The 60,948-nt window shown below is 41.4% G+C and overlaps 2 protein-coding genes across 2 annotated transcripts; one reads left to right on the top strand and one right to left on the bottom strand.

The window, feature by feature from the left end:
* Positions 1-32,597: 32,597 nt before the first annotated feature.
* On the bottom strand, positions 32,598-48,527 carry Rchy1 (ring finger and CHY zinc finger domain containing 1). The gene is made up of 9 exons (XM_052735356.1): positions 48,042-48,527; positions 43,767-43,886; positions 43,427-43,542; positions 38,038-38,116; positions 36,746-36,790; positions 36,587-36,645; positions 36,473-36,499; positions 35,501-35,621; positions 32,598-33,260 (listed from the first exon to the last, which is right to left on the bottom strand). Exons 1-9 carry the CDS (start codon positions 48,135-48,137, stop codon positions 33,132-33,134), a joined length of 792 nt encoding a protein of 263 aa, XP_052591316.1. The 5' UTR covers positions 48,138-48,527; the 3' UTR covers positions 32,598-33,131.
* Positions 48,289-57,647, top strand: Thap6 (THAP domain containing 6). The gene is made up of 5 exons (XM_052735357.1): positions 48,289-48,401; positions 49,136-49,238; positions 50,636-50,843; positions 52,242-52,364; positions 55,253-57,647. The coding sequence occupies exons 2-5, from the start codon at positions 49,159-49,161 to the stop codon at positions 55,490-55,492; spliced, it is 651 nt and encodes a 216-aa protein (XP_052591317.1). The 5' UTR covers positions 48,289-48,401; positions 49,136-49,158; the 3' UTR covers positions 55,493-57,647.
* The last annotated feature ends 3,301 nt before the right edge of the window (positions 57,648-60,948 follow it).

Consider the following 60,948-nt stretch of genomic DNA (forward strand, 5'->3'; position numbering starts at 1 on the left):
TAAACTTCCACACCTAAGCGAGATCACATAGCATTTGTGTTTCTGTATCTGGCACGTTTCACTTAACACGATGTCCTCCAGGTCTCTGTTGCTGCAACCTACTTCATTTTACACGTACAACATTGAAACATCAAGAGGTACATATGGTGGGGAGAAGGGCACGGTCTACAGTCCTAGCTACAGGGAAAGCTGAGGCAAAGGCTCACAAGCTGGATGTCAGTCTGGGCAACCTATCTCAAAATGAAAAAAAAAAACAAAAACAAAAACAAAAACAACCAATGACAGGGTGCTTGTCTACCATGCACTAGGCTCTAGCAATCCAACCCCCAGTTCTAGGGAGGTAGAGAAGGGTGCTTATATAAGCAAAACCCAAGATGGCTTTCTTGGAACAACAGAATCTGGGACAGCCTTAAATAAAACCACTAACTGTATTGCTCTATAGACCAAGGGCTACGGTGTGATTGTAGAATTAGAATTTCTGTAATTACTGGAGAGGAAAAAAAGTTGAGCAAAGTATTCAACAGTGATGCAGTTATTTCTATTGCCGTCCTCTTATTCTATTTACATAAACCAATCTATTAGTTGGGCAGAGGAGACCATTTAACCAGAACCCTGCCAATCATGTTTTACCCCACAGAACTTTGAGTGGGAACCGGCTACTGCAGCTGCCCAAGGGTCTGTTCTGTGGAGCCATTTTCCATGATGCTCTTGGAGAAGCACATTAAGTAACCAGCCTATAAAAAGGAACTAGACTAGGAAGCCCCAAGATAATAGAGTGGCCTCCAGGTTTCAAAGGCCTGGTCTGTGGTGATATTTTATTTGTGCTCTAATAAATAAAGCTTGCCTGGAGATCAGAGGAAAAAGCCAGCCACTATATTGGAAGTCAGGCAATGGTAGCACATGCCTTTAATCTTAGCATTCGGGAGGCAGAGATGCATCCAGATCTCTGTGAGTTCAAGGCCACAATGGGAACAGAGCCAGCCGTGGTGGCACATGCCTTTAATTCCCAGCACTAGTTAACCATGGAGGTCTGGAGGTCTGTACAGACAGACAGAAGTGATAGAGCTGGGCAGAAAGAGAAAGTGATGTAGCTGGGTGGAGAGAGGAAGTAAGATGGCAGGGCACAGAAGGGATATAGGCATGGGTATACAGGAAGTAGCTCTCTCTGGAGGCTGAGGAGTTGGTGAGGTGAGGTTGTCTGTGGCTTGTCCTATTTCTCTGATCTCTCAGTTTTCACCCCAATATCTGGCTCTGGGTTTTTTATTAATAAGACCGTTTAGCAATTCATCTTACACTGGTCTCACCCCCACCTGACTCTGCTATACTCTCTACCTGCCTAGTAAGAGACAGCCTTGCATCATCCAACAATTTCCAGGGTGGATAGCTTATAATTAATCATTCCTGACTATAAGACAACTCCCTGGCGAGACCAACCTGCTACTCACTCCCAAATGTCACTGTCATTTCTAAGAAACTCCAGACTGTTTTCAGAGCCCCAACCTCCACAGGCCACATCAGCCCCAACTCATCCTCCTGCCCACAGTATTGTCTTTTTAAATTTTCTGTAGCCAACATCACTCAGCAACATTAAGATGGAAACAGGGACTGGAAACGGGGTTTTAGAGTTATAGTACAGAAAAACAACTCCCAGTGCATAGCACAAGAAAACTGGTATGTATTTTATTCCCACAGTACATTGTAATTCACACTACTCATATTTCAAGTGCACGGTTATGACATTTGGCTAGAAGCTACTGAATTGGTCATTATAACTCTACTGCTGCATCCCAATCCATACATAAATATCTATTCTATTTCCCTTTCCTAGGTAATCTAATTCTGACTCTCCTAATTCCTTACTCTACCCTCTGTGGCTTTATGGATTATAGCTTGGCAACACACAGCCGCCATAATCTACCAAGAAATAGAGAAGGACTGTTACCCATCCAACAAAGACAATACCAGATATAAGTATCTGGAATTACAATCATCCCAAACCAGATAGATTAACTTCCCTTTGCTTCATAAAGTTGTTCTGAGCAGTATATGTTACATTATCTGCAAATCCTTTAATGTAACACCTAGCACCTACAAATCCCTCCATAAGCATCAACCATGAACTGTATCTCAAAACCCAGGGTGTAAACAGAAGAGAGAGCCAGGGAGCACTTGGAAATTGGTGGCACTCAACAAAATACTTGCAAGAAAGCAACAAATGAATAAAAATCCCATTGCGGCTGCTAGGATTTCCATGTTTTGTAGTGGTTACGAGTTAGTTTGGGATTCGCTCCTGTATGGCTTCACCAGCTGCATGCTATTAGAAATTTTATTTAATCATTTGATGCATCAATGCCTTCACCTAAAAAGTAAACATTGTAATGGTATTGATCTTTCGTGACTAGGATGAGGATCAAGTTGGTTCCTAGATGAAAAGCACTTAGAAGGGGACCAGGAGTGGGGATAAGCAGCTGTCACCATCTTTGACATCACTGCTGCTGCCATCAGAATTGGGATTGCGACTGTTACTCTGCCCTCTGTGTAGGTAATAATACTGTCATCACTGGGACCCGCTTCTCCATGCTCCTTGAATGCCGGCTGAGTTTTAGTGGACCAGATCAATCTGCGGGGCATACAATTATGAATGTCTCCTTTCAAATCATAAAGCAAGGGCAAAATCCATTACCACACACTGGTTAAAAACATCCAGTTGGCACACATCACAATCCAGATCACAGTTCTAAGTACTGAGGAAGCCACACCAGGTGACTGGTAACTGAACAATAAATAAACGAATAACCAGATATTATCTGTCAGCCCTCCACTCCCTCCTGTCCTCTTCTTTGTTCGCCTTTCTAGCTCAGGGGCTAGAAGGCTAGGAATTAACTGCCACGTACTCATTGCTGGCATGGTACTGGGTCGGCTTTGTAACAATGAGGTACAATCATTGTTGTCAAGTCATTCAAGTCTTGGAAGGCAGAAAGGGGGTGGAATTCATCTTCCTCCACTAGCCTAGCAAATATGTGGGTTTCAAAGTGGAGAATGTTAATGAAAGCTTCCAGCTGCCCTTGAAATCCACCCTCTGAAAGCCTCAAAAGAGGTAGGGGCCCAACAGTGCGGGCTCGTCTCTCCTTACCCTTGAAGAGATAGCATCAGCAGCTCCCTGGCTCCCCGAAAGACCACAGCTGTGACTGTCCCCTTGAACTTTGCTTCTCAAACCCTGCTGTGACTGTTAGGGAAGTATGTTCTGTGGGCAACACCTAGAATGATTTCCGTCTTCCTAACTGCACCCACTGCTTTCCTCCGAAATATGGTCTGGACTCCGTGAGCTAGCTGATGCTTTCAAGAACTGTGGGGAGTGAAATGCCAGGGCAGACATTGAAATTCTAAGGAATTGGCAGAGTTTAATTTCAACATAGCAACAACTATGAAAGCTGTAAGTCGTCGCCCATTTCTCAGTGACAAAGCACAGAACTTTTTACACAACTTGTTTTCACGAATCTTTCCCTAAGAATTCAACCTAAAATACCCTAGAGCAAAAGCCCAACCCCTTTAACCATGAAATTGTCTCTACCTAGTGTACCATAATTGAGACACTGTGTGGTCCACTGTGGGGATGGGGAGGCTGGGGCCACAGCCATACCTACACTCAGTTCTACATTAGTGCCATCACCACCAAGAGCTGCCTCATCCAGACTGACTCTTACCTATGGGTTAGCATGACCATTCTCATTTATGGGAACACAGGCTAGTTTTAAAAGAATCTATAGGCTCAAAATAAGACTGGGTCTAAGGTGGGATCTGTTTGATCTTGGATTGAAATGAATGCGTGGTAGAGAAATTTCCAGCAGTGGTTTTGAAAATCATGCATCACAGGAAAAGAATTTGTTTCCATCTAATTTAGCAAAACTCATTTAAAAATTGCCCAAGATTCCCTCTCACCCAGGAAAAAGTCTGAGATCTGATTGGGGACTTCTCTAGAGAGCTGGGTTGAAAGCTGATACCATGAACATCTCCTATCGCACTGAGCTACTTTTGCTAATGAGACATAAGCAGATGGATAAAGTAGTTGAGATCAGAAATGGGTGTTCTTTGAGGCTTTGGGCTCTGTGTTTCCACAGCAACATCATACCTGGAGAAAAACAGCATTGTGATAAAGCCCAGTATGTCTGTCTCCATAACAACAAGCTCATGGCTGAGATTCCTCCCCCATCTTCCTCGGCAGCAGTGACCATGGTAACAATGCTACACACCTTCACTTCCACATAGACCACCTTCAGACTCCTTTGATAGATGTTTTAAGTCAGGCTCCCCAGTCGCAGAACTTGAGATTACAGTTTGGGTAGGGGTGATTTTTATGGAAGGGCTCCCAAGGGCAACAAGGAGAGGGTGATGGGACATGAAATGAGAAAGCCAGCTGGTGCCATCCTGCACAGTCCTGCATGGCCAGCATCTGCTTTGTGTAATGGAAGAAATTACACATCCAAGTTGCTTCTACTCAGAGTTGTGAACCACATCACGTAAGAATGAAGTTCCACATACTTTCATGGTTTTTGTTGTTGTTGTTGTTGTTTTTGTTTGTTTTACCTTTGGTGGGACTGAAATTCCAGGAGCCAGAGAAAGGCTGCAAGGACTGGCTTAGAAAGTGGACATTAAAACCAGATAGTCCATAAAAACAGTGAAAGGGTATTCAAGGCGGGAATGGCGGTCAAAGAACACTACCACCATCTACTGTATCAGCGATGAGAGAACTATGCAGAGAATGACGTTAAAGAAGACAAAGGTGGTGATCTCCCCTCCCCAAGGCATCTCAGTGTTTGTCACTGTGGGCTTTAAATAGCAGGATCAGCCGATGGCTACTGATCATCCACATCTGTTCAGCACAAAAATGGGAATCACAGAGGCATAAGACAGCACACCACATTAACTACGTACAGTGGGCTAAGACTTGGGGGACCCAGCAAAGGATACCTATCTTACAAACCTGTGTAATAAGAAGAAATTAGGAGCTGCATAACTTCCCAAAACTAATTCGGTGAGGAGCATAGGATATGACATTGATAATACTTTTCTACTGCTGTAAAGAGACACCATGACTAAGGCAATTTACAAAAGAAAGACTTTACCAAGGCTCACGATTCCAGAGGGTTAGAGTCCGTGGTCATCATGGCAGAGAGTGTGGCAGCAGGCAGGAAGACATGGAGCGGTCAGGAGCTGAGAGCTCACCTTCAATCCACAAGCAAAAAGCAGAAAGAGCCAACTGGAAATAGTGTGGGCTTTTGAAATCTCCAGGCCCATTGACACATCTCCTCCCACAAGGCCACATCATCTAGTCCTCCCCAAAGAGTTCCACCAACTGGCGGGGACCAAGAATTCAAACATGTGAGCCTATTGGGTCCATTCTCATTCAAACCACCACAGATACTGGAAATGAGACTCAAGTGCACAGAAAAAGAGATGTTGGGAGGGACTGTCCCTCAACCCTGACATCTAGAACACACGGGTTGTGAGCCCAGTTCTAAACCTCATTTTCCATATGACCTTGGACAAGTTAACATTGGTCCCAGTTAGCTTTAAGTGTCAACTTGGCACAGTCCAGAGTCACCTGAGAAGGGAGTCTCACATGAGGGATTTTCCAGATGACATTGGCCTGGGGGCATGTCTTAAAGAGTTGTCTTGACTACTAATTACTATAGGAGAGCCCAGCCTACAATGGGCAGCACTAACCCTAGGCAGGTGGTCCTTGCGCTATATAAAAAAGCTATCTAAGCATAAGCCTCCAAGTAAAACAAGAAGTAGTGTTCCTCCATGGTTTCTATATGAAGTTTCTGCTTCACTTGCTGCCCAGATTTCCCTCAGAGATGAACTATGACTGGGTATAAACCAAATAAATTCCTTGTTCCCCAAAGTTGCTTTTGATGAGAGTGTTTTGTCACAGCAATAGAATGTAACTAGAACAACATCTCTCAATAGAGATTTTTTTTCCTCTCAGTAAATTCCCCACTCTGATCTTCTACTTCTAATAAATGGGGAGGGGGGATTCAAATTGCCCTATTCTTCTCAGGACAACCAAAAACCTTGGCTTCTTTGTCTAAACCTAACATAAGATCCTAGAAATCAGAGGGAAGGCAGAGATGGGATTTAAAGACTCAAAGATTGACAGTGCTGGATACTGAATTTTCCTTTTGCCTTGTATGCCCCAGATGGGACTGAAGAAGCCAGGGACCTGCAAACAATAATGGGCCCAGATAAAACCACAGCAACAAAAGGTTGTTCTATCACGACATGACCAGGAAAGGGCAACCTGACAAGGGAGGAGACATCTAAGCAACTGCTCTGTATTACAACCGAGTACTACCAGCCTTGCTGACTTAAGAGAGATCAGACTTACCATACTACAGCTTCCAGGACAGAACTCTTTGGGCCTAAAAGGTTTTACTGAAAATTTTTATCAGATGTTTACAGAAAAATTAACACCAACTCTATGCAAAAAAATTCTAAACACATTCCAATTCATTTTAGGAAACAAAACTATACAAAGATATCACACACACTCATACACACAAAGACTACACAACATAACTAAGTGAATTTTCTTCCAAGTATACAAGATAAATTTGACATTTTAAAGTCAATGTAATCAATATATTAATGAACTAAAAACAGTGGAAAGCTACGTGATTGTGTCAATTAATGCATGTGTTAATTACTTTTGTCATTGCCACGATAAACTAGCTGGCAAAAGCAATTTAAGGGAGTAAGAGCTTTTCTTGGCTCGTGGTTTGAGGTTAGCCTCTATGGCGGAGAAGACAAGGAAGCAAAAGAATAGTCATATTGTGTCCATAGTCAGGAGGCAGAGACATGAATGCCGGTGACATTCTCCTTCTTATCCAGTTCAAGACCACAGCCCATGGAATGGTACCACCCCACATTCAGGGTAGGGGTCCCACCTTAATTAACCTAACTAGAAACTATCTCACAGACATACCAAAGTGTGTCTCCTAGGTGATTCCAGATTCTGTCAAGGTAGCAATCAATATTAACCATCACAATGTATAATAAAAATCATTTGACAAAATTCAGTATGTACTCATTTTTTAAAAAGAGAGAGAGAAACTCTTTTCTATTTAATAAAAATCATTTGCAAATGTCCCTACGGCTAACCTTGTACTTGATGGTGAAAAGCTGAATGCATTCATGAAAGTCAAGAGTAAGACAAGCATGCCCACTCATCATTTCATTCAACATGTGATTTTAGTTATGCAGAAAGTTGAAAGAATCCAAAACAAACAAACAAAAAGCAGAATTTAGAAGTCATTAGTAGTTGGCCAAGGTCATAGAATACAAGATAAATATACAAAATAAATTGTATTTCTACAAATGATCAATGAAAAATCACTCAAAAATTAAATGTTCAAGTACAACTCAAACAAAAATGTTTATGCCCTTAAATTCATGTATTAAATTCTTAACCCACAATGCCTTTGGGAGGCAATTGGGTTCATGTGAGGTCATTATGGAGCCTTCATAATGCAATTAGTATACCTATAAGGACTGAAAAAGATACCAGAGTTCTGTCCTTCCCATGTAAGGATGTAAAAAGAAGGCAGCTGCCAGCAAATCAGGAACCAAATCAGCTAGCAGCCTTAATGAACTGCAGTACACCAAAATTTCAACCTTTGCCTTTAGATTGACTAACAATAAGAACATAAAATGGGAGCTAGAGTAATGACTCCATGGTTAAGAGCACTGGTTGCTCTTCCAGAAGACCTAGGTTCAATTCCCAGCACCCACAACTGTCTGTTACTACACTCCCAAGGGATCTTACCCACTCTTTTGCCCTCCCAAGGGCACTACACATACGTGGTACACAGACATACATGAAGGCAAAAATCATACACATAAAATACATTTTTTAAGAAATTTAAAGAAAATGACAAATTGAGAGAAAATATTTACAAACAACATATCTGAAAAAGAACTATACACATAACACTCATAAATTATAAATAAACAATTCAGTTTTGACATGGACAAAAGCTGTAACCAGGCATTTCAACAAATAATATGTACAGACATAAATAAATAGATATAATGAAGTCTGAAATCTAGCCATAAGGAAAATACAAAGGCCTATCAGAATGTCTAAAATTTAAAAAAAAATTTAAAAAAAATAAAAAATAGTAGAGCCAAGCATGATGATGCACATCTTCCATCTCAGCACTTAGGAGACAGAGACTGACGGATCTCAGTGAGTTTGAGGCCACCTTGATCTACACAGCCAGTTCCAATATAGCCAGGACTACAAAAAGAGACCTTATCAAAAGAAAAACAAAGTGAAAACATGAAATAAACTGTCAAAAATAAGTCCTAAATAATAGTAATTATAACAAGTTTAAATTCAACTCTTAGTTTGGATGACATTACTGTAGCTGGAGTTTTCCTGCCTGGCCCACAGTCAGGATAAATCTCTCTCACCTGCCAGTCCCACAGCCGCTCAGACCCAACCAAGTAAACACAGAGACTTATACTGGTTACAAACTGTATGGCCGTGGCAGGCTTCTTGCTAACTGTTCTTACAGCTTAAATTAATCCATTTCCATTAATCTATACCTTGCCACATGGCTCGTGGCTTACCGGCATCTTCACATGCTGTTTCTCATCGTGGAGGCTGGCAGTGTCTCTCTGACTCAGCCTTCCACTTCCCAGCTTTATTCTCCTCCTTGTCCTGCCTACACTTCCTGCCTAGCCAATGACCAATCAGTGTTTTATTTATTGACTAATTAGCAACACATTTGCCATACAGAACATCCCACAGCACATTACTAAGCTATGTTTAAAAATAATACTTCTAACATGAAATATGTAAGTTTTTCCTCATACCAACCAGTTCTCTCATCCTCTTTGTGTGTCAGCTGGGAGATCTCACAAGCCATTTCAGTTTTAACAATCATTACTAGGTGTTAGCAATGAACCCACAATTTTAAATGTTCACCTATTATTTCCCTTCACTTCGCATTCTAGGAACAAGTATTGGGTCTCAGGCTACTCACACTTAAGTTTGGCTTAGATTCAAATTTGGAGTTCCAACTGGTAGTAACGCCAGCACTTGAGAGGCTGAAGCAGGATGGTCATCAATTTGAGGCCAGGCTGGAAATCAGGAAGATCCTGTCTCAAAAAAGAAATAAAAGGAGGGAGGAAGGGAGGGAGGGAGGGAGGGAGGGAGGGAGGGAGGAAAATGAGGAGTTCCCACACTCCAGTGCCTGCCATCCCATCCTCTACCACCATGCATGGCCTCCCCACAGCCCCAGAAGTATCAGTGATCTATAGAACAATTTACAGAGAGCAGGAACAGTTTACTTACATCGGCTTATTTGTTACACAGGCCACAGGAAAGAAGAGCCAAATGGAAGATGCACTGGGCAAACTGGGAGGAAGACATAGCAAAGCATCTGTGCAGTTTCCAGCACATCCCAACCCTCCCAACGCCTTGACATTCACCAACCAGCATGCCCTCCAAACCCTGTCATTTGGAAGTTTTTATGGAAATTTGATTACTTAACTATACTTAATTAAATCATCAGCATTGGTTATTAATTCAATATCCAGCCCATTTTCCCTCACAATTGTTTACAATATTTTGTAAGCAGCAAAAATAAGTAGGTGAAAATAGATAGATGATAGATAGATAGATAGATAGATAGATAGATAGATAGATAGATAGATAGATGAGATAGATAGATGATAGAGAGATAGATAGACAGACAGATAGATAGATGAATAGATAGATAGATGAATAGACAGACAGACAGAGAATAAAAGTTGAGTGTTTACATAGAATGCACCTCAGTAATCCCACTCCTGAGCATACACATTGACAACAGGCTAGCTCTGCTATGGGTTATCCAGCTTTGTTGAGAACAGCAGTTTTCAAGCTGTGCCTAGCCTTAAGCTATTTCATTTTATAAAGCAACAGTTTTGACTTGAGTTACTCCATTTTGAGTATCAGTGACAAGAAAGAACGACTCCTTAACTGCCCCATCAGCACACCAGGAGACACAAACTCATGATTTATTTATAATCATAATTAATGACACCTGTGAATGTACCCAAATCATAAAAAACACCAGACACAGAACTTATCCATCACACAGATCCAACCCTCTCACCTGGGAGATGTGACAAACACAACGATCTGTCACCCAGTCACTCATCGCAAGCTTTGTATGGGAACATGGCCAATGAGAGACCCCTGCCCCTGTGCCCAAGCTTCAGATCAACCACAGATCCTCCTGCCCTGACACTCAGCCAGCTTCAAACTGACGTCTGAAACGCCCGCCAGGCTGCACTGCAGTGAACAATCTGTGCTCGGACAGTGCTGTGTCCCTGTGTGATACTGCTTATCTGTCCTCCAGACGTTCCTTTGTGCCATGATTCCATGACATACATTCATGTGTATAATGTGTGATCTGAGAGCTACCATTAGTAATTATAATTAGAACAGAACATGCCAATGGTCAAGTGTATCAGAAGAAATGGGAGTATTTGATAAATAACTACCAACTAAACTGACTTATCTTATGAATTTACTGTGTTAGCCAATAGATTCGGACATTATGGAAAGACACAAATATGTCCGTTTGTTTCTGACATAGCACACACACAGCATGTATGACAGAAACCCTTGCTGTGACCACTATCTTGACATACACACATATTCATGGCAGCACTAGTTGGAATAGCAAAAAATCTTAACAGTTGGGATAGAATGTCTTCAAGTTGCAGAACAGTTTGTAGAGTGAAATAAATAGTTACTATAGCTTGGATGAATCTGTCAAATGTTAGCAATAAAAACAAGTCCTAGAAGCTTACATATATTCTTTTTAAAGTTTAAAACAGATAATACTATATTCTTCTGACTTATATGTACACAAATATGTATATAGATGTGTATACAGCACCCTTACTTATCATATATACTTACTGTGTGTTTGTATGGATATATACACCATTTCTATTTGATATATACATGTATCAGATATACTTAGCCCAAAATATATACATTTATTTGGCAAAATTATTTTTAAAGCAAGACAATGACAAACACAAAAGTTCCCAGCAGGGGAGCAGGTGATAAGGGGAGCTGCGATGAGGGGATGAGGGGAGCTGCGATGAGGGGATGAGGGGAGCTGCGATGAGGGGATGAGGGACAGAGCTCCAACTGTCACCATCTTAGTTCTTACGCTGAGTCATGAGTTAAAATGCAAAAGAAAAGCTGTGGCGGACGAGATAGAGAAAAAGACAAACTTGCTAGAAATGAACCAGAAGCAATTAAATAGATCGAATTTGGTCCTGAAGTTTCCAAAAGATCTTGTAAGTTGTTAAAAATAGGGAGCCTATACACTGGCTTGGGGACAATAGGCCAAGAAGATTCGTGAGCACGAACAATATGCATTTAATAACACAGGCTTTAAAATACACAGAATAACTAACGGAACAGTGGAAGGAAATTAATCATTCTCCTTGGAAACTGTTAAACTCTTATTTTTGACCTTGTTCATTCATGGTGCATCATATACCAGGCATGAGTCATACGAGCAACAACATTTCTCACAGTTCTGGAGCCCAGGAATCCAAGATCAAGGTGGTGGCACGTCTGGTGAGGCTCGTCAGCTCCTCACAAACTGCACTGGCTCATTTGACCTCATTTCTAAGAAGGGCCTCTTTTGTATGAACACTAATCCCAATGATAGGGGCCCCACACCATGACTTAAGCACCCTGCAAAAGCACCCACATCTTGCTACTGTCATATTGGGAATTAGATTTCAGTACATGAATTAGGGAGAGGGAGACACAAACAACACTCATACCAACTGATAGCCTAAGTAAGAGGGGAAGGAAACAGAATGTTCTAATCTCCAATTAATGGGTACATAAACTCAAACCAATAGTACATACACAAGACTGCCCATGCTGTAGACCTCTAAGGGGAAAGGGAGAAGGAGCGGGGAGAGAGAGAGGCAAGGGAGGGGGAGATAGAGAGAGGGGGGGATCACTAATACCATGTGGTATCACTGGTTCTACAAGGCTAGTAGCCAACGTAATGTAAAGTCAGAAGCTAAGACTCACACTCTTAAAGACAGAGGCGGAAATTACATAACACTTCCCGAACTGTGAGTTTGGAGCTTTCTCCGAGAAGTGCCATCTTCTTCTTCTCAAATGTTTCACCTTCCAGCCTTGGAAAACAAGAGGCACTGATGGAAGAGATTTGGTAGAATGAGAAGCAAATCCCAACTCCCCTGGAAGCTGCCAGCAAAGCACAGTTTCTCTGTGGGATCAAACTGGCCTGACAGCATTAATCTGGCAAAGATTTCTAAGACACCTAGACCTCAGAGACCTTGTTACATCCCAGGGCAATAGTTCTGCATCTCTAAGAAGCTTGTAATGCTGATTGGTCTCCGTTAATGTGTTACCCTGGTGATGTTTAAATGTATCTTAGAGATGCAAATACTTGTTGGCTTTCTTTTTTACACCAGAAAGAAAAAAAAAAGTGTTGGCATCTAACATGACTGGCAAAATCAAGTAAAATCATGTTAGACCAGAAGTCTTGTCTTATTTAAATAAACAAATAACACCTGGGTTAAGTAGAAAATCAGAAAAAAATAATAATCTTCTTAGAACTGGACAATGGAAGCCCTGTATGTCAAAATTTATGAGAGTCACTTAAATAGCACTTAGAGGGACCGCTCTATATTCGAATATATTGAAGCATGACAAAAAAATTATTTCTCCCCTTCATCATCCTTTCATTCTCTGTCCCTCCTTCCTTCCCCAAACAATTCAGCCCTAACTGTATTGAGTGAACTCAAGCAAACTGGGCATCCTCGCCCCGGGACAGGCTGAGTTCTGACGGTCCACAGCAGATGTGGAGTCTGCGAGAGCCAAGGGGGCAACCATGCAGGAGGGGAGCCCAGCTCTGCCAAGTCTGCCACCACCGTCGTGGCGAAGGGAGACAGGAGGGAGCGAGGGAGGAAGGCATCCTCATGGACCAGCAGCCTGGTAGAGATGCCAGAGCAGAAGTACCAGGAGGACACCCACCCCTGGGAGGGCCTGGTGGCCAGGAATTAGAAATCAGCTACACATAGGCAATTAAACAAAGAGTGCCCTAAAAGTCTTCAGATTTCTACCAACTCATAAACATAGCTGAAATGTTTCAGGACTCGTGCATTTGTGTGCTTACTCCTTTACTTATTTTGTGGTACTAGGGAGCTCACTCGGAGCCTGGCACATGAACAAACTTCTCGTTTACAAATACTGCCTTTCTTGCCATTTGTTACCTTTTATGTCCCGTAATAAAATTTTATTTTCTTCCTATAATTCTTGTGCTTTTCTTTCGAAACATGTTTCTAAGTATTGTGTGGGTTTTCCATCTATATAAATGCTATGTTTCTTACTCATTACTGACTACTCATCTTTAAAAGTTATTTTTAGGTACGGAGTCACACTGCAGCCCAGTCTGGCCTTGAATTTATGGCAGTTCCCCTGCCTCAGCATCCAGATTCCTAGGATTTGTACATGAATCTTCTAACAGTTACCTAAACAAATCTTCTCATTTATTTTTGTGTTTTATTTACTAATGTCTTGTACTTCCTAAATATGAAATCATATCGTCAGCCATATGCTATTTGTTATTATTGTCTTGCTTTCTTATCACTGATACCAATTATTCCTATTTGAAGATTTATTTTACTTTAAATTATGTGCACGTGTGTGGGTATGTGCGCATGAGTGCAGTTGCCCTCAAAGGGCAGAGCGTCAGGTTCTCCTGCACCTGGAATTATGGGTGGTTGTGAGCCAGGAGATGAGTGCTAAGAACTTAATTCAGGTCCTTTAGCGGAGCAGGAAGTACTCTTAACCACTAAGCCACCTCTCCAGCCCCCATTTATTGCTTTTATGGTCTCTGTATCAGGAATTTCCAATAATCAGTAAATTAAAATGATAACACATCTTTGATTAGTTCTCCATTTTAATGGAAAAATATTTCACAATTTGATTTTAGGGTACTATTTGCTATCAGATGTTGGTGAATGATTGTTGTATGCTTTAATTCGGTAATGGAATGTGAAACAGCAAGCCATATGAGCTAACAAAGATGTAGGGTTGTAGAGAAGTGTCAGTCATCAGGCATCGAATGAACAAACTTGCCCTTCAGTTTGAACATTATATAGTGCTTGTCAGCTAAGCAACTAAAATCTTAAATATGTCCTATCGCAGGAAGTAGGGGTATCTTAGGAACACTTTGCACTACAGAGGAATTCTCTTGTTACAAAAACCTTTGGCTCAGTAGGCAGTTTGCTCTACAAGCTATTGAGAGCGTTGAGAGTATTTGTAGTCATCATGCAGATGAGAGCCGTAGGCCGTTCTAGTGCGGACACCATGAAGTGAGTAACTTACAAACAACAGAAATACACTCCACACAACTTTAGATGGCTAGAAGTCAACATCAGGTGCTGACATTTGACCTAAAGAGGACCCACTTCCTGGTTCACAGACAACCTAAAACTTTGCTGTGTCTTCTCATGCAGAAGTGGTATGGGAGCTCTTTGGGGTCCCTTTCATAAGGGCACTAATATTTCATGAGTACTTGTAGGTAGAGTTTTCCTGCCTGGCCCACAGTCAGGACAAATCTCTCTCACCTGCCAGTCCCACAGCCGTTCAAACCCAACCAAGTAAACACAGAGACTTATTTTGCTTACAAACTGTATGGCCGTGGCAGGCTTCTTGCTAACTGTTCTTACAGCTTAAATTAACCCATTTCTATTAATCTATACCTTGCCACGTGGCTCGTGGCTTACCGGCATCTTCACATGCTGTTTCTCATCGTGGCAGCTGGCAGTGTCTCTCTACTCAGCCTTCCACTTCCCAGCTTTATTCTTCTCCTTGTCCCGCCTACACTTCCTGCCTAGCGAATGGCCAATCAGTGTTTTATTTATTGACTAATTAGCAACACATTTGCCATACAGAACATCCCACAGCAAGTACTGCTCTTATGACCGTCTAGTCACGCCCCAAAGCCCTCCTGCTCCCTAATATCATGCCCTTGGACATTAGGAGTCCAACATATGAACTCAGTAGAATATAAATATTCAATTTGTAACAATAAAAAATGAAAAAATAATGTAACAGGACAAATAATTGTTGTCAACAAAAATGAACAATAAAGAACTCTATCCTATTTGTGGTGGTATTTTGTTCCCCAAAATATTGTGCACCCTAATAAACTTATCTGGGGTCAGAGACAGAACAGCCACAATATTAAACATAGAGGATAGGCAGTGGTAGCACACGCCTTTAATCCTAGCATTCCAGAGGCAGAGCTAGGCAGAAATCCATGTGTTCAAGGATATAGCCAGGCATGGTGACTCACACCTTTAATCCCAGAAAGTGAGCCTTTAATCCCAGGGAGTGATAGCAGAAAGCAAAAAGATATATAAGGTGTGAGGAGCAGGCCGGGCGGTGGTGGCGCACGCCTTTAATCCCAGCACTCGGGAGGCAGAGCCAGGCGGATCTCTGTGAGTTCGAGGCCAGCCTGGGCTACCAAGTGAGTTCCAGGACAGGCGCAAAGCTACACAGAGAAACCCTGTCTCGAAAAACCAAAAAAAAAAAAAAAAAAAAAAAAAAAAAAAAAAAAAAGGTGTGAGGAGCAGAAACTAGAAGCATTTGGCTGGTTAAGCTTTCAGGCTTTCGGGCAGCAGTTCAGCTGAGATTCATTCTGGATGAGGACTCAGAGGCATTCAGTCTGAGGAAACAGGATCAGCTGAGGAATTGGCAAGGTGAGGTAGCTGTGGCTTGTTCTGCTTCTCTGATCTTTCAGCATTCACCCTAATAACTGGCCTCAGGTTTGATTTTATTAATAAGAACTTTTAAGATTCCCGATACACCTATTCCTAGTTTATTTATGTTTGAATTAGGCACCAATATTAACACCCACCAAATACTCTTCTATACCTATCAAAATGATATGATTTGCTAATACAATAAAGTGTATATATGGATTTCTTGCCATTAGTTCATTGTCATGTGTCTAAAATAAAAATATTTGATAAAGTATGACTATTGATTAGTGCTATATTATATTTTACTAATACTTTTTAAAATTTTTCTCCTCTATTGACAAATAAGCCTTGCCTAAAATCCTTCTCTTCCTCAAATCTGGGTAACAACAGAGGTACCATTGCAGGCACGGACAAACCAGGTCCAGGACATTCCTGAACCTACAGGGTGTTCTATAGATCCCCAAAGCCAGATCTCAGGGAGTCCTCCTGCTTGGTAATGTCTCCCTCCTCTGCGTCTCTGCAAAGGCAGCCAGTACTTTTAACTTTTGAGCCATCTCTCCAGCCGCAGAGAGATAAATATGATTCACAACCACTCATTATAGCTTTCAACTTTATTATTTTTCTAGTGTTATAACTGTTTTTCTTAAAATGAGCTCTGAGTTCTTTTGGAAACCTGTCTTACATAGTGCTAATAAAAATACTTAAAGTTACTGTCTTAGGGTTTCTGTTGCTGTGAAGAGACACCATGACTACGGCAACTCTTATAAAAGAAAACATTTAATTGAGGTGGCTGCTGTGGGATGGTCTGTCTGGATGTGCTCTGATGGGTCAATAAATAAAACACTTATTGGCCAGTGGCCAGGCAGGAAGTATAGGCAGGACTAACAGAGAGGAGAATTGAGAGAACAGGAAGGAGGAGGGAGACACTGCCAGCCACCGCCATGACAAGCAGCATGTGAAGACACCGGTAAGCCACGAGCCACGTGGCAAGGTATAGATTTATAGAAATGGATTAATTTAAGATGTAAGAACAATTAGCAGAAGCCTGCCATGGCCATACAGTTTGTAACCAATATAAGTCTCTATGTTTACTTCGTCTGAGCGGCTGTGGGACTGGCGGGTGAGAGAGATTTGTCCTGACTGTGGGCCAGGCAGGAAAACTCTAGCTACAGGTGGCAGCTTACAGTTTCAGAGGTTTAGTCCATTATCATCCTGGCAGGGAACACGGTGGCTAGGAGTATGGTGGCATGCAAGTAGACATGGTGCTGGAAAAGGAGCTGAGAATTCTACATCTTGATCCAAAGGCAACAGGAAGTGAACTGAGATACTAGTTCTGGCTTGAGCATATATGAAACCTCAAAGCCCGCCTCCACAATGACACACTTCCTCCAACAAGGTCACACCTACTCCAACAAAGCCATACCTCCCAATAGTGCCATTCCCTATGAGCTTATGGGGGCAAATTACATCCAAACTACCACAGTTATACATTTTTCTTTGGGCATGAATAGCTTTTGCAAAGTACATTGATTTTTGGCATGAAGTATTCTTTTATTGCTTCCTAGAGATTATCCAGGCATATAGCATGTATTATAAGGTGATTAAAAAAAATTCAGGTCACTGTCCTATCTTTCTATTCTTATTAAATTTTAATCCTGGAATGTGACCTGCAGAATCTCTACTGTTTAAAATTTTCTTTGAGATCAAGAAGATCAAGTTCTATAAATTATCCAACTACAAATGAAAAAGAATACTTTCAATTCAAAATGTGTGTTTTTGTAAATGCCAGTTACATTGACAGTATTTAAAGTAGCGCTTGGCTTTCCTAGTGCTCACTTAATTTGCTTGCTAAATCTGCTTGGTTGAACGAGACATTGAAGTCTCCCACTGCTATATATCTTGATCAAGTTTTCCTTGGTTGGAAGAGGAACTACAGTTTTCAGCAGTGGATGGAAGTGACTAATCAAGACCTGAAGAGCAGTGAGTTACGCAGTTATCTGGGAAAATAACACACATGCTGAGGAAATACAGACTATCCAGAATGTTCCAGAAACCAGGCAGAGACCAAGGTAGATAGGGAGAATGAGAGAGAGAAATGGGCTGAGTCATGTGACCAAAGCATATGGGACCTAGTAGTGAGACAGTGAGGAATTACCTTTAACTCTCAGATGTGACCCATCTGCCCAGTCAGAATCCCTGAGCCACATCAGCCTCTTGGGGAGGTCTCTGTAAGCTCATCAGACCTTTTGAATTGAGACAAAGATGCAAATGTCCCTACCACTCCCCTTTGGGTGAAGTTGGGACTCAAAATACAGCTCTCTCCTCAAGATTTCTCCACTCTGGACTCTTTCAATATTAAATGTAAATGAATTTGCAAACCACTGAACCTGTAAATCCTGATCTACACCTCACAGAGTTTAGGACCTGTATTGTTTCATCCCAAACTTCCATTATAATACCTGTAGTGGTTAACTTTGATTGCCAACTTAGTTAGACTCAGAAATGTCTACATGATTCATCAACCAACTGCATGCCTGTGGGGCCATTTCAAATGACAGCTAGCATGTAGGGACAGCACCTGAGGGGAAAGACCCACTGTAAACATGGACAGTACTGGTCTATAACCTAGGGACCCAGAAGGGACAGAAGCAGATGCTTGCATGCACAGTCTCAATCTGCCCCTCTCTGCTTCCTGGATGCCATGAGGTAGGCAGGGCTCCTGTGCCATGCCCTTCCGCCATGATGTTTCTGCCTTGCCGTAGACCCAACAGCAGCGGAGCCAGCTATATTAGGGGCAGAAATCTTTCACACAATGAGCAAAAATAAGTCTTTCTCCCTTTTAAATTGTTTTTTTTTTGGGGGGGGGAGTATGTGTTACAGCAATGGAGATCCAACATAATGGCCTGTTAAAACACAAGTCTAGGACTTGAAAAGTGGCAGCATCAAACACAAGCTCCTTACCTTGCATCAATCCACACTGGTGTAGATTCATGATATCTTCACATTAATGAGTGCTTGCTATGACTCTGTAAATAATTACTATTAATGATCACGTTCGATAATTAGTATGAATGTGGGTGGAAGAGAGAGTGGCAGAAGAGGCTATTATAATTATCCCACTTTATTCATGAGGAAAATAAGTCTTTCTAGTCAACTCCCAGCTCGTGTCAAAGCCACGTCTTGAACCCAAGTCCCTAAGTCCTCCAAATTAGGTTTCCTCCATCACTGTTATTTAAATAAGAACATGTTACAACTGGCTGGGGTGGTAAGCCAGCAAGGCTCTGTTTATACACAGTCAGATTTGTTATAAATATAATTACCTTCCTAAGCTCTCAGAAGCTAAAGGATTCCTGGTCTTATGAAACTAAAAAGAGTGACCCTGGGTCTAATCAATAGTTTGTACAAAATCTTTACCAGGAGGTAAGTGGAAGGAAGAAAAGGGGTGGGGAAGGGAGAGGGGATGGAGGAGGAAGGGAGGAAAGGTGTGAGGAAGATGAGCCAAATTTTTCTGGAGAGCGGATAACTGACAGGCACAGCCTCTTGGCCGTTTTCTCTTCTGTCCACGCATCTAATGACTCTCCCCGAGAGTCTGATGGTCTCCTGTAATTTCATAGGAAAGAATTGCAGAAGAACACTTAGCAAAGTCTCTTTCTTCAGCTCTGCATCTTCTGTTACATAGAGTGTCTACCAGTGAAGTGAGACTCGGAGCCCTCCGACTCTCAGCAGCACCATCCCAGATGTAAACACAGCTCCCCCGATCAGCCTGCATCCTGTGCACCGCTGCCGTGCACTGTGCAGGTGAATGGGAAACAGTGAACTTTTCTCTGCTCCCTACCGGCAGTGTGGCCCTCTGCGTTGCCCCCACAGCCTCTCTCACCCAGGTCCATGCACCCTCTTAGTCTGTGCCTGTGTCTTGCTTCTCTACAGTCTACCTCCCAGACCATCAGTAAATGAGATGACCTACCTAAGCTAGAAATTTTCCAGTTTCCCACTTGAACAAGAAAAATATCTTCACTTCTCAACAGAATATTCAAAAACCGCATGAACTGACCACCCTTTAAACTCTGCAACACATTTACCCACTGGTACCCAGGCCTGGGGTCCCCACATTCTGCCTCTCCTTTGTCTCTCGAGATGCCAACCCTGACTTGGGCCCTGCATCTGCTGCTAAGTGTGGCTGGAATTCTCTGCCTCATCCAGTCTGCCTCACTCCATCTCTGCATGCTCCAGTGTCGTGTCTCCAAAATGTCCTGTGCACCCAACCCAGCCAGCTAAGGCAGCCAGCCCACCCCAACACTCCCTCACAATACTTTAACATCTCTAACAGTATTTTTTCCATGACCTCATTCCTATTTAGATTGCCATTCTTTTCCCCTAGAATATAAGCTCTTTGTGGGTAAGGCTCCATCTATCAAGGTCTCCATATCCTGCTGTACCCTGAGTGCTGGCAGGGGCTGCCCACAGGAAGCACTCAGTAAGTATCCAATTGCCATTACCTTCTGGATGAGATCCAGACTTCTCATTGCATCTGGTGTTGGCAGTGTCTTCGGGCTCATCGCCTGCATCTTAACCTCTCCCAGGATGCAACGGGGAAGATGTGAGAGGTGATGCTGACCGGATGAATATACCTCAGAGTCAAAACTTCAACAACAACAACAAAAAAAAAAGTGGCTTGTGCCAAACACAGTCCAAGTACCAAGAAGAAAGTAAGAGAAAAAGGAACAAGGAAGGAGGAAGGGAGGGAGGGAGATGCTCTCAGAGGTGCCAGGCATGTGTCAGGTGGGTACAGAGCATCAAAACCAAGAGTGTATTTCTCATGGTGGGGAATTCTACTTAGAGGAAAAACGAGACTTTAGGCAGGAAGGACTTTTTACTGCACACATGAGACTACAGTGCAAGGTAGATATTATGTGTTATAAGCAAAGTATGATAAGAAACTACAATTTTTGAATAGTCATTTTAATTCTCCAACTGGTTTTCCCCAAAGACAGTAGCTAGCCTCCCCACCTGGCTTCCTTCCTTCCTTCCTTTCCTTCTCCCCCAAACCATAAGTATAACATTCTTTAAGTAACAGGAAATCAATGAATGCTTACTGAGCACATGCATGAATGATCTCAGGGTTTATTGGGGAGGAAGAGCAAGAGACGGGCGGTGTAAGGCAAGGTAAAAACGTTGGTGTCTCCTTGTATGAAGTCAAGAATATCTCACTGGAAGTAGTCAAAGGACCCCTCTGTGCCAGGGCCAGGATCAGAATCAACAACCCGGCCCTCACAACAGATTAAAAGAAGTGGGAAATCTTTCCTACCAGAAGTAGACATTAGTTTGCAAATGCATCTGTACATAGCCAGAAGGGAGAGCCATGCCTGGCTAAATGCAGCTGCTCCCTGCTTTCAGGGCAGAGGTCATTCTCAAGCACCGGAGAAGAAAACACTTAATATGATGGCCAGGTGAGGAGCACAATTATCTCTTTTGACCTCTGTCTCCTCCATCTGCAGAGGCCCGGCTACGGGGGTCAGCTGTAAGGGTGAGGTGAAACTTCACAGGAGTTGGAGGGAATGCCTGTTCCGATGATGTTAAGTGCCTGGGTACTGCAGGCTCATCAGGGCAGCCCACCTGTCAGCTCCGGCTCTGCGGTGGTATCCAAGCAACACTTTCCTCTGGGCACATCCACAGCACTTATCTCCCTGTAGATGAGCAGCAAGTACTGAGCAATAGGAAATTCTGCTTAAAGGAAAAGAGACAAGATGTAAATCCTTTACAAAAAAAAAAAAAAAGTGAATCTTTGTCACTTTAGGGTCACACAGCAAAGCCAAGATTCAAAATACAGAGACCTGCCACTAAACCCTAGGCTATTAACCAGTACCCTTCCAGTTCAAGTGATGAACTGCTGGTTATTGCCCCCAGAGTCAATCTCCAAATAAGTTTTTTAATACATTGTTAATGTCTACCATGGAAAATGTCAAGATACATGGAAAACTAGATAAAGTTATATAATAGACCATCTTATGCCCAGATTCCAGCTATTATAATTATCAAATCCCGTTTTATTTTGTCCAGAACCCAGCTCCCAACAATTATGTTCACATAAGTCCCAAGAATCATGTCATTCTAGATCATTTAAGATTTGCTTTTATTATATAGTATTTACCTATATGTATTTGTTTGCAACCTATGCATGCCTAGTTCCCACACAGGCCAGAAGAGGGTATCAAATTCCCTTGGAACTGGAGTTACAGATGGTTGTGAACTGCCATGTGGGTGCTAGGAACCAAACCCAGGTCCTCTGTAAGAGCAGTCAGTGAACTTGACTGCTGGGCCATCTGTCTAGGCCTTGGAATCATTTCTTAACTGTAGGAGAGCAAACATTGGTTCTTGAAGTAAATAAACAAACAATAGCTTTATTGAGCTATAGTTAACATGCCTTATAATTCGCCCATTTTGAGTATATAAATTCAATGGGACGTTTGTGTATTTACAGTCACACAGCCATCATCACACTTGATTTTAGAACATTATTAACTGTCATCACTGCCCTCCATAACCAGCCCCTTGGCAAGCACTATTCTACTTTTGTTTCTATGGGTTTGCTTATTCTGAACACCTCATCTAAATGGAATCACGCAACCATGTGTGCCCCTTTGTGATCAGCCTCTTTCATCTGGCATGTTTTCAAGATGCACTCATTCAGCAGACATTAATCAGCGTCTTGTAGCTAGAGTTTTCCTGCCTGGCCTACAGTCAGGACAAATCTCTCTCACCTGCCAGTCCCACAGCCGCTCAGACCCAACCAAGTAAACACAGAGGCTTATATTGGTTACAAACTGTATGACCGTGGCAGGCTTCTTGCTAACTGTTCTTACAGCTTAAATTAATCTATTTCCACAAATCTATACCTTGCCACGTGGCTCGTGGCTTACCAGCATCTTCACATGCTGTTTGTCATCATGGCAGCTGGCAGTGTCTCTCTGACTCAGCCTTCCACTTCCCAGCTTTATTCTCCTCCTTGTCCCGCCTATACTTCCTGCCTGGCCTCTGGCCACTCAGTGATTTATTTATTGACCAATCAGCAACACACTTGACATACAGACCATCCCACAGCAGCGCCTCATTTCATTTTGTTGTTCAATGTTTTGCTCATGTGTATGGTTGTTTTGTCTGCATGTATGTCTGTGCACTTCATCCAGACTTGCTTCCCTCAGAGGGGACTAGATCTCCTGGAACTAGAGTTACGCATGGTTGTGAGCTGCCATGCGGGTACTGGGAATCAACCTGAGTCCTCTGGAAGAGCAGCCAGTGCACTTAGCCACAGTCACCCCTTCAGCCCCATCAGCCCCTCACTTTTGATAGCTGAGTAGTATTCCACCTTGTTTACTACGTTTCCCACACACACTCTAAAATGTAAGCTCCACGGGAGGAGACATCTTGCACACTTGCTTCCCACTGTACGCTGGCTGCTGGAAGAATCATTTGGTGGTTGAATTATTAGTTCTCATATTGTGGAGTTCTTACTCAACCTTGCTAAAATGGCTAGTGTCTTACCTCTTTAAAATAAGGTCTGTTTGCTAAGGACAGCACCTGAAACGCGCATGTCATTCCTCACTTCTGCATACTTAGGAAAGTATGGGTAATCCTCTAAGTGTCCAACTTCTACAAACTGAAACTTTGCACAAGGCATTTCAACCACGCTTACAGGGAGACTGCATCACCGGATATGCTTGCTCTATCACACGCAAATGTGGAGAACACAAGCATGCATTGTATTATCATCACAAACCTGCTCGTTTTTTTAATATGTAGAAAAGAGATTGTATGGAATGTAAATGCTCTCAGGGTTATCTTTGGGTGGTCCAAGTGAAGAGCACTTACTGTTTTTCTTTCTTCTATACACACCCCATATTCTAATTTTCTATAATGAACATGTAACTCAGTGTAAAAAAAAAAAAAAAAAAAAAAAAAAAAAAAAAAAAAAAAAAGCCTTATTTTCAGAAAGGATTGCCAGTGTTTCGTTGGAAGACAAGCCTATCTGCCATGTTTTGCATCCACCTTGCTAGGCACATTTGATTACCAGGCTCTGACTAGTCTACAATTATTGGTAAGCCGAGCAGTACTTGTCCTGTGCTGTGGATGATTGAGTGATAAAGTGCTGATTGGCCAGTAGCCAGGCAGGAAGTATAGGCGGGACAAGGAGAGAGAATTCTGGGAAGTGGGAGGCTGAGGCAGAGAGACACTGCTAGCCGCCACGATGAGGAGCAGGATGTAAAGTACCGGTAGGCCACGAGCCACGTGGCAAGGTATGGATTTATAGAAATGGGTTAATTTAAGATATAAGAACTAGATAGCAAGAAGCCTGAGTCACACAGCCATACAGTTTACAAATAATATAAGCATCTGTGTGTTTATTTGGGTCAGCTTCGGGATTGGCGGGTGAAAGAGATTTGTCCTGAACATGGGCCAGGCAGGACCAGGAGATAACCCCAGCTACAAGCCTGCATAGAGTATGCTCTGCTTGGTCCTTCAGATTCCGCACAGCATCAAATTCACACCAGACCAGCACTCAGCACCGAAACTCCCATCAGCTCAGTACCATTCTTCCCCCATCCTGGAATTACAAGCACTGTGGCGATTTGAATGCGAATGGCCACCATAGGCTCATGTGTTTGGTTCCCAGTTGGTGGCCCGCTCCAGGGGGTGTGACACTGGTGGTGGTGAAGGCTTCAAAAGCCCCGACAGGCTCAGTGTCCTTTTCTGGCTTCAACTTTCAGATCAGGTATGAGCTCTCAGCGACCGCCCCAGCACCATGACTGCCTACCTGCTCCCCACTTCCCACCCCATGCTCTCCACCATGTTTCTGGACTAACCCTCTGAAACTGTGAGCAAGCCTCCAAGCAGATGCTTCCTTTTATAAGTTGTCTTGGTCATGGTGCTTCAGCACAGCAAAAAGGCGGTGACTAAGACAGACATGTGGCTTCATACTTGGCTTACTCACATACTCTTGAGAATATTCTATCTCTGCAGACCTAACCCAAGAAATACAGAGAAATACGAAATACAGTGGTAACAGACATGCCTGATTAAAATTGAAAGTCACTCAATAAGAGTGCGTTCTTGGTGTCGGTTCATGTCACTATTGCATAATGGACAATAAAAGTCCTCAACGTTGGTCTCCCAGCCAGGAGACTCTTATTTTAGGTGCCAGGCAGAAAAAAAGGGAAGTAATCCTGTACAGATTTCTGTCGTGAGCAACATTATGGCACCCTCTGCTGTCAGGAAGCAAAATCGGAGGTCCCCTTAGGGCTTTTTTCCTACAAGTTCCTCCAGCATCCCGGTTCTTACCAGATACAAAGGCATAATTTAGAGGGAGGAGAAAAGGCTTGAAGCAGGCAAGACACAGCAGCAACCATAAAGAACAGCAATCCAGTCCGTGTGTGTAGCAAGTAAGAAAGGAAAGGGACAGGGGCTGTGCTGAGAATCTCCAGTCAGCAGATCCCATAGCAGCCCAAAACAGCTATTCCTGCCTAAGCCCTTTCATGAGGAACCCTTGACAAATAGTCCATGAAACAGAGAAAGATGGAGTATGACGTCCTAGGTCACACAGCAAAGCCGAGATACAAACTTGTGTTCTTAGCCACTTTTGCTCTACTTTATAACAGTTAGCTAGGACTACTAGTGGCAGGGGGCAAACGTCCTTAAATACATTAATATTTATTCTTACTCTCATCTAAAAAAAATTTCCTGATTGCCAGGAAAATTTCTCTCTTCATCCTAAGCAAAGAAATTAAGAAATAATGTCAGTCTCTTGCCCACAAAGTTTAATCTGTCCAAAGTTGAAAAGGATTCTTTTCTAAATTTAGGGAAAAATTTATTCTTAGGAATAAATTTATTGTGAAATCAGAGTCACAGTAACCTCCAAGACAATGCCCTCCAGCACAGCCTCACTGAAACTGGCACTTGTTTTACAGGGCTGAACAGACTCCCGGAATGTTCCACACTCAAAGACTAGTCTCTTGATGAGTAACACCATAACAGAAGGGTGGCACTGAGATGTGTGGAGCGGACGTGCTTTCTTCGTAAGAGACACAAGGCCAGTTCTCCTCCTCCTCCTCCTCCTCCTCCTCCTCCTCCTCCTCCTCCTCCTCCTCCTCCTCAGTGGAAAGGTCTGAGTCAGAGCAGGTGGGAGCTGGAGAACTGTAGGACAAAACTCCTCATATGGTGCTAGAAGAAATACCAATTCTGAGCCCCTCCTGACAGAGCCAGAAGCAAGGTCCAATCACTCAACACTGTTTACCCTGTCTGGGTTCTCCTGCTTCTGACTCCAAGTGATAACAGTAGTGCCTAGGCCCTGTTGTGATTGGAGACTTAGAGGGATCTGTACAGCTCACTACCAGCACAGGCAAGAGACTCCCCAGTGTTATGAACAGGTAGAGGCATGTGCCCTCATAACCATGAGGACCTAGAATGCTCCAGACAGTCCCTGGGGCCTCACACTTTAGCCTTCAGACTTCACCAGACAAATCCTGGATGAGGTCAGTGTTAGTCTATCCTAGGGAAAGGCTATTCACATCATCCAAAGGACTGTATCAGGGTCTCTGGAATACAGTGTTGTCCTCTGTTCCTGCTTCAGCTGAGCAAACAGAAAATTCTGTCCCCATTTAATAGTACTGAGAATAAATGTATCTTTCTCCTTGGGCCTTCCATTCATCCCACTCTATCAGAGGAAGAAGTCATCTGATTGGTGAAATCTAGGAAAAGATCATTGCACGTCCATGGTCTGGGACCTTCTGAGGATCGATGATTTCCCCAGGCAGCTGCAATGCTTAGGACTCGCTGCCCCCCTTCCCAGGAGATGGGCCCTGTGGACAAAGGCCTGCTCAGTGATGCCTGGGGAAACTCAATTTAGAGTAAAGAAGGACACATAACCAGATACCTGGCATGTGTCTGGTGTAAAATACATTTTGTGAGATTGAATAAATAAAGGTCTCTTGGGCAGATTCCAGTTGGATTTAGTTAATCCTTGAATTTCTAACTCAAGAAAATTATGGTAACATCAGATTTCAATCATTATGTTCCAAAAATAAACATTTCTAGGGGAAAATTTCCAAAGAGATTTTTGTCCATATATGTACATGCACACGTGTGCATGTGCACATACATTTCACACACTTATTCCTCCTCCTTTTTATTTACTGTGTCTTTCACATCATGCATCCCCATCCCATTCATTTCCCTGTCCCTTCGTGTCCACCCTCTGCCCTTGTAACCTCCCCCTCAAAATAAAATTTGAGAAAAAAAAAGAGAAGGAAAAAAAAATCAATCACTGTAGTGTGACACAGTGAATCACACAGTACACTCTTTTACCCATGTATCTTTACTTGCAAGTCACACATACCTCTAATCACATTCTTCCATACAGTGAAAACTTGGGAACAAATTCACCTCTCACTGAAAATTCAAGATTCTTCTATCTATAAAGCAGCAAGTAAGAAAGCTAAGAAAGAAGACTCAAATAAAACCAGAAATGAAAGGCAAATCCACTAGTATTATAAAGATGCAAAGTACAAGAAGAGACTAGTATGGACAATTATGGACAATTTGAATAACCTAGAAGAAAAGGATCAATTCTTAAGAACCTACAATCTATCAAGATTGAATTAGAAAGAGAACCCTGAACAGACCAAAAACAAGGAGATTGTAAGCCGATAACATAAAAACTCCCGTGGAGATTTTGAAAACTGAACTGGCTCAGCAGGTAAGAGCTCCTACAGCACTTGTAGAAGGCCCCAGTGGGATCCCAGCTCACAACTGCCTGTAACTCCAGCTGGGGGCGGGGGGCAGGGGGGGCAATGCCTCTGGGATGCATGTGAAATCTGCAAAGAATCAATAATAGTTTGTTTTGTTTTTTTAAAAAAGCTCCCAGCTAACGTCATACAGCAAAAAATTAAAAGTGCTTCCTCTAAGGTCAAGAACAAGATAAGGATGCCTCCTGGTCTCACCACATTTTCCCAACAGAATACTGGAGAATTTAGCCACAGCAGTAGAAGAATAAGAAACAATAAGATTTCTGTCCTACTTAGGATTACTATTGCTGTGCTCAAACACCATGACTAAAGCAACTTGGGGAAGAAAGGAGTAAATAGTGGGTTACAGTTCCACATCACTGAAGTGGAACTAGCCGACTGACCCCTGGTCAGTTTGACACACAAACACATCACCACTAAGCCAGAACCATTTTTTTCTTGTTCATCAACAAGATCGCACATTAATAAAGACATCACAATTATAAAATCAGTTTTAACACTTAAGAAGTCCCACAGCCTTACAAATTCAAACACCTTAAAAGTTGTCTCTTTAAGCCAGGGCTACACAGAGAAACCCTGTCTCAAAAAAGTTGTCTCTTTAAAAATATCCAGTCTCTTTTAAAATCCAAAGTCTCAGTAAAACTCCAAAATCTCTTTTTTAAAAGTTTAAAGTCTCAGGCTAGAGAGATGGCTCGGTGGTTAAGAGCGCGTACTGCTTGTTCTTCCTGAAGATCTGAGTTTGATTCCCAGCATCTACATCAGGTGGTTTACAACTAACTACCTGTTACCACCCAGTTCCAGGGGTATCTGACACCTCAGACATCTGTGGGCACTTGCATTCACGTGATATGTGCATATAGACACACACACACACACACACACACACACACACATAATTAAATAAAAATTTTAAAGTCTCTCAGCTGAGGCCTCCTATAAAATAAAATTTAAAAAATGAACTAAATACTTTCTTACTTCAAGAAGGAAGAACCAAAGCAATAGTCACCATCTGAACACAGCAAACCAAGTTCCAGCAGGTCCTGGTATCCTGCAGATCACAGCTGATTCTTCAGTCTCAGCTAACCAGAACCACCAATTCTTAAACCAAAACAGCAAATGATCCTGGCAGTCAGTAAGGGACTCTCAAACCCGTTAAACTTCACATCATCTGCACTGCTCTCAGCATTCTTACCTTCCAGGCTCTCACAGAACAGTTCAACAAGGTTTTCAACACTCAGGTGACTTTTCTCACCTGAAGTTCCAAAGTCCTTCCATGATCCTCCCAAAAACATAGTCAGGTCTGTCACAGCAATACCCCACTATCCTGGTACCAATTTCTGTCCTAGTTGGGGTTACGACTGCTGTGATGAAACACCATAACCAAAGCAACTTGGGGAGGACAGGGTTTACTAGCTTACCCTTCCACATCACTGTTCATCATCGAAGGAAGTTGGGGCAGGAACTCAAAACAGGACAGGAACCTGAAGGCAGGAGCTGACAAAGACCTTGGAGAAGTGCTGCTCACTGACTTGCTCCTTGTGGCTTGCTCAGCCTGCTTTCTTATCGAATCCAGGACCACCATCCCAGGAGCGGCCCTGCCCACAATAAGCTGGGCCCTCCTCCATCAATCACTAATTAAGAAAATGCTCTTCAGGCTTGTCTGCAGCCCAGTCTCAGGAAGGCATTTTCTCAATTGAGGCTCCCCCCTCTAGATGATTCTAGCTTGTGTCAAGTTGACATAAAAGTAGCTGGCACAGTATCCAAGCCTTAGATCAAAAGAGAGATTTTCTGTCTTCAGATGACCTCTTAAATATAAAAAATCCCTAAGAGTCCATCAAAAATCTCACACATGTATACACCGTACTTGGGTCATATCCATTCCAACCAAGATCCCCTAACACATCACATCCCAACTTCATTTTTTTTTTTTTTTTTTTTTTGAGACAGGGTATTTCTGTGTAGCCCAGGATGGCCTTGAACTCAGAGATCTTCCTGACTCTACCTTCTAAGTTATAGGACTAAAAGCAAGCACCAACATGCCTGGTCCCTGTCTTTTTTTTTTTTTTTTTTTTTTTAATTTATGTGTATACTCGGGTGTGAATTTGTGTTGGAAACCCTGAAATTCTGATCTGGGAGCTGGGAACCAAACTCAGGCTCTTTGGAAGAGAAGCAAGTACTCTTAACAACTGATCCATCTCTCCAGCTGACCCTACCCTTTTTTTTTTCTAATGAATAACCCACTGGGTCCAATTACACAGTGCTGTCCATGTACACATAGGTGGGACATCCACTGGAGCATGAATAACCAACCTACCAGCTACCCGTACTCCCTAATAAAGGTAACACCCCCTCCATCGGCAGCCTTCCCTAAGGGGTAGGGTTCAGGAATCACTTCTCCACTAAGCAGGACTTCTGACTGGCTTAACCTCATATAGTTCTTGAGCAGGCAACCACAGCAGTTCTACGTTCATGAGTGCAACATCCTCGTCACGGCCAAAACAGAACTTCCCAGCTTTCCTCCTCATCCTCTTACATTCTTTCCAGCCACCCCCACTAGGCAGTTCCTTGAGCCTGAGATGACCCATCCATGGCTGGCACATTCATTAAGAGGTATATTTAATACTATTACATAAACACAAAAAAGTCTTTTGAAATGAGAGCACTCGCCAGGAAGAGCTCATCCCACTCATTCATCTTACTTCTGAGAATTTAGAAAATAATTCATTTGTTTACATTGAATGTATATACTGTTTACATTAATAAACAGAGTATGTTGGTCAAATATGAGAAACGGCAGAATGTACCACTACAAGGGTAGGTGCTTTTGTATATACTGTTCATTGTCATCTCTAAAGCATCTAGAATCACAACTGGCTTACATCTGCTTGGTAAATATCTGCTGAATGAATTACTCTGTGGAGAAGTAGTTTTGACAGATTGAAAGAAATTATTTGCAATGTTAATAGTTGCCTTAAAGCCTTGGAAGAGCGTCATTACTTTACATACCACCTTCCCCAATCACTCATACATACATAAAAACACCTCAAAAGAAAGAAGAGAACTTCTTTTACATTATAAAATGCTGTGGGATGTTCTGTATGTCAAATGTGTTGCTGATTAGTCAATAATTAAAACACTGATTGGCCATTGGCTAGGCAGGAAGTGTAGGCGGGATAAGGAGGAGAATAAAGCTGGGAAGTGGAAGGCTGAGTCAGAGAGACACTGCCAGCCGCCACAATGAGAAACAGCATGTGAAGATGCCGGTAAGCCACGAGCCATGTGGCAAGGTATAGATTTATAAAAATGGATTAATTTAAGCTGAAAGAACAGTTAGCAAGAAGCCTGCCACGGCCATACAGTTTGAAACCAATACAAGTCTCTGTGTTTACTTGGTCGGGTCTGACGGCTGTGGGACTGGCAGGTGAGAGAGATTTGCCCTGACTGTGGGCCAGGCAGGAAAACTCTACCTACAAATGGCGTCCAACGTGGTGGCAAGAGTTTCCACCTAAAAACCTGAGAAAAGATTCTAAAACGGAGCTAAAAACAGTTCCTAATTGTCTCTCTCAAATGAGCGGCAGCTGCTGGTTTGAGCTACTGGTGGGTTCCTAGCGTGCGTGCTCGACCTGCCTATGGCGGGAATGAGGCCTCTGCAAGTGGCACATTAAGCAGCATGGTGGATTTAGCCTTTGCAGGTACAAAACAAAAAAAGAGGTTTCTGGACTACATGCTGCTTGGATAAAAGCATAGACCCAGGATAGCTCCCAGAGCTGGCGGTAAACCATGGCCATGTTGGGAAGCTGAGGTGGGTGGATCCAGCAGCCACAGCTGCTGCAGTTTAAGGCAATAGATTCACAATAAGACAGATTCAGATGTAATAGTTTACAATGTGTGTAAAAGATACGTAGGCTTGAAAGAGACAAAAAAGATGATATATAGAGTTATAGAAATAAATACATAGTTTTAAAAAATAAAGTCTTTAAAGAGACAGTAAAGGTAGTATAAAAAATAAGCCACGTAAAAATGGATATTACACAGAGAATCTGCATTGTGTTGTCTTTGGGACTTTTAACTGCAGAAAAATATTTGATTGTAAAAGCTGTTGAGTTATGCCAAAATGTATATTTTAAAGGTACCTTGACTTCAAAATTTGGATATAAGGATATGTTACTTTGGAAAGGAGACTCTGCTTTTGTTCCCACAGAAAGCCAAAGGCTATGGATTTGTTCCAGATTAAGATACATCAGGTTTGACCAGCCAAGACCCCCTGAAAGGTCTCTGATGACACCATGGCCCAGATGATCCAACATCCAGAATGGTTTGAAGGCAACTGGCTCAAACGATACAGCCTCATGGACTTTTCCATGATCCTAAAATTTTCTTTGTATCCCCATAAGATACAGCGCCCCCCTCCAGCAGGAAGTAGTAAGAGAAGCTACGCCCAAATTCCCAAATTATATGTAATTTTATTTTGTTAAGGTTAAAACCTTCCTTTTTTTTTTTTTTAAAAAAAGGGGGGAAGTGCTGTGGGATGTTCTGTATGTCAAATGTGTTGCTGATTAGTCAATAATTAAAACACTGATTGGCCATTGGCTAGGCAGGAAGTGTAGGCGGGATAAGGAGGAGAATAAAGCTGGGAAGTGGAAGGCTGAGTCAGAGAGACACTGCCAGCCGCCACAATGAGAAACAGCATGTGAAGATGCCGGTAAGCCACGAGCCATGTGGCAAGGTATAGATTTATAAAAATGGATTAATTTAAGCTGAAAGAACAGTTAGCAAGAAGCCTGCCACGGCCATACAGTTTGAAACCAATACAAGTCTCTGTGTTTACTTGGTCGGGTCTGACGGCTGTGGGACTGGCAGGTGAGAGAGATTTGCCCTGACTGTGGGCCAGGCAGGAAAACTCTACCTACAATAAAATAACTTACATTGTCACGATAGAAACAAAAATAGACAGCCTGGGGGAAAAAATTCTGTAAATCCATGTCTCAGTATAATTTTATTAGTAGTTTATTTTTTACATAAAATTTCACTTATAGGACCCAGAGGACTGTCTTAGACAATTCAAAAGCATATGTAATTAGATTTTAACAATAAGAACTTAAAAATTATATTACAGTCCTTAAAATCAAAGACTAATTAAATGCAGTTCTATCAAGAACTAGAAATGAACTCTGCGTGCATAGTGTCACTTAAAGTTCCATGAAAATAAAAAATATTTCTATGAATGTGTCTATATCTGGAGCAAACATCATTGACTTCGACTTCCAAACTTGACACTAAAGGAATTTCCAATCAGCACATCTGCAGAAGCTTTATCAGGTAAGAGCTATGATAATTCCATCCAGAGATCTTAAATCCTTAGGTCCATATGATACCACCTGCTATTGTGACAGTGGTGTAAAACATCTCTACTGCATAGTTAGGACATATTCTGACAACAGGATCTTTTACACAGAGCTTTATCTACATCACAGGACTGTTCTCCAGCCAAGGACAGGCTGCTCACTGCTGATCCACTGGAACTCTTCGGCCCCCGGCTTGAGCAGTATTGTAGGAGTCACAAATCTTACATTTCATGCCTAAGATATGGAATTGGACTGTGGATCGTCCATTACAGTCATTGCAGAGAATCTGAAAAATGAAGAGTGAGGACTTAAGTCTTGTAACTACCAGTGGCACTGTCTGTATTAACAATCATTTCAGTCATATAAAAGGTGTGAAATACATGTATGTGTCTAAGTACTTCTGCAGTGAAAATGTCTTTTCTCCAATGAATATTTTAAAGGTTATTAAGGTAGCTTTGAATTCAGAAAATATGAATGAGCGCAGAAGACTCATTTTAAAATAGCTCCTAAAAGTATACATAATACAAGCAAGAAAATTAACATGGACATACTCAGATCTAATACTTGTCATTAGGCAAACACCTAATACTTAAAATATAAAATAACATACATAATGACTTCATTATTTTCACTTGTACTCAGAATTTATCTTAACTAATAAAATTAAAATTTCTACCCATTGGAATATTTTTGCTTAATTTTTAGGTTGTCTATGCCCCAGGAATGATCAAGAACAAGGTCACTTTCTAAGTGAGTAAAGCCAGGAAGCCTCTTGCTAGTCCCTAACATGATAAGGACTCAATGTCTTCTGGTGTTAAGACACTGAAAACTCAGAATGTCCATCTGAGAATATATCAACATATAACTACACAGCAGTCTTAGCATACACACATCATAAGCAAAAAAATTCCATTTGTTCTTAACATAATTTGGAAAACTACTCTTCTAAAAATACTACTTAAAGGCAGAGATTAGAGGTTGTCTGATAAGTGACTACTAGTAAGTACAGTGTTGAGGATTTTTTGTTGTTGTTTGGTTTTGGTTTTTTGGTGTGTGTGTGGTATGTGTGTGGTATGTATGTATGTCCACACGGTATGTGCATGTGTGGCTACACATGGGCACCTGCGGTCAATGTTAGATGTCTTTCCTTCACTGCTCTCCATCTTCATTTTTCGAGACTGTCTCTCACTGAACATAACACTCAATGATTCAGCTAGGCTGGCTGCCTGGCCAGTGACTTTCAGGGACCTGTCTACCTCCACCTCCTTAAGGACTTAAGGACAACGTTATAGGCACGCAGTGACCATGCCTAGCTTTTTCCGTGTGTTGTAGATATCCAAACTCAGGTCACTGTGCTTGGGTGGCAGACACTTTACCAAATGAGCCATCTCTTCAGCCCTGGACATAGAGTTTCTTTATAAGTGACAAAAATATTTTAATACTATGGTACTGTTTGTACAATTCCATAAATGTACTAAAGTCACTGAATTGTATACTTTTTTTTTTCCCAAGCTTTTTTGAGACAGAGTTTCTCTTGTAACAGCCCTGGCTGTCCTGGAACTCACTTTGTAGACCAGGCTGGCCTTGAATTCACAGAGATCTGCCTGCCTCGAATTGTATACTTTTACAGAATTAGCCCCCCACTGTATGTGAGATGCTCCTCATAAAGCTATTTTTAAAAAAAAAAAAAAAAAAAAAGCACCTACATGAACACAGTAAACTTCAGTCTCTACTAAACATCCCAACAGTCAGTTAGTACCTAAGGGATCTTCCGCTGTCCTTAGTAACAATTCAGTTACCAACATTAATTTTGGAACTTTCCAGTGTGAATAAACCAGAAGGGGTTTTGTTGTTTGTTTGTTTACAATGCTAGAATCAAATCCATGGCCTTGTACATACTAACTACTACTAAGCTACATATCCAACATTAAAATAATTATTTGGCTTTGTTTCATCCCTGTGTTCTAAAGTATCTGTAGACAATCAGAATACTTATATGTCCAGAAGTTATGAAAGCATCAGAAAGCTATTTAATTTTCCAACTTTGATTTAAACCCAATACGACGATGCTGAGAACACACAGCAGCCCCTCTCAACTCTCTGTAGGGCCAAAGGGAATAAGCTAATGGAGACCAAATAAAGTCCTCAACAAAACCCAATGGACAGAAAAAATTAAAACCCAAAAGCTAGTTTTCAAAAACCAGCAAATACATTTTCTTCAAACAAAATTTTGAATAATTTAAGTGAAATACAGGTAAAATAAAACATCAGTAATCCACATCTGACTCTGACAAGCAATTTGCCAAAAGTTCATAACAAAGTTTTTGCCTGCCATCTAGTGTTGAGGAAAAACTATACAAAGGTATACTTAGGACTTTTTCTTCCCTTAGTCTGATATAAATATAAATTTTTTTCCAATGGCACTATATCAAAGCAGTAATTTTGAGATAAATTTAAGCAAAGAGGTAAAAATAGAAGGAATAACAGCAAGAAATCTAAAAAGTTCTAAGCACGGATTCTACTCACATCCACAGTCACATTTTGGTATTCCGACGGCATAGGGGTTTGTGCAACCTCATTATCCAACTGTCTCCAGTACCGAGTCATATCTAATGCAGAATGCATACACAGCGGACATCTGTAGCCTCTGCAAGAGACAGTAAACGGATCTATATACAAAAAGACACAGCTCACTGGCACAGAAACCAAACAGGCTAGTAGTCTACATTTTAAGTTAATTTCTCAGAAACCTGAAAATCTATGCACTAAAAAAGATAAATATCAAATTCTGTATCTTATACTTTTAAATCCTAAGTTCTTATCCTCAACTCTCTAAAATGGGGAAGTAGTCAATACTCTATAGAACTATGTCTTTACCTAAAAATACCAATTAAACTATTCATTAGCTAAACAACTTTAATTTTGTAGGACACTGATGCAAAGAAATTATATTCCTTAAAAATTATTCCAATCATATTATTACTTCCTTTCTAAAACTTTTCGAAAGTTGATCCCTGTCTATTTTCTGAATATTAATTGGTAGAACCAAAACACATTTCTACTCTTTCCTATTTATCATCTTATTTTAGTTCCAGTTTTAAAGAAAGTGTACTGGTTTCCTTTGTAGTTCATTGCTGGACCAATATACTGAACTAATAAAATGTGGACACAATTCCTCAGTGCTTTTACAACACTGTGATTAATTCTAGTGGCAACTATATTTCCCAATAGACATGGCTAGAAAACAAGATGTTTTGCCTGCCTCAAGCTATGGGAGGAAATAGGCATGATAAGAACACGGGGACAGAGATACAGTCCTGTTCCCAAGATGCCATGGCCAGCCAAACACCAGTTCTCTACTCTGCTCCCCTCCATATGTGTATCTGCCATACCGGACGCAGTGTACCTAGCCATCATGTCTGCCCACCTCCCCACCACCCTCCTCACAAAAAAAAACATCTTAAAACTATACGTTTTAAAATCCACAAAAAAACTCACTCTTTTAACATTTCTTCGTAACACGTTCTGAAAGAAAACAGAACATCATTTCAGTTGAAGAAAAACTACCCCCATTATCTTCAAACAGATGCAAGCAGGAAGAAGTTATCTTACCTATGTAAGAGATGCCCGCACGGCAAGACATGAGCAACAACTCGGGAGGTGTGAATGTCCTAAAAGGAAAGAGAGTGACTTGTGCTGCAGAAAGACACAGAGACATCCAAGGATTTTAAATCCAAGAGATTTCCAAAGTGAAAAATAGTCCACACTCACCTCCAAGCAGATTGGACAATTCTGCCGAGAAACATTTTCGATACACTGTTGAAAGGAGAATCTTACATTAACAAAAGCATCAGAAGATAAAAATGTCAACTATGACAGCATTAAAAAAAGTTAAATTAAATAAGCTGACTATATACACAAATCCACACCTTAACATCTATGGAATTAGGATGTTTCTGACAGTTAATGCCATCCCTGAGTGAATTAACTGCAAATGAGGTGGATATGCAATGGGCTGGCTGTGTGTGTGCACACGTGTGCATGTGTGTATACAAACGGATTCTACATATGCCATGGAAACTAGGACAGAGCCAAAGAAACACAGTCATGAGGCTACTGACTCCAGGCTACCTTCATTAGCCGGTCCTTTTCATTTTTTTAATTTAATGACTTTTGTTTATCCTGAGAAAAGGTCCCTCTACTTGCACGTGCCACAACCACAACCAGCTTATCTTTCAATCACCCCAAAACTTTTAGAGTCAGACTCAATCTTTTTTTTTTTTTTTTTTTTTTTGGTTTTTCGAGACAGGGTTTCTCTGTGTAGCTTTGCGCCTTTCCTGGGACTCACTTGGTAGCCCAGGCTGGCCTCGAACTCACAGAGATCCGCCTGGCTCTGCCTCCCGAGTGCTGGGATTAAAGGCGTGCGCCACCACCGCCCGGCCCAGACTCAATCTTTAACGAACTCCCATTCTGCTCATCACATTCCTCTAAGCGAAGGCTAAGTATCTTGGGAGTTCTCTTTACTCAGCTTCACTCTGTTTATTATTTATCCTAATCTTCCTCACTACTCTTTCTAAGTCTGTACATTCTCTTTCTCTCAGTACTACAAATACAGTATTTCATTAGATTGTTTTTATAAGAAAGAGGATCTGAGATTACAACAAAATTCCTATATCCATACTTGTAAGTCTTAATTATGAAAGGGAATACAAACAATACTTTCTAATTATTCTTAGAACACTATGTAAACAGGTTATATCACTTAGCTTTTTCATTTTAATCTTAGAAGCAGTATCAATGATAAGAATCCATGGACCAACTAAGAAGCTGCCAGAATTATGCTAATAACTGCTATAGGCATTCTTACATTACAGTAAACAAACTACAGACCCAATGTTCTGAGGCATATATTTCTACTTAATTCTACTTTTTAGGAAAGCAAAAAAAAAAGTAGTTGCAGTTGGTAATATATGAAAATTAGCATTATTTCTAAACATACTAGAATTTAAGCTTGTTTTCAAAAACACTAATAGTTTTTAAATTATGCAAAGTGAATCATGTACCTTATGTTTTCCTCGAAGATTCATAGCTAGGCATAAGTTACATTTCAAGCAATGAAAAAAATCTTCCTTTGGACCAATCCTAACAAAACATAACATGAAGGCCAAAAGATTATTTTTTATTATACAATAATTGTTCACTATATAATACTCAAACTCAGTCGCACTGTAGAAATATTCAAATCACACTGAAGAATATGGAGACACCCCCATCTTTCCAGTGTCATAAGGGAACCACTACAAGCAGAGATTCTTCTGTAAAGTTGGATATAGATGCACAGGACAGACACACACAACTTGACCTATTTCTTACACAATTCTATTGATGCTGTTCTGCAACTTATTTATATTTAGTAATAGATCTCAAGAATTGTGTCCGTCATAGAAAACTACTTCATTCTTCTTAATAGCCACACAGCAGTCATACGGTATGGATGGATCATAATTTTCAAAAATATTTCCTTATTGATAAAATTTAGAATCTTTACTTGCTACGATGATATAATAATAATAAAAATGTCCAGCTAGCATTTAATCCATATTTAGATTATGTTTTTCAATATCCCTAAAACTGACACTATTGAGTCAGAGAGTACTGGATCATCAACTGTGATATTGACAAGCTGACCCCTCCAAAGACTGCTAGTTTACACTCGGCGTGCATGACCCATGTTCCTCACAAGCTGGACAACATGGGCACATGTATGATAGATAAAATATGCTATTCTAGCCAGGCGGTGGTGGCGCACACCTTTAATCCCAGCACTCAGGAGACAGAGCCAGGTGGATCTCTGTGAGTTTGAGCCTAGCCTGGTCTACAGAGTGAGATCTAGGACAGGCATCAAAACTACACAGAGAAACCCTGTCTCCAAAAAAAACAAAACAAAAAAAAATATGCTATTCTAACTTTCATTTCTCACATCATCAAGGTAAATTTCTGTTGATGTGCTCCGCTCATTTCTCTACCTGGGGATTTGCCCATTACTGACTTAAAAGAAGCTTTATACAGCCTGGACAGTCATCTTTTTCATTATGTATGTTATGATTACTCTCTGCTCTGTGTCTATCTCTTCATAATGATCCACCATTACTTTCTATGTATTAAAAAGCCATCAGGGCTTGAAAAATGGGTCAGTGGTTAAGAGCACATATTGCTCTTGCAGAGGACCCACATTCAGCTCCCAACACCCATGGTGGGCAGTTCACAACCTCCCGTAACTCCAGCTCCAGGGGATCTGACCTCTAGCCTCCATGGTCACCTACACTCACATGCATGCACAATTTAAAATAAAAACAAAAGTAAAACTTAAAGGCCATCAATGTTTTCCTTCATAGCTTATGCTTTTTGCCCATTATTTAGGAAAAACTTCTGTAAACTGTAGACCATAAACACATTCTCCATTGTATATGCTAACACTTAAAATAATTCATTTTTATATTTTCCTCAGGTTGAAGTTCATTATAAAATTTATAATATAAATGGTAAAGATAAGATTGCTAGCTGGTCCCTACATTTCTATTCTTTGCTTCTTTTACAATAAAAGATTTATTTAAAAGGCAGTTATTCAGATCTATCCTGAAAAAAGACAATTTCCCAGCTTCTTTAGATGTTGTGAAAAGAAGAATAAAATTTTCTTGAATGAGAAGAGTTCTGAAATGACTCAATAAGTAAAGACTGCCAGCAGCCCGACAACCTGAGTTCAATCCATGAAATTCCACAGTGAAAGGAGGGAACAGACCTTTCCAGCAATCCCCCGACTTCCACACGTACACCACGGCACACAAATTAAATGAACGAATGAAGAGTGAATGAAAATTATTCTTTCATAAAGGGGAAATAGCATGCCTCCTCCTCACAGACCCAGTCTTTTTCCCCCTGCCCAGAATATGAGTCCACAGAATCAAACAAGAAAACACCTAGAGTCGGAATGTATTAAGTTATTTAACTCCCTGAGTCAGGCTTTTCCACGAGAAATAACATTCAGCCTTTCATGAACCACTACTGAGTTTGTCTCAAAATGCTAAAATCATATTATAACGAATATTCATATTTCAGAATCAAGTTTTGTTTTCCAAATAAGTTATCAATTATCTTTGTTTGTTTCATTGGGTTTTGGTTATTTTGTTTTGTTTTTTGAAACAGGGTTTCTTTGTATAGTCTTGGCTGTCCTGGAACTAACTCTGTAGCCCAGGCTGGCCTTGAACTCACAGAGAGCTGCCTGCCTCTGCCTCCCCAGTGCTGGGATTAAAGGCGTGGTATCAACTATCATAATGCCCCTTCTCAATTTAGAATATCACTTTTGCTCCTGACTCACACTCATAAATATCCAATCTTTACATTTACATTTACAGAGGACTGCTGTACATTAGAAGTGACGTGATTTTTTTAAAAAGTTACAGTAGAAGGATCATTTCAATTGTGCTGCAAATGCATGGACAGATTTTAGATTCCCTTTTGGAATTTCTGTTATTTCAAAACAACAGTGGCTGGAATGGTGGCACACACTTGTAATCACGGCCCTTGGATGCCTGGAATAGAAGAGTAACAAGTCTGAGGTCAGCCTAAGCTAATACCAGGACTCTGTCTCAAAATAAATGAAAAGGAATCTTTGATGTCACACATTATTTCTGTATAGAGGTAGCATCTATCAATCTATGTAACAGGTTTTACTTCTCCTATCTTTTAATAAATCTTTGAAAACTCAAGTTCTATAAATCTGTGGTGATACTGTGTCCCCCAATATATTATGCACCCTAATAAACTTATCTGGTGTCAGAGAACAGAACAGCCACTAGATAGACATAGAGGCCAGAAAATGGTGGCACACACACCTTTAATCCTAGCATTCCAAAGGCAGAGATCCATCCAAATCTCTGCGAGTTCAAAGCCACACTGGAAATAGCCAGGCATGGTGACACACGCCTTTAATCCCAGGAAGTGATGGCAGGAAGCAGAAAGGTATATATAAGGCATGAGGACCAGGAACTTTAGCTTTTTAAGCTTTTAGGCTTTTGAGCAGCAGTTCAGCTGAGATCCATTCGGGTGAGGACTCAGAAGCTTTCAGTTTGAGGAAACAAGATCAGCTGAGAAATTGGCAAGGTGAGGTTGGCTGTGGCTTGTTCTGTTTCTCTGATCTTTCAGTGTTCACCCCAATATCTGGCTCCCGGGTTTGTTTTTACTAATAAGACCTTTTAGAAATTCATCTATAATCCTCTAGAAGAATCTTCAGTGTGCCACAGGCATGCCTTAAAGCAACGACTGAGCGGCTGGAACAACAGCTCCAGAGGACCTGGGCTCCAGTCTCAAAATCTACATGGCAGCAGCTCACTGTAACTCCAGTCCCAGGGGAGCTGTTGCCCTCACATGGGGTACAGGCAAAGCATCCATACACATCAATAAATAAAATTTTAAATAAAAAAAATCAACTACTGAGCCAGACACAGAGGTGCACCCCTTTAATTCCAGTACTCAAGAAGCAGAAGCAGGCAGATCTCTCTGAGTTACAGGCCACCCCGGTCTACACAATAAGTTCTAGGTCAGGAGGCCATACAGTGAGACCCTGTCACAAAAAACAAACAAACAAAAAACCTACAATTACTAACTAGACACTTCAACGACTTTAAAAAAACAATGAGCTAACATCTACTAAATACTTGAAGTAATCATAATCATTCATCTCGAATATGAGTTACATGATTTTGATTCTCAGTAAGATAAAAATGAAACATTTTTCATTTAAGAACTTCTTAAATATTCAATACTTCAGATTTTTCACAACTTCGCTCCCATATGATAAGGACAATGATCAAACTTAGAGGCACAACACTCTTAGAAATCTGAAAGTATGGTAGAGATAACTGAAGGATAGTACAGAAAAGTCACCACTGTGTGCAAGATCCTTCAGTTTCCTTTTTGTCCTGCCCAGAGCATTACATCATCTATACAAAGCTGTTAAGTATGAAGACACCTTTGTAGACTTTTTCAGTTTTTCTTGATCACAGTTGAGAAGGCAGAATTTCTCCTTTCTCATTCAAAATGGCAAAAAGTAAAATAAAAAGATAAATGCAGAGGCACAGAGCATGCTACATTCCAGACTGTGGTTTTTTCTACCTAGCTTCTACTAACATTTTGGACCAGACTGTTCTTCTGACAGGGAACTGTTAGCACACTGTGCGAGTTCTGATAGCATTCTGGGCTTCTATCCAGTCAATGTTGTAAGATTACCCTCTCCCTGGTCATGACAACCCAAAATGTCTTCACAACCAAAATATTCTCTCAGGGCAAAACCATCCCTAAATAAATAAATAGAATCCATAAAGTCTCACCAACATTACCACCCAAACATGAACTCAATAAGGAGAACACCAATAGACATGCCAAACTTCACAAGGGAAAAGCCCACAAGTCCTCAACCCTACACAAAGAACTACAGGCAACTGAGAAAAGCTGGGAGCAGGAGAGGTGGTCCTCCCCAGGGAAGACCACACCCACTGGTTGTCCAGTGCCAAAGAGTCAGCCCTGAAAACATACATACAAGTGACATTATGCAGACTCAGCAGGTTGTTTTAGGAATGTATATGTACACACAATAACAATTGATGAAAAAAGAGTCACAAATTTGAAGGACAGTGGGGAGGAGTATAAACGAGGGTTTCAAGGGAGGGAAGATAAAAGAGAAATGTTGTGATTAAATTACAATCTCAAAAATAAGCAAAACCAAAAAGATCCACTGTACTGAACTCTAATGAGGAGGCTGTAGGCAATAAATCAGACTACTACTTTCGAATGACTATATCTTAGATGATGGTCTCACTCAGGGAAAAAAAAAAAGCGAGGCAGTGGTGGCACAAGTCTCTAACGCAGCACTCAGGAGGCAGAGGGAGGCAGACCTCTGAGTTTGAGGCCAGCCTGAACTACACAGTGAGCAGTGAGATCCTATCTCAAAACAAGTTAATTTATTAAACTGCTTGTCCTGGTTTGAAGGAGAATGTCCCCCACAAGCTCCAGTATTTATGTACTTGGTTCCCTGCTGGTGGTGACATTTGGGGGGAAGTTTAAGAGGTGTGGCCTTTGCTGGAGAAAATGTGTTCCTGAAGGTGCACTTTGAGACACAGGTGACTGCTCGTTCTTTCTTTCTCTCTCTCTCTCTCTCCTTCCCGCTTACAGTGCAAGATGTGAGTGAGCTCTCAGCTGCCATTCCTGCCACCTGCTGCAAAATTGTCCCCCATGTCATGGTGTGTGTGTGTGTGTGTGTGTGTGTGTGTGTGTGTAACCATAGCTCACACTCTCCTCTCCTCTTCATGGCGTTTTATCACAGCAACACAAAAGTAACTAATAAACTATTATTGGCCAAATGCACTGGGAATGATTAGGACATTTTATATACAGTACCTACAAATTCCACAGTTCTCGCAATGATACTGCTTCTTATCTTTGTCAAAGAGATGGCATATGCTGCAGTAATATTCTCCAAACAATGTGCTACAATCTTCACAAGTCTGCTGGGCCTGAAAAGGACACAGTAATTAACACCTCGAGTAACTTACCAAAACCATTTAAATCTCTGGAGTTTATATTAAAGCATGTTTAGCTTATTTTTATGTTTTTAAACACCTAACTCAACAATGTCACTTAGAGAGTTAGAGTTAAGTCTCATTTCCAACCTTTGATTAAATGTTTTAATCCATCTTAAGACTTTAAGAAGAAATAAGGGAGATGTCATAACTCTTACATGCTGAACTTTTTCACAGTTGATGCACTGCACTTCCTTCACCTTGAAACGGTCGAGCTGATGGTCCTCACTGTTGTCGTGACACAGCCGGCAAGTATACAGCTTGTCACAACAAGGCGCCTAACACCCAGGGGACAAAGGGAATAGAAGACAAGTTAATTACAAAGACCTCCTTCTCTGGATCAAGGTCAAAGATTACAACCACTGGATCCACGGCTAGCATTCATTTCTTGACACATTTGATGCTAATAATCTTCCCCTTCAATATCTGTTTGAATGACTCTAAACAACTTTAAAACACACATATTATAAACGGCAGGACTCTCGAGACAGAAAAATCAACCCCACAATAACTGAAACTTATTCTCAGCCCAAACAGTAGACTTGAGTCTTGACTACTTCCCCACTTTTGAGATAATGTCTGCCATATACTTACACTCAAGCTTGAATAATCAATTATTTTCAAGTAAAATTTAAAAAGTTCCATGAACAAAGCAACTAATTCACTTCACAAGCCAAATGCCTAAGAACCTTTAGTCAAGAAAATCAAAGGGCTTGCAGAAAGTTTTCCATTTGTTGAATATTATTAAAAGATATGCCGGGCGGTGGTGGCGCACGCCTTTAATCCCAGCACTCGGGAGGCAGAGCCAGGCGGATCTCTGTGAGTTCGAGGCCAGCCTGGTCTCCAAAGCGAGTTCCAGGAAAGGCGCAAAGCTACACAGAGAAACCCTGTCTCGAAAAACCAAAAAAAAAAAAGATATGTATATGAGTATGAGCTAAGATTTGGTAAGTATTAATTTGAGTGCTTCATCAATGACATTTTTAAATGAAACTGGCTCTAACTATAGGTACACTATAGTGTACCTAATTACAATACAAAATCACTGCCTGAGTCACACACAGTTTTCAACCACTGCTTTCCACCATCAGTACACAACACACTGGACACAGAGTATCTACTATCCCACAAAGTAGCTTTTAAGAGATTCCTGGGGATCTAGTCATCCCGCTTTGGAACTATACTAGCTGTGTATCTCAGTTCCGAGTATGACATTCTCTAGCCACTAACTCTCCTCTTTTTAGCAACACCGAGTGTTCCCTTACACATAGCCTACCTGGAAGACAACTTAAAAAAATCCCACTTCTACCCACTGACATGCATCAGAAGCAGCTAACTACAGCTGAAGAAAAACACCACCACACTCTCTGGTCTCCTTTTTTGTTTGTTTTTAATTTCAGGGCTTTATTGTGCAACAGAGGACACGCTTTTGCATGCCTTACCCCAAGCTTTTAAATTTTATTACTCTGAGATTCCTGGCAATCCCCTTCATGATCTCCAGGTGAACTTTTGAAGACTATAATCAGGAAAACTCTAAGTTTTCTTCCCTTAAACAGAGATACCATTATTAAAAGAATTCACTTTTACACTAGTAGTGAAAATTGTACTAGAATTTATCACTAAACTAGCTTTATTTTTTTTTTTAAATGTCTTCATATCTCCACTGTCAGGTGACTTCCTGCTCTTAATTTCTTAGTGTAATGATCAATAAACATAAACTTCTTTGAATTTTCTGCACCTTTCTTGGCACCTCAAATTACTCTTGCTTCATTAACCACTCAGAAAAAGATATTTTATTACCACCATTTCAAAGTTAATGTTCTCATTCTTCTAATGCTGCAGCCCTTTAATACAGTTCCTTGTGTTGTGGTGACCTCAACCATAACATTATGTCATTGCCACTTCCTAACCATAATTTTGCTACTGTTATGAATCATAATGTAAATACCTGATAAACAGGATATATGATATACAACCCTTGTGAAAGGGTCATTCCACTCCCCCAAAGGGGTCATGACCCACATGTTGAGAATCAGTGATCTAGATGATCGTTTTGGGTTGAGCGAGCCGTGGAGTGCAAGCCAGTAGTAAGCAGCATTCCTCCAATGCCTTGGTTTCAGTTCCTACTTCCAGGTTCCTGCCCTGCATGAGATCCTGCCTTGGCTTCCCCTACCAATGAACTGTCACAAGAAGTGTAAGCAATAAGCCCTTTGCTCAAGTGGTTTTTGGTTATGGTGTTTACCACAGGAATACAGAAGCAAACTACTGCACTCTGCTTTGTCTTCTTTTACGAAGACTCTACAGTTAGCCCAGGCTTGCCGCTAAAATGGACTTCACTTTGACTACTCACCAACAGTAAGTAGTCCTAGAATGCTCCCTTTTCCTGCTGCATTACAAAATGACAGAAGCATACTGTAACACATCTTTCAGCAAAACAGCCACATTTTTGCTCTACTTTGCAATAAAAATCCCAAATTCTCTATGTTATTTCCAGTATCCACTCCAATAAAGCTTTATCCTGGATCCTTCCATTGACACTTCTCTTGTCAAGACCAACAGTGACCTTCCCCTTGCCAAATCAAAGGCCAATTGTCACCCCTTTTCTTGATTGAACAGCTGCGCTTGATCCAGCAGATGACTTGCTCCTTGAAACACCTCAGTTGGCCTCTCCTATGTAGGAAGAGGGAGGAGGAAAGAACAATGCTTGACACTCAGGGAAACGCAGCTTAAGTGCTATGAAACACACCTTTAGCTGTGCAAGTTTCTTTGCAGGGGCCAGGGAAGGGCAAGATGTTAAATTCAGTTCTATAGCTCACTTTGAAACTGTGAAACTATCTCAGTAGAAATGGAATCAAAAGAATAGTATTCAACTGCTTACCCAACATTTGAAAACTGACCAGTCTGAAAGAATTTCATCCAACACAATGAAACAATGTTTACCAAACCCTGGCCTACAGAAAAGAGTTTAAGTTGTCTTACAGACCGAAGCTTATCATTTAATCCTAGCTTTCAAGGTCAGTGACCAGCAGGGCTGACTGGTAAAGTAAAAAGACAAAAAGAGACGATGATGATGACTAACAGTGGTAGTTAATATTTACTACTCATTTCTGGGGATGCACCTCCTAAACACTACATGCGCACTCCAGTATGCAATCATCGTATCGTTAATAAAAGAGGGACTTTCCCCATTGGTGGTGGAGCTTGAACCTATAGACTCTCTGGTGAAGTCAGTACTCTAGCAATCACACACACACACACACACACACACACACATATATATCCCACCAACAATATATATACATAATTTATATGATATATATCCCACCAATTATATATTATATATAATATATATATTTATATATATCCCACCCCTATTCTTTTTCTTCTTGGCAATGGCACCTCCAGGCTGGCATTCCTTCTGCCTCAGCTTCACAAATAGCTGGAAGTACATGTCTGATAGAACTACAGGCCTTTACCACTAAGACCAGCCATGAAAAACAGAACTTCTAAGATTGCCATTTTTATATGCAAGCCATTTAAAAAACAGCTTGCTCAAAATTACAGAACAAATCAGGGACAGAACTAAGGTATGGGGGGAAAGCTACAGGACTCCAACAGTCAAGTTTCTTTCCAGTGGGAGGAGACTTCTGAAGGTTGGAACCAGGGCCGCCAGCATTTTAAGCACAAGCTGTACTGCTGAGTTACACCCCCAGCTCACATATCAGGCTTTCTCAACAAAATATTCATGCCTCTTAAAGAAAAAAAAAAAACAAAACAGGAAACTCTTAACTGTGCGAGGGCCATTTTTAAAAACTCTAGACGACTAGAACATTTCTCAAGCAACAACAACAACAAAAGTAATAATAATAGCATATGTGTACTAGGCACTTCTCCGAAATCCGATTTAATGGCCATTACACAAGTGTCTCTCATATCACACTTTTATACTTTCTCCTTGACAGGTCTGGGCATACTCCTAGACAACAAAATGAAGCTGACAGCCTACATACCGTGTACTTATTACACGAACAGAAATGATATTCTGATCTCCCTCCCCCCTTGCTTATCTTCCTCTCGTCACCATCCCGCCGCACACGTGACAGTGGTCCTGGAGAAACGCTCAGGGCAGGCCTGACACTGCCTCATTCTCCTGTCAAGCGCAAACGACGGATAAACCCACTGGGTGACTTTGGGGCAAGCTCTTTCCAAACAGCAAGAACTCTGCAAAGCACAAAAGCTGAGGGCGGGTATAGAGAGCCCCTGCTCGCCTTGCCCAAAAAACGCTCCCTGCAAGGGGAGCCCGATTCCAGACGCTGAAGGTGTCCGAAGCAGCAGCTCGGTCTGAAACCTATGCCCACGGCTACCCGCCTGGCCCCGCCGGCCCCAGCCCACCCCGGGGGCACCTCATCAGGAAGTGCCCTCTCTAAAGTCGTCACCTTGAGGAGACAGCCGCGGTCATAGTGCTCGCAGCCCCGCCGCCCTCGCTCCGGGCTGCTGCGGCGGACGCCATCTTCCCGCGCCGTCGCCGCCATCTCCTCCACCTCCCCTCACAAGCCACAGAACCTTCCCCCAGCTTGGGAGCCACGCCTCCGCGAAGCAGAGCCGGTCCACCACCCCTCCTGCTCCTCCTGCTCCTCCTCCTCCTCGCAGCGGCGGCGGCCACCACGGTCACTATGGCGGCTGCTCACGTGACCCGGGGCAGCCAGATTTCCGGTTCCTGGCCGAAGGGGGCGGAAGCGGAGTGAGACGCCAGAGTCCGTCGTCGTCGACGTTAGTCGCTGTCTTCGCTGCTAACGGTAATAACTCTGCGGTTGGCTGTTCCTCTCCCCGTCTCCCCGCCCCCGCATCGCTGCCCGCGCAGACCCCGGGGCGAAGGGGACCGCGGCGACGCCGGCGGGGCCCCGGTGCAGGCCGCCCTCGGCCGCCCGGCGCCTGGGAGGAGAGGCCCCGCCCTCGGCCCGGCTCGCGGCCGCCTCCCAAAGGGGGCGGGGCCCGGCGCGGGGGCGGCACGGGCTGGCCGCTGCTCGGGCTGGCCGCTGCCCGCGTTCCATCCGCGTTTCCCTGTGCTTAAGACCCCGGGACGGAAAGTGGAAAGACAGTAGGCACGCCACGACGTGCCTCAGTGGAACTCACAGATGGGTACGGGGGAGAAAAATCACCACACTGAAGGAGATCACAATTTGGAGGGACCCTTGAAAAGGGGCATTGTGTGCAGTGTGACCCTGGGGAAGGGGACGCTCGAGCTGAAAGTTGAATTGCAGACAGTGTGCCTGCAAGGAGGTAGGTAGGGTGCACAGACCTGTCTGTGGCCGGGGAACTCTGGTCCGTAAGAACACAAGAGAAATAATAACCAAGCCTACGAAGTTGAAATCTCAGACCTCGTAAGGTGCATAACTAAATGTCCACTTGTAAAATACCGAAACTTTAGAATAATTTTACCAGCAAAACTTCAGATGTGGGGGGTGGGAGGGATGGGGGTTGCCTTTGGCTTTAGACCTAAAGTTACTAACTCATTTTCATTCTCTTGCAGTTTTGTCATGAGTTGCTAAAATCATGGTGAAATGTTGCTCGGCCATTGGATGTGCTTCTCGCTGTTTGCCAAATTCCAAGTTAAAAGGACTGACATTTCATGTGTAAGACTTGGCTGGGCTCAAGCCAAATACTTTTACTGAAAATGAACGATTCTACCTAAGTCTGCAGTTTCAAGCCTTAGTTCCCAAGCCCTTTTACAGTAGCCGTGTTAAATTTGAACTGGCAGTGATTCCTGTACGCCTTTATAATGTACAAGTTTTAAGTGCTGAGGAATCAAAGATGAGATTAACGCCCACACCAAAAATAAAGTACACCCACACACAAATTGTCAAACTCACCTTTGCTGATATTATTTGCATTTTAACTACGAAGTTCACTTTTGTTTACATGTAGTTTACAGTCTAAATGAGGGATCTTTGTTAAAATGCACATCTCTTCTATTTAGAAATAGATGGTGTAAGTTGTTCAACTATGAATTAAAAGTTCAGACCAAAGATTATTAAGCTGCATTGCAGATAAAGTGTGAGGACTCTAATTTCATGTTTTGGCCATTCCTCTCACACCCATGAGAAGGGACTAATAGGATTTAATAAGCGTGCTAAGGATTTTGCAGCTTTTATGTGAAGCACTTGTCTTTACTAAGGGAAGATCTAGTTACTTTGCTATGCATGGAAATTAAAAGATAGTATGTATACCCTACCTTATCCAAATATATATACATATATATATATATATGTATATACATACATATATATATATATATTTGAACTAGCTTGGAAATTTTGAGAACTATGATTATTGACCCGCATATCTCTCTAAATAGTTCTATCTTCAGAATTCTAGACTCTGTAGCTATTCCCTGCAGGCTTTCATAAAGCATTTATAGACCTGTTGTATATTAACTGCTATACCAGGTAGTTTTGGGGTAGAACAGAATTGAAAATACAAGAGGCCCCATTCATTCAGGGTAAATTCTGGATGTCACTTCAGAAAGGAAAAGGCCAGTGGTCTTTAACATTTGTAGACAAGGGAAAAACCTTTCATTGCAGATGCAGGTACTAAATATCCATTGAGACATCTATATGATATGATAAAATTTTAAGTTGATAATTTGAAATAGAGGTCATATGTCTGAAGATTGGGTGGCAGAAAAATCTGGATATTAAAACTGAGTTATGAGGCCAGCAGGATGTCTTAGAGGGCAAAGATAGTTGTCACCAAGCCTAACGACCTAAGTTCAATGCCAGGACCCACATGATGGTAAGAGAGAACAAACTCCCATAAATCCCCCTCTCATCTACACTGTGCACACTGTAGGATGCTTGTGCGCATGCACACACACACACACACACACACACACACACACACACACGCAAAAAAAATGTAATTTTTTAAATTAATTTCTTACATAAGCAGAAATTATGATTTCTTAAATATTTCAGTTCAAATACATACCAATAGTATTTAGTTTTAAAGTATTTTTTTTATTTTGTTCTAGATTCCCCACAGATGAAAACATCAAACGAAAATGGGTATTAGCAATGAAAAGACTCGATGTGAATGCTGCAGGCATTTGGGAGCCTAAAAAAGGAGATGTGCTGTGTTCAAGGCACTTTAAGAAGACAGATTTTGACAGAAGTGCTCCAAACACCAAACTGAAACCAGGAGTCGTCCCTTCTGTCTTTGAGTCCCCACGTCACTCACAGGTTTGTTGATGAGCTTGTGCTCGCTGTGAGCACTCACTTCCTGTGACAGCTCTGAAGACTCTTCAGCACTCATGGGTTCGTCTCTGTTACTTTCTTCATCTGAAGTGCGTTCTGTGAGTTTCCATAGACTGTAGCTTCAGCTTTTGTGATGCCCAGCAGATGATGTGGCCAGCAGCCACTCTTAAACATTGCTACATGACTAGGGTTTAGATAAGATGGAAAGAATTGTCTTACCTTAGAACAAGCGTCTTAAAAGTGGAGAAGGTTGAACTGAGGTTTCAGATTGATAGTCCTTAAGAACTCAAGAGTGTGGTAGGGGCACGTGCTTTAATCCCAGCACTCGGGGCAGGGGCAGGGAGATATCTGAGTTCGAGGCCAGCCTGAGCTACAGAGGAAGTTCCAGGACAGCCAGGACTACACAGAGAAACTCTCGAAAAACCAAAACCAAAAAACAGAAACTCAAGAGCAAACTGCAAGCCATACCAAAGGATGGTTCCAGGTGAAACTACAGATATAAAATTTACATCTTAGATACGAGCAAAAGTGGGGGGAAAAAACAAAAAGGGATAAGAAGAGAAAAGGAAAAAGAGAGATGAGGTTACGAAAAGAAAACAGAAGAGCTGAGTAGTAAACCTAGTTGAATTCTGTTCTTTCTCAATGATAGTGCTGTGAGTTGGCCACTTGGCCCATGATGTCTGTTAATAAAGCTGAGAACGCATTTTCTTCAAGAACTGTGGACCATTATTATTTCTTCTAGCTTACTTATTCAGGTCTTCTGTCATCTTTTTCTCAGCTGGTAGGGAGCATCCTTGCTATGGAATATTCCTTTACACTGTGTGAATATGTGTCCCTCTGATTGGTTTAATAAAAAAGCTGACTAGCCAATAGCTGAACAGAGTAAGGTTAGGGAGGAGAGCCAGACTAGGAGAATGCTGGGAGGAAGAAGGGCGGAGTCTGGAGTCGACGGCAAGATGCAGAAGGAGCAGGAGATGAAAGTGCCTTCCTAATAAAGGTACTGCCATTTGGCAGAGTGTAAATAAGGAATATGTATGGGTTAACTTAAAATGTAAGAGCTAGTTAGTAACAAGCCTGAGCTATTGGCTGAGCATTTGTAATTAATATTAAGCCTCTGCGTGATTATTTGAGAGCAGCTACAGGAATTTCTGCCTACATATCCTCTTTCATTTTCCTCTCTTTTCATTTTTAGGGAAATTTTATGTATATAATTGAACCCTACAGTTGCTTGGGGGTGCTCTTTTAAACTATACCGAATGAAATTTACCAACCCTAGAGCAGTTTCCATGAAAAGAAATAGGGTATTTCACTACACATTATGAAGGAATCAATTGTAAGAATGGATACAATATCTCAATGGTTTTAATTACCTGTTCCTAACAGGAGAAAAGAGAAAAACTTCATTGTAGGAAAAACTTTATTCTCAAAACCCTTCCAGTCACCAACCATGGTCACCAGCTTGTTGATGCCTCATGCATTGAAGAATTCCAATCTCAGTTCATTTTTGTAAGTAAAATTATTTGCTGAGTTAATTGTTTTAAGATGAATATGGTCTCTCCACTAGGATCAAGTATGTCAGAATCATAGCAAAAACAGAATGTAGACTTTTCGGGGAGGAGGGTCTTTAATATATGATGTTTCCAAACAAGCTTGCTTCCCAGGATCATTGTAATTGGAGTGTATATAAGAGCAATATAGAAGTAGTTACTCTTTTAGTTGCATACTTAGTTTGAAGAATGCTTTTTTTTTTACAAGGGTGAGTCTACCAATAAAACATTCTTCCCTTTAAGTGCTGTATTTCCTACATGGAAATATGTGATTAGAAAATAGCTGTATCTTTAGGTCTCCTTGAAAAACAGTCACACACAATACAGAGTATTCAAGCTTGTATTTTCTTATTCGCAGACTGCTTGTTCATATAAATGCCAGACATTGAACAGAAACTGTTTACTGCAGCTTTGTAATAATTTTTAAAGTCAGGTACTATTAGTCTACTCACTTTGTTGTTTAGCATTGTTTTGGCTATTATAGATTCTTGGCTTTTTTATATGGATTTAAAATCACTTTGTAAAATTCTGCATGTAAAAACCCATGCTGGGATTCCCACCAGTCTGCTCTTGCCTCTGGAGATACCGCAGGGAGAACTGAGAACTTAGGATAGTAGGAAGTCTTTCGGCACTTGAGTGCTCCCATTGATTTGGCCTGTAACTTCTCAGCACTGTCGTAAAGCATTCAGCACACAGATGTTTTGCTTTGTCAGATTTGACCCTTAGTATTTTCTGTTTGCTTGTTGATCTAAATGCTACATTTTGTTTGCTCCTAGATGATAGAAATAAGGGAAATATGATTTATGTTGATCTTATATCTGACAAAGTTGCTGAATTCAAATATTAATTATAGCAGGATTTGTTTTTTTAAGGCCGTCAGATTTTCCACACAGATCATCATATTCTCTGGGTTAAGGACAGTTTTAATTCCTCCTTTCTCCTATAAATGTCTTCCATTGCCTTTCCCTTCTTTACTGAACTGCTTGACTCCAGGGCTGTGATGAGTGTTGAGAGCCAGTATCCAGGCAATCCCATATCCTAACGTGAGTTTTCTTTTTTAGGCTAATATGGTAAGTTATGTCAGCTGACTTCTCAAGTACCTAACTAACCTTTTACTCCATAATGCATCATTGTTTTCATGTATTTTGTTTACAGCTTGGGAATTTTTTTGCTTAGTCTTTCTTTGAATGTTCAAGAGGGACATTTAGTCTATAGGGTTCCCCTCCTCCCCTTCTGTAATGTTTCATTTGTCCAAATTCAAGATCAGAATAATATTGACCTTCCAGAAAAGTGAGAAAATCTTGCCAACTTTTCCAGTTTTCTGGAAAAAGTTTTGTAGAATGATAAATTTTTGTATAAATATTAGATAGGCCTGTCTAGTGAAGTACTGTAGGCGTTAGGGTTTGTTGTTGTTGTTGTTTGATTGTTGAAGGAAACAATAGTAGCTTCTGTCTTCTGTCTCCCAAGGACTTTGTCACAGCTACACCATATATTAGGATAAGGTATTTAGTAATGCCTCCTTCCTGACCCTTGTACAGACTCTGATGCTCCGTTCTCCCCTGACATTTGTTTCTGTTTTCACATTGCCAGTTAGTCTGCCTGAAGGGTTAACTATTTTCTTCATCTTGTCATAGAACTCAACTTTGTTCATTTTTTATACTTCCCTAATTTCTGCTCATCTGCGATTATATTTTTTCTACTTATTTCAGTAAACTGTTCTTGCTTTTTCCTAGTAAGGTGAAAGCTGCCCTTACTGTTAAGATCTAGTCTAGGCATTCAGTGGTATTAATTTCTCCCTAAGTATTACATCCCACAATAAGTTGTCTTTTCACTGTCTTTCATATTTTTAGTTTCTGTTTCAGTTTGTTCTTCAACCCATGGGTTATTTAGAAGTGTATTATTTGGGGTAGGGGAGATAGCCCAGTGTTTATAAGTGTGGTTCATGTCTTTTACTTCATCTTGGCTAGACACACAAGTCTTCTTCAGTAATTTTAATATTAAATAACTTTACAAAATTAGTTTATAGTAACTTTCTATGTCAGTGTTAGTTTCCTTGTTTTCAAATGAACATGAAAAAGTATATTGCCTGCATACTTAAGCATAGCCAAAATAAATATTGATGGGAATTAAATTATCTTTTTTAAATTTCAAGACTGGAGTCCTCTCCAAATCCCCAGCACTCAGCCTAAGTACCCACTCTAGTGTTCCTTTCCTGAACCTCTTATAAAGTAAAATATTCATCAAAATGAAGGAAAAATTTACTGTATCACACACCATCACTAAATCTTGGAGCTGGGGATGTAGCTCAGTTCATAGAGTCCTTTCCTAACATTCTCAAAGCCCAAGATTTGAACCCCAGCACTGCAAAATCTGGGCACTGGGGGATGTGTGCATTAGGCAGAGGTTGGAGAAAGTAATCCTCAGCTATATGGCAAGTTCAAGGCCAGCCTCGAATACGTAAAACCTTGTGTAAAAGAATAAATAAAAATAACTCATTCGTGTGATAACTATAAACTGTTTATCAGCACCATACAAAGGAATGAAAGCTGTATAGGTTTTGCAAGTGCCATGGCAGCCATTGCAATTTCATCTGCCTTGCTTATCATAGCAGGCAGGAACCCCCAGATGAGAGTGTTTCTCATCGGCAATGCTCCATGTTCCTGATATATGCTCAGCCTCTAAAAGAAGAGAGGCTTAGGCACCTAATACTGCTTCTGCTTCCTATGTTCTTAAACTTCTGATGGTCTCCTCTAAGTTTCATAAGTGAAGAAATAGCTGAAGCTTAGTGGTAAGCTTTTGTCTAACCCCTTGTCTTTCTTATTTCAAAACCTGCTGTTTATATTTTAGGAACATAGCTATAGTGTTATGGACAGTCCAAAGAAACTTAAGCATAAATTAGATCATGTGATCATCGAGCTAGAGAATACCAAGGAGAGTCTACGGAATGTTTTGGACCGAGAAAAACACTTTCAGATATCACTGAGGAAGACCATCAGGGAACTGAAGGACGAATGTCTGATCAGCCAAGAAACAGCCAGGAGACTGGATGCTTTCTGTTGGGGGTGCTGTCATGAAAACACAGACTGAGACTGGGATTTTGTGAAGATATGTGTTCCGTCTGCAGTTGACGTTGATAATGCTCCTTAGTAGATCCTCACACACCATCACTAAATCCTGTCATCACTGACAGCATCATGCATTATCCCTACTACCAAAAACGCACTGAAGATGTGCAGACATGTGTTGTGGTTATGCTTTTGTGTGACTGGTGACAATTATGTTTTTACAGTGCTGGGTCACTATTGTAAGATGGTTAGATCTCAAAAAAGTAAGGAACTATATCAAGTTGGCCACATTAGTTATAGCAATTGGAACATCAGAATTTTGTTTACAACACACATTCATCTTTCCTCCAACCCAAGGTGCTTTAGTTATTGATCATACTAAAGAATACTTTTTTAATGCACTCTGTAGCACTGACCCTGAGAATAGCCCACGGAAAAGATTTATTGGCTTTTAAGTTAAGAGCTGATTGGAGACGACTCCTGACAGGATGTCAGTGTTTCGGTATAGTACTTCATTCCTCCTCACAGGGACTAGTCAGAATAGCTTCAAACACCAAAGACTGCCGGCGCAGAAGTTTGACTCCAGGTGAACGGTTGGTACTCCACGAGAATGTGACTTTGCAGCTGTTTTCACTCAGCTCTCCATGCACAGGGCTGCTGCCAGCTGAAGCTTTGCAGTGCTGTTCTGTGGTTTTTAAGAAGGTTATATTGCCGACGCTTTCAAAACTGTAAAACATAAGGAAAGCTGTTTCAAATGGGCAGCTCTTGAAGTGGAAATAGAAACAGAGACTCAATGACTGTCCAGTGGCAGTGATGACTCAGAAATGAACATACAAACGAGCTGTTTAGGAACTGCTTACCAAATGTACAAAAGAAGAGTCTGAGCTATTTACTGATGGAGCCCAATGTGAGAAATTTTGCTTCTCCCCTGATTTCTTACTAAAAAGACTGAAATTAAGAATCATAAATACTGTACGTTACAATAAAAGGTACTAGCCAAAGTCCCACCCAAGTGGGACAAGCACAGGTCTGCAAATGAACCTTCTTCAGAGCTCTGTGCATGTCGTTAGACTGTGTTCAGCAATTGTTTCATTGTCTTAACATCACGTCCAGTTTTTGTTTATCTGTTCACTGTAACTTTATTTGTTTCATATTAGTATCATAAAGATATGGTCTGTTGAAGATTTTTGTATTTAAGATATTGTATTTTCATGTAGGACTGTAAATCTTCGTGCTAAAATGGATTTTTCCCCACATGTGAAAGGTAATTATTGTGCTAAGAGATTGAAATTACTGAAGTCCTTTGATTACCCTCAAATGTTTTTTTTAATTGTCTGCCTGTTATTTATTTGCCTTGTTTAATTTCTAAGTCCCAGTGGGTACTCTAACGAGAAGTGTGGGTGGAGTCTAAGCCCTCAGCCTGGTTGTGAGCATGTATGTAAGCTGGTGACTGGGCAGTGGAGAAGGAAAAGCATGGCAGTGGCTCCAGACTTGCCCTGCCCTGGCTGCCTGCAGTAAAGCAAGCCTGGAAGACTCTCCAAAGGAAGCTTCCGGACTCCGCCCTGTTCCAGCTGCATAGTCACCTTGGCTGCTTGGGTCATGGTGAACTCAGTCTTTGTCTTCTTCCACTGGGTCTAGTATCCCTGAGACGTTGGTAACTGGGTGAAATATCAGTAAGGATCAAGAGCTCTTTACTCTTGGAGAAATGGTTACCAGTAGACTTAAAATATAGGATCCCTACCACCTGCCACTTAAAACAAATGCCTAGACACATTTCCTACCTCAGTCCTCCACCCAGAGATTGCAGCCTAGTCTTCCAGGGAAGAACTGCTGTGTATAAAGACAGCTAAATCATGAGCTATCCGGAAGGGCTCAGGCAGCCGAAGCTGACAGAAGAGCTCTAGTTTCTAAACATAGACTGGCTTCTAGACCCTGGAAGACACTTGATTTCCAAAGAAGGTATGAAGCACTTGATGTGGCCTTTTCTCCATGTCAAGTTTAAATTTCTGAAAATGGACTTTGTTGCTGAAGGTACCTGTAATTATACAAGTCTTTAATTTGAGAAAAGGTGAAATGTATTCAATATATACTTAGTTTTAGTTTTTAAAAGTAAAATTCTGACAAATAATTGAGGAATGAAAGCTATTTATTTGAAAAATAAAAATTTTGTCTAGTAATGTGTTGTGTTTTTTTATACTTCGATTAAATAAAACGGTCAGGGAAAGATAAAAAGCACATACATACACAGGGGTCTTGCTTTCTTCTGCGTCTTCATCAGCCCAGCTTTTAGCATAGTATGAACTGACCTGCTTTCGGCTAGCTTTTAAAACTGGCAGCTCTTCATGTTCCCGCGTGTGTGGGGAAGAGCAGTATTGCTGGGTTCGAACAGAAGACTGGCAGGCCTGTGCTCCCTAACTCAGAGTAAAGCATGCAAGGTAGAATGGTTTGTCTTTTACTTCAGGGGCATGTCCTGGCAGGCCCCAAATCACTGTGTCTCCTGAGTGTTCCAGATTTTTGCCCCACCCTTTACAGCACATATATTTCATGGAAGCCTTGAAGAGAATTTACTAGGCACTTAGTTATAAAAGATTTCTTTTTAATTGTGTGTTTATGAGAAAGGGTGTGCACATGAGCGCAGGTGTCTGTAGAATCCAGAAGAGGCTGTTGGCTGGAAATAGAGGCAGCTGTGAGCTGCCTACTGTATGTGCTGGGAACCAAATCTAGGTCCTCTACAAGAGCAGTATGTGCTCTTATCCACTGAGCCACACCCCTGCCCTTCTTTTAAAGACCTTTTAGAGGCATGTCTCACTATAACCCATTCTGGCCTAGAACATGTGACCCTCCTGCCTCAGCATTCTGAGTGCTAGGACCATAGGCATGCACTAGCTTGTTAAGTTTATATTTGTTTATCTCATTGGATTAACCTCATCCATATTTTCAATTATATAATTTTGTTTAGGATGTCTGGGTAGTATAGATCTCCTCATTATAACAGAAGCAACAGTATCAATAGCTTCGGGGCAAGACTGTATATTACTGTTTATTGCATATGAATATTTCTGATCCTTAATGGGGGTGGGAGAGCATGCACCAGGCAAATAGTTGCGGAGCACATAGCTGTGTTACTACCTCTAGCAAAGATAAAGTAGTCAATCCTCCAGCTCTTCCCAGGGCTGCTGCTTCATTCTGTTTGCCTTAATTTGCTGTTATCCTGCAGAACAGATCAAATTTTTCCAGGAGCTGAGTGGTGGATGAAATGGAAATAGGAAGAGAGTCAAAGGGACTTGCACTGAACACCTCCCTTTTTTCTGGGAATCTGAAATGGGGGACTGTGTTAGACAAAGTGTGCCTATGTGACTAGTCCGTGATAAAACCTCAGGTACTTGAATCCACTTCCCTGCTATGTACTATTTCCTACATTATTGTCACAGTTTGATTCCACAGGAATTGTGGGTCAGGCCTGACTACACTGGGGGAGGACTCTTGCCAGCTTCTCATTCCCTAAGTTCATGTCATATATGTTTTCTCCTTGTTGATTTGGGGTTTTGTTTCTTTTCCTGGAATACCCACAAGGACAACTATATACTGAGTTCTGTGAGTCTTTCTATGGTTACTCTTGGAGACTCCAACCCAGATGTTCCTTCAGCACTGTCTGTCATAGAGGATAAAGAAACGAGCTGAAGTGGTATAACAGACGGGCCATAAAACTATCCACGGTCCTAAAATAATGTGCTGTCTGAACCTGGCATTACTATTCAGCTGGTCTCTAATTTTTTATGTTTTTCTTCCTGTAATGTCTTCAAAATATTCTTTTCCCTATACTTCAGAATATGTGTAATCTTTCACATCTTGAAATTCAACAAAGTAACTAGAAGTCTGTCCCAATACCATGTCTTTGGATTGTATAGCTCCTTTTACACTCCCTCTCGCGGACAATTTAATTGGTTTAAGCCATTATTTCTTTTTGCATTTATTTATTGGGGAAGGGATTATGTATGTGTATGGAAATACACTTGCCACAGCATGCATGTAGAGACTTGAGAGTTAGGTTTTGTTTTTGTTTTTGTTTTCCTTCCACATAGGTTCTAGAGACCAAACTCAGGCTGCCATGCATGGTTGCAAGCATTCATACTCTCTGAGCCAAAGCCCTTATTTCTTAACTTGATTACTACAAAAAGATTCTTTAGTTTTCCTGTGTTCTAGTGATAACCAGAGGAGTCCTATCTCAACTTCATACATCAATTACAATAAATATGAGTGGCCTAAAGCTGAGTGTAGTGGTGTGTGATATTTGATCACAGTATGTGAGATACCTCTGTTTTACCTCACAGCCTAAAGCACCTTCTGATTGGTTTAATAAAGAGCTGAATGGCCAATAGCTAGGCAGGAGAGGATAGGTGGGACTTTCAGAGAGAGACAGGAACTAAGGGGAGGAATCAGAGAAATGGAGATTTGCCAACAAGACATGGAGCAAGTGGGATGAAAGGTACTGAGGAGAGGTAACAAGCCACATGACAGAACATAGATGAGTATAAACGGGTTAATTTAACTTTTAAGAGCTAGTTGGGAACAAGGCCAAGCTTTCATAATTAATAAAAAGTCTCCATTTCATTATTCAGGAGCTGGCGGTACAATTTCTGTCCTACTACATTTGGCGTCCAACATGCAAGCCTGTATATCCAAGCATAGTGCCTGTGAGCAGCTGGCACACTAGACAGAAAAGCCCGCCACAATGTAGGACCAGCAACTTCCCAGAGCTGGGGTGGACTGATGCCCGTGGACATGAGGTTTGGCTGTCATGGACCCAAGCGAGGCAGAGCCAGCCACCAGCACCATGTGCTAAGCAGTCACAAAAGGAGCCTGCAAACACATAGAAAGGCTTTGCAACATTTTTGCAACAATTTTCTGGAGCCACCAAGTGCAGAAAGCCAAGTCTAAACCAAGAAAACCTCTAAATAGGTACAGTATGCCTTAAAATGCGCTTAAGTGCTAAAGAAATGTGGGAGGCCAGCTCCCACCTTTTAAAGGAGAGAAGAAAAAGGAATTTGTAGGTAGAAAGATAGCAGAGATGAGACAGACAGAAACACAGGACAGCTTCGGGAGGACCTGGGTCAAAGTCTGCTGGTCCCTTCTGTCTCTTCAAAAGGGCTTTTTGTAGCAATGCCAAGGGGCGGGGCAAAAGCCCTCCCCCGTTAGATCAAAGCACACCACACAGCCAAGGGCAGACCCTTCCACACACCTGGTAACCATGCACGTGGTCACGTTCACCCCTTTTTGCAGGCCTGCTGGGTAAAGCAAGCTCAGATCTTACTAGGAAACCTTTGTGGGCTCCCACAAAGAAAGAAAAGAAAATGGGTAGAGATGGTCATAGAAAAAAAAAAGAAATAGGTTGAAAATAATGAAACAAAGTTATTAAAGAGAGAGTAAAGTAATATAAAAAGAATAAGCCATCTAAGGATGGGAAACAAGACGTTTGGA

Source organism: Peromyscus californicus, unplaced genomic scaffold (genome assembly GCF_007827085.1).
Source record: "Peromyscus californicus insignis strain IS unplaced genomic scaffold, ASM782708v3 Scaffold_13__1_contigs__length_99412109, whole genome shotgun sequence".
In the NCBI taxonomy this organism is placed as follows: domain Eukaryota; kingdom Metazoa; phylum Chordata; class Mammalia; order Rodentia; family Cricetidae; genus Peromyscus; species Peromyscus californicus.

Bases quoted from the DNA above. Each gene is read 5' to 3' on its own strand.
- Rchy1 (XM_052735356.1), bottom strand. From the start codon at position 48,137: ATGGCGGCGACGGCGCGGGAAGATGGCGTCCGCCGCAGCAGCCCGGAG. The intron at 43,543-43,766 runs GTAAGAGTTATG...TGTCCTTTTCAG, and splicing joins ACTGTGAAAAAGTTCAGCAT to GCCCAGCAGACTTGTGAAGA. The intron at 36,791-38,037 runs GTACATGATTCA...TCCTTTCAACAG, and splicing joins ATCTTCGAGGAAAACATAAG to TGTATCGAAAATGTTTCTCG.
- Thap6 (XM_052735357.1), top strand. From the start codon at position 49,159: ATGGTGAAATGTTGCTCGGCCATTGGATGTGCTTCTCGCTGTTTGCCA. The intron at 49,239-50,635 runs GTAAGACTTGGC...ATTTTGTTCTAG, and splicing joins AAAGGACTGACATTTCATGT to ATTCCCCACAGATGAAAACA. The intron at 52,365-55,252 runs GTAAGTAAAATT...TTTATATTTTAG, and splicing joins TCCAATCTCAGTTCATTTTT to GAACATAGCTATAGTGTTAT.